Source organism: Aotus nancymaae, unplaced genomic scaffold (assembly GCF_030222135.1).
Source record: "Aotus nancymaae isolate 86718 unplaced genomic scaffold, 86718_ANA_hifiasm-v0.15.2.pri h1tg000011l, whole genome shotgun sequence".
In the NCBI taxonomy this organism is placed as follows: Eukaryota; Metazoa; Chordata; class Mammalia; order Primates; family Aotidae; genus Aotus; species Aotus nancymaae.
In genome coordinates, this window is record NW_026988422.1 from 7,376,311 (window position 1) to 7,448,399 (window position 72,089).

At 36.4% G+C, this 72,089-nt stretch overlaps 1 long non-coding RNA gene across 2 annotated transcripts; it reads right to left on the reverse strand.

Annotated features, from left to right (window-relative positions):
• Positions 1–29,231: 29,231 nt before the first annotated feature.
• On the reverse strand, positions 29,232–47,372 carry LOC105733950 (uncharacterized). Of its 2 annotated transcripts, XR_001111393.3 has the most exons (3): positions 47,112–47,372; positions 33,727–33,810; positions 29,232–33,086 (listed from the first exon to the last, which is right to left on the reverse strand). It is a non-coding gene; the product is annotated as an uncharacterized LOC105733950 (long non-coding RNA). The 2 variants fall into 2 exon arrangements; XR_010341936.1 differs by lacking the exon at positions 33,727–33,810.
• Positions 47,373–72,089: the final 24,717 nt, after the last annotated feature.

The following is a 72,089-nucleotide window of genomic DNA, read 5'->3' on the forward strand; positions in this document are numbered from 1 at the left end:
TTTTTTTCATATTTAGATTTTTGTAATGTGACTTAGAGAGCCTCAGTACTTAGGATTCAGGGTACCACCTTTTCTATCTCAGGGCAATCAGAAGGGCTAAGAAATAACCAGATGCTGTGAAAAAATGCTGAGACTGTAACAACCCCTGAAACTGAAGGAACCGAGAAACCAAAAAATAACTCCGACAAATCCATTTTGTTGAGTAGATGAGTTTATAGGACTTGCATACAGGCCACGCCTGGATGGCAGCAGGACAGTTCTAGAGTTCAGCACTACCTCCTGTGTCCAAACTGCTTGTAAGCTAATTTTCTGGCTCTTTGCCTACTGTGCTTGAGCGATAAGGTTATTCTCCTTGTTAGGTTCTCAGATACTCTCTGGGCTGTGTGGGTTCTCAGGGACACCTGCTCCTCAGCGGGGCACCATGGTCCTGCCTCACCACTCAGTCTTCAGGGTTTATGCAGTGAATATATACCGTTAGGCAGCCCCGTTGGGGATCTGTCACACTACACCAGAATACAGCTGAATTTACAAGAATCACTTATTCATTGTCTTAGCAGCTATTTGCTATAAACTAAGGTTAACCTTAATGAATTCTCTTTGTTGTTTATTAAACTATTCCTCTGTAATGTTTTATGTCCACCAGATAAGACACTTATCTGGACAGTGCTAGATATACATCTATAAAGTATTATTCCCCAATTGTTTGTTTTTGTGTTCTGCATGCAGACCACTTCCCTACTTTAACTCATCATTATATTAAGCAGATAGCACCGATTCTTTCTCCCATGGTTAAATTGTAGCTTTGAGAATATATTCTGGCCACCATAATTTGATTGAGGCACTGTGTTTTTATTACACTCAAGAGATGACTTGATCATTTTGCAAAAGGCTTGTTAGTCTCATTAATATCCTTTTCACATACTATCTTATAGATGGCTGAGCCTATCCATTTTATATTAATTTTATCAGGTTGTATTTCAAAGAGTGAGCTTTCTGACCTCTCCCTGTGAGTAAATTAAATACATGATTACACAGTCTTTCTGGGGATTCTAGCAAAAAGCAACACAAGTCCACCAAAAACCTTACTGGGAAATTTGTGAAAGACTGTAATTTAAACTTTGACTAATCAGGCTTATCGTTCATTCTTTCATTACATTTTTTCTTGAAATCTCATCAGAGATTAATCGTTTATCTAAGGAGTCACATAACAAAGGGAATAATAATAACCAACATTTCTAAAGTTGCATGTTTAGGATTATCAAGTACTTTAATATATATTATTTCCTTTGATCCTCACAGCACTGGTAGATTATGATGTTTAGTATCTTCTAAACTTTTGACTAGAAAAGTGGTCCCTGAAATGTTCCCACACCAGCAGCATCAGTATTACCCGAGAGTTTGATAAAAATGTAAAACCTTGGTGTTCTCCAGGAGTACTGAATTAGAAACTCTGTTGATACTTTTTCTCATTATAAGGTATTCAAACCTTTTGGATATAAGGATGGCGGGGACTTCCCTAACAAATTGCCTTCCTCTCCAAAGAAGGCATCAATTGTGTTTGCTACTCAGCCTTCTTCACCATCTACTTCCGTCTGCTTCCTTCCGTGGGATGCTTCCATGCTTATTTGCTTTAAGTGAGCTACAATCCACAACATCCCCACCCACTGCCTCTAGAGTGAGCATTTTTAGCTGAGATAATTAGCCCATCATGTTTCCTTAACAGTAATTGGACATGGACAAGGCATATGACCAAATTAAACTAGGAACATTAAGAATTTTGCTAGATCATGCTCCTAAGTATATATACTAAAGAAATTTTCTCACAGATCCATAAGGGGCCAAATGTCATGATGTTTACTGTAGTAATGTGTGTTTTATTCACTGATGTGTCTCATGTACATTAAACAGTTCCTGCACAATGTAGTGCCCGTAATATTTATAAAAAATAAGTTGTTTGTGGAAAGTGGAATTGGAGGCAGCCTGATTGTCAATGAAAGAAATAGGAAAAATGATGGATGCATACTCTGGGGTGTTATACAGCAAATAGAATTAGGATTAGATGTTCAATAGTAACATAATTGGAACATAAAAACATAGTGCTTAGCAAAACAGTAGGATATAATGAATTGTTTATGTAAATTAAAACACAATTACACAAATAGTACGTATTTTGTGAAAATACAATAAAAAGGTATACAAATGGTATTGGTACATATGATAGAAAACACATAGATAAGTACATATGTGAATACTTAAAGCAAGGGGCCTTGAAAGGGCCAATGCTGATGTGTCATGAACTGAAAGATGTGCTCGACTCAACCTCAAGGACCTGAGGTTTAAAAAGTTCCTGGGAATTCTGTGAAAGTGGTTCCTCTCCTTCTGCGTGAAATCCACTTGGGATATAGCACTAGGAACAATAGGAAAAGAGAGAAACTGGAACCTGATTACATCATGAAAAGACCCCACATCAAGCCTTGCCAGAAGTGCGTTAAAAGCTGGGTCTGTTCAGTTACTCTTCCACACCCTTCTAGCTCCATTTCTTCTTGCTGTTACTGTAAAAGATCATTTGAATGTAGTCTTTTAAAAAAACTTATAACCAAGAAAATTCTGACCATGTCTTTTTTTGTTTTCCTCAGTTGACTTGTGAAAATACTATTCTAATTTGCTGCCTCCATTCCACGAGACTCACTCACTCATGCACACGGTGAGGCAATCTGATGTGGGTGTCTTCACCCGTCTACTGAAGCTGCTTTGATTGTTACCAGTAATCCCCTAATCAGGACATATGTTTGCTGCCTTCTTAAAGTGCTCTCCTGCTATCATTTAACTGATTGTTCATCCTCAGGCTTTTCCGCTGGATCTTTCTCAAATATAATGATTGTCAGTCCATGGTTGCTGAAGATAAATATCGAACCAACTACGTATAACAGGCCCTGTAAATCAGGGTGGATGGACCAACCAGTGAAAACAGCCACTGGCCTGTAAACAAAGGAAATGGTCTGTTTGTGTAGTCCTGGCTGAACTTCAGCCTGGGTGGAAACTATTTTTATTAATACTATTATTGTTATTAACCTCCAAGGTACTCTGTTAATTCTCTGTGTTTTACGTTTTCTTCCAGAGCTAAATTATCCAATGAACTAAATAGCTTTACTAGCACTTCAAAACTAAAGGCTTCAAAATCTGTATTTCTTTTTTTTCTACTTCGAAAAATTATTTTTAACTGACATGTAATAATTAGACATACTTATGGGGTAAAATGTGATGTTCCAACACATGTATTCATCGTGTAATGATGAAATCAGAATAATTAGCATATCCATCATCTTAAACATTTACCATGTCTTTGTGGAGAGGACATTTAAAATCATCTCTTCCAGCTCCTTTGAGATACACAGTACTTCACTGTTGACTACAGTCACCCCACAATGCAACAGGACACTAGAATTTATTCTTCTTTTCTAATTGTAGTTTTGTGCCTATTGACCAACCTGTCCCCCTTACTCCTTTCCTCCTCTCTTTCTCAGTCTCTCTTGTCTTCTGTTCAATTCACTACTTCCATGAGATCAACTTTTTTAGATTCTACATATGAGCAAGAACATACAGTATTTGTCTGTCTGTGTCTGGCTGATTTCATTTAACATAATGTCCTTGAGTTTGTCAAATGGCAAGGTTTCATTGTTTTTTATGGCTGAAGAGTATTCCATTGTGTAAATATACCGTATTTTCTGGATCCATTCATCCATTTTGAAAATTTAGGATGCTTCCCTATCTTGGCTATTGTGAATTGTGCTACAGTAAATATGAAAGTACAGATATCTTTGTGGCATACTTATTTTATTTCTTTTAAATATATATCAGGTAGTGAGATTGCTGGATCATATGGTATTTCTAGCTTTAATTTTTTGAGGTACCCCCATAGTGTCTTCCATAATGGTTGTATTAATTTATAATTCCACCAACAGTGTGTAAGAATTCCCTTCTCTTCACATCCTTGGCAATATTTGTTATCTTTCATCTTTTTGATAATAACCATTGTAACTGGCATGAGATGAAATCTCATTGTGGTTTTGATTTTAATTTTCCTGATGATTAGTGATGTTGAGCATTTAAAAATATATCTGTTGGTAACTTGTATTTGTTTTGTGAAATGTCTATTGTTATCTCTTGCTCATCTATTAATACAATTATTATTTGCTATTGATGTGTTTGAGTTTCTTACATACACTGGATGTTAACCCTTTGTCAGATGTATAGTTTGTAAATATTTTCTCCCATTCTGTAGGTTACCTCTTTACTCTGTTGATTGCTTCCTTTGCTGTGCATAGGTTTTTAGTTCACTATAATCCTATTTGTATATTTTGGCTTTTTTGTCTTTGCTTTTGAGGTCTCACTCAAAAAAATCCTTGCCTAGACCAATGTTATGAAACATTTTCCCTATGTTTTCTTTTAGAAGTTTCCCAGTCTTGGGTCTTACACTTGAATCTTAAATCCATTTTGAGTCCATTTTTGTATATGGTAAGAGATAGGGGTCCAGTGTCATTCTTCTTCATGTTGACATGCAGTTTTTCAGCTCCGTTTATTAAAGAGATTGTCCTTTCCTCAATGTGGATTTTTAGCATCTTTGTTGAAAATCAATTGGCTATAGATGCATGAATTTATTTTGGAAATCTCTATTCTGTTCCATTGGTTTATGTGTCTGTTTTTATGCCAACACCATGCTGTTTTAGTTACTGTAGCTTTGTAGCATATTTTGAAGTCAAGTAGTGTGAGGACTCCAGCTATTTTTTCTTCAATATTACTGGCTATTTGAGATCTTTTGTTGTTCCATGCAAATTCAAATTGTTCCTGTTTGCAGACAACATGATCTTATATATGGAAAACTCTAAAGACTCCACCAAATCCTGTTAGAACTAATGAAGAAATTCAATATAGTTGCAGGATACAAAATCAACATACAAAATTCAATAGCGTTTCTATACACTAGTAGTAAACTATCTGAAAAAAAATCAAGAAAATGATTCCATTTATAACAGCTAACAAAAAACAAATAAGATATCAAGGAATAAATTTAAATGGAAGAGTGAAAGATCTCTGCACTGCAAACCAAAAATTATTGATGAAAAAAAGAGGATACAAATAAGTGGAAAGATATCTTGCATTTGTGGATTGGAAGAATGAATATTGGTAAAATATCATGCTATCCAAAGCTATCTTCAGGTTCAATGCAATTCCTATTCAAATACCAATAATATTCTTCACAGGAATGGGAAAAGACAATCCTAAAATTTGTGTAGAACCATAAATTCTGTATTTCTATTCCTGACTCCTGAACTCCAAACCTAATTTTCCTGCTAACATAGAGAAATATATTAAGATTAAACATTTTTAAATATTAAAATGTACTAAGACAGAACACTTTAACTCAGCATCAACTGAAATTCTCTTTCATACTGCATATCTTCTCTAGTAATGGCATTATCAGTGACCAAGTCTCAAAAAACTAGAAATGATAGTCATTTTTTTCTTCTTGTTTCTTCAATCTTTTACCCTCCCTCCACCCAAGCTAGTTTATCAGCATCCAGGTACTATAGATTTTATCCTCTGTTTTTTAAAAATGTGTGTGTCCTTTTGTCAACAGCTCACTACTATCATATTAATTTAAACCTCACAATTTTAAATCCATATTATTGCATGAGTCATATGACAATCTGCCTACCTCTAATCTCCTGATTTTCTAATTCATCTGTTTTTTTTGTTTGTTTGTTTGTTTGTTTTGAGATGGAGTTTTGTTCTTGACCAGGTTGGAGTGCCATTGTGCAATCTTGGTTCACTGCAACCTCCGCCTCCTGGGTTCAAGCAACTCTTGTGCCTTAGCCTCCCGAGTAGCTGGGATTACAGACGTGTGCCACAATGCCTGGCTATTTTTTGTATTATTAGTAGAGATGGTGTTTCACCATGTTGGCCAGGCTGATCTTGAACTCCTGACCTCAGGTGATCTGCCCGCCTCGGCCTCCCACAGTGCTGGGATTACAGGTGTGAGCCACTGTGCCCAGCCACTAATTCATCTTATGCACTGCTGTTGGAATTTTTTTCCTTAAATCACGGGTTGGATCATATCACATGTTACTTGTGGTCTCAAGTAATATTCAGTGGTTTCCTGCTGTCCACAGAAGTGTCTATGCCCGTATGTAGTATTCCAAACAATTCCTGAAATGGCAAAATGAGAAACTCATCTTCTACTGCATCCTTTCAAGGAACTCAAAAATTCAGTCATTTATGTTTATTGTCATTCTGGAGGACAGAAGGAAATCCTGGGCTTCTGTGACTTTTTAAATACCATTTATTGAGCTTGATTTGTACTTCTCTTCATTTATGGAAGACTTTTCTTTAAGTTCCAATTCAAGGTTACTGTTTCCATAAAGGCTTCTTGAAACATCTAGCTATAATGAACAACTTCTTCAATTATAATTCTATAATATGCAACTTTTGCTCCAACTAGCACTTACCCAAATTAACCTTGTAACATGACTTTTCCATTCACAGTTATCCTCGTGCCTACTCCATGAGAACAAGGATCTAAGAAGTCTTTTGATAAAGATTGTTTTATACAACTTTGGGACTCGATTTCAAAAACAGTGGCAAATATGCACCCAATAAATGTTTTATTAAATTTAACATTTATAAATGTTTATGAAAACTTCCCAAATCATGGAATAATGAAAAATATAAATAAAACTATAAACCTACATCCTCTAGAAAACCCTAAATATACATATACACAGAATTCTGCATATAATTTAATGGGATTTGTGGTGGACACTTGGACTCGCCTACTAACATTTGTTCCAAACCCATTCTGGTGTACAAAGGCTAGAAAGCTTAAAATTAGTTTTTGCAGACTCATATGAAGCATTTCAATTCCAGTTTTATAACTACATCATTCAAAATATATTACCCATCATCTCTTCTTCTTGCAGCCACTCTCAGACCCTGGAGTCACTCCTGACATGATGGTTTCAGTTCCTGGCTTTTTTGTCATTCCTTCTAACACAACATATTTTGTAACTCAAATGATTTCAATATCTATGTAGATATTCTTTTCAACATGTTTGAGTTCACAGTTCCAGAGAACTTCCAATTTCTTATCTTTTTAGCACACTGCTTCTATTATCCTGCTGCAGGAATCTTCTACGACTAAGACAAAATCCAATGATACTGTCGATTTCCTGCGATTATCGCACAGTTCATCTAAGAACACTTGCTTATGACTTCCACCGTCTCGCTTCTCTTTTCCTCTTTCATACTCACTTGGAAAAGTGCTAATGCCCGTTATATCCAATGCTCTGTAAACTTTGCCAGCACGTGAGTAGTAAAAATGATTGTAGAAAATCAAACAACCATGCTGACTACTCTTACTTAAATTCATGACCTCAGCTGCACTCTGTGCTGCCTTGAAATTCTGCATTTCACCATTTTATTTACTCTAAACTAGATGGGATATAACATGCTTTCTTTTTTCAAACCTCAAAAATGACATTCTTCAATGCCCCACATCCTCACTCTTAGTTCACTGAGAAAATATAAGCAATCAAGAAAGGTTTTGCAAACTATCACCATATACATGTCTCCTGCTAGACTAGATGAATTTGACTTGTTTTCTGTGAACTTTTAACTTCTCCAACATATTCTCTTACTTTTGTTTCTCTTTCTCTCTGGCATCACCAAATTTTCACTCTATACTAATCATTAAATCAGAATATAAATATTCTATATTGTTTATTTTAAAACTCATTTAACCCACACCTCCTTCAGCTATAGCCCTTTGAAAGAGTTGACTACGTTGTCTACTATTTCTTTTACTTCATTTTCTCTTTTATCTACTCTAATCAGCCTTCCATCCAATTGTCAAAATCACCAATAATGTCAACACAGCTATATGTAATGGTCAATTCACTGTTCTTGTTTTTATTTAACTTGTCAACAGTATATCACGCTCTCTTGAAACTTGTTCTTTACTTAGCATTTGGAATATTACTCTTGGTGTTTTTTTTAGTTTCACTTGCTAGGTTCTCCTCCATTCCCATGATGCTAAAGCGTGGAGTACCTAGGGACTCAGTTCCTGGGTCTCTTCCCCTCTCTGTTTTCACTCACTCCTAGGTGATATTATCTAGTTCATGGCTTTAAATATTTTATGAATGTTGATAAATCCCAAATTTATATCTCCAGACTTGTCATCTCCCATAAACTTCAAATATACATCCAACCACCAACTTAACGTGTCTACTGGATGTCTGTTATGTTTCTTAAATTTAACACGTTATAAATGGAACTCTCAATATTTCCCTTACTCTAAACATGTTCTACTTTCCATCCTCATCATCTCAGTTAGTGACAATTTTATCTTTTTAGTTTGTCAGGCTAAAAGTGTTGATGTCATTCTTGACTTATTTTCTCTTACATTTGACAACAAATCCTATAGACTCCACCTTCAAAATGCATTCAGAAACTGCAGCTTACTACTTGCACTGTCACTATCCTGGTCCAATGAATCATAACTTCTTGACTGGATTACTGTAGCCTGTTTACTGCTTTCTCTGTTTCTTTGCTGACCCAACTAGTTTATTCTCCAACGAGCAGTTAGAATGAAATTGTTAAAAATGTCAGTCAAGTCATGTCACTCTTTCACTTGGAGCCTCTCAATGTTTTTGTATTTCATGCAGAAAGGCAGCTGAAGTTCTTAGAATGATTTAAAAAGCACCACCCAATCCAGACTCCTCAGGGCCACTCTAGCCTCATGATCTTCCGCTCGCTCTTTTGCTGATGTCGTCCCTCCTCCACTGGACTTATTTGCTGTTTCTTGAACATACCAGGCACATACCTGCGTTAGAGGCTTTGAAGGCATTCTTTTTCCTTCCTAGAATATTATTCTTGCAGATATCTTTATGGCTTGCTTCCTTGCTGCTTTCAGGTTTCTTCTCAAAGGTTACCGTAATTACCATACGTCATTGAGGTTTCCTTTGAGAGAGGTATACAGAATAATAATGCTACCTTTTCTAATACTACTTTCCCCCTTATCCTGATTTTCTTAAAATCATTTGTTACCACATGGCCTACTACATAAAGACTTTTATATTGTAAAATTTGTTTATTGCCTGCCTCTACAAAGAAGGAATTTGTTTATTTTGTTCACTGCTGTATCTCCAACACCTAGAATAGTAATAAAGTACATGGTAGGTATTGTAAGATGGAACAAATGAATGAATGAATCAGATACAGTCTCCAAAAACATTATGACCTGAGTCATGTTGAGATAGAGTGCTAAAGCGTTCTTATATTTTCTGTCCTAGATCATGACACAAGTAAACTGGTTTTACACTCAGGAGCAGCAGCAGCCTTCAGCGTCTTCAGCCTCCCGTATTAGTGCTCTTACATGATTGAGGCAGAGGGTTTCTGGAAAGTGAGAATTGTTTCTCAGAACTTCGTGTAGAGCTTGCTCCTTTAGAGTTTTTATTTATTTTTTATTTTTTGTGGGTACATGAGATATTTTGATACAGGCATGAAATGTGTAGAAATCACGAGGAAAAATGGGGTATCCATCACCTCAAGTGTTTATCCTTTGTGTTGCAAACAATCCAATTACAATATTTTTGTTATTTTTAAATGTACAAGTAAATTATTCACTATCATGCTGTTGTGCTATCAAATACTAATTCTTATTCATTCTTTCTAAGAAGTTTTTGTATACATTAACCATCCCTACTCCCTCCCACCTCCCACCTCCCACCAAGCCTCACTACCCTTGCCAGCCTCTGGTAACCACCTTCTACTCTCTATCTCCATGAATCCAATTGTTTCAATTTTTAGGTCCCACAAATCAGTGAGAACATGTGATGTTTGTCTTTCTGTGCCTGGCTTTTTGCACTTAGCATAATGACCTCCAGTTCTATCCATGTCATTGTAAATGACTACATCACATTATTCTTTATGGCTGAATAGTACTCCACTGTCTATATATGCCACATTTTCTTTTTCTTTTTTTTAAATTACACTTTACATTTTAAGGTACATGTGCAGAATGTGCAGGTTGTTGCATACTTATACGTGTGCCATGACAGTTTGCTGCATCCATCATCCTGTCATCTACATTAGGTATTTCTCCTAATGTTATCCCTCCCCTAGCCTCCCACCCACCGACGGGCCCTGGTGTGTGATATTCCCCTCCCTGTGTCCATGTGTTCTCATTGTTTGACTCCCACTTATGAGTAAGAACATGTGGTGTTTGATTTTGTGTTCTTCTGTCAGTTTGCTGAGAATGATGGTTTCCAGCTTCATCCATGTCCCTGCAAAAGACATGAACTTATCCTTTCTTATGGCTGCATAGTATTTCATGACATATATGTGCCACATTTTTTAAATCCATTGATGGTATGCCACATTTTCTTTATCCATTCATCTATTGATTGACACTTAGGTTGTTCCAAGTCACTATTGTGACTTAGTGCTGCAGTATACTTGGGAGTGTAGATTCTCTTTGATATATGCATTTCTTTTCTTTTGGTGATATACCTAGCAATGAGACTGCTGGATTGTATAGTAGCTCTAGTTTTAGTGTTTTGAGAAATGTCCCAATTTTTCTCTGTAGTGATTGTACTTACATTCCCAGTAATAGAGTACAAGGGTTCCTTTTGCTCCACAACTTCTCTAGCATTTTTTCTTGCTAGGCTTTTGGATAAAAGTCATTTTAACTGGGGCGAGATATCTCATTGTAGTTTTGATTTGCATTTCTCTGATGATCAGTTACGTTGAGCACCTTCTCATGTATCTGTTTGCCATATATATGTCATCTTTTGAGAAATATTTATTCAGATCTTTTGCCCATTTTAAAATTGGATGATTAGATTTTTTCCCTAGAGAGTTGTTTGAACTCCTTATATATTCTGGTTATTAATTCCTTATCAGATGGGTAGTTTGCAGATATTTTCTTCTGAGGGTTGTCTCTTCATGTTGTTGATTGTCTCCTTTGCTGTGCAGAAGCTTTTTAACTTGATGTAACCCCATTTGTTCATTTTTGCTTTAATTTCCTGTGCTTGCATATTACTCAAGAAATCTTTGCCAGTCCAATGTCCTAGAGAGTTTCCTCTGTGTTTTCTTTCAGTAGTTTCATAATTTGAGGGCCTAGATTTAAAATTTTAATCCATTTTGATTTGCTTTTTGTATATGTCTAGAAATAAGGGTAAAGCTTCATTTTTTTGCGTATAGAAATCCAGTTTTCCCAGAACCGTTTATTTAAGAGACTGTACATATTACACAAAGCAATCTACAGATTCAATGCAATCCCTATCAAAATACCAATTTATTGGCCTATAGTTGCTCATAGTAGCCACTAATTATCCTTTAGATTTCTGTGGTATCAGTTGTAATGTCATCTTTTTTAGCTCTGATTTTATTTATTTGGGTCTTCTCTCTTTTTTTCTTAGTTCATTTGGCTAAAGGTTAGTCAATTTTGTTGATGTTTTCAAAAAACTAGCTTTTTTGTTGCTCTTTTGTGTTATTGTCTTTGCTTCACTGTCATTTATTTCTGTTCTGATCTTTATTATTTCTTCTCTTCAACTAATTTTTGGTTTGATTTGTTCTTACTATTGTAGTTCTTAAGAAGCATTGTTAGGCCAATTTTGAAGTATTTTTCTTTTATGACGTAAGCACTTATAGCTATAAACTTCCCTGTTGGTACTGCCTTCATTGTATCCCCTAGGTTCTGGTATGTTGTGTTTCTATTATTATTTGTTTCAAGAAATTTTTCAGTTTCATTCTTAATGTCTTCATTGACCCACTGGTCATTCAGGAGCATATTGCTTAATTTCCATATGTTTGTATAGTTTCCAAAATTATTCTTATTTTTGATTTCTAGTTTTTTTTCCATTGTGTTCAGATAAGATACTTAATATTATTTCATTAAAAAAATAGTGTTTAGGACTTATTTTATGACTTATGGTTTGGCCTTGAGAGTGATCCATTTGCTGAGAAGAAGAATATGTATTCTGTAGTCATTGGGTGAAATGTTCTGTAAATATCTATTAGATACATTTCATGTATAGTGCAGATTAAGTCCAATGTTTCTTTGTTTATTTTCTGTCTGGATGATTTGTCCAATGCTGAAAGTGGAACGTTGAAGTCTCCAGTTATTATTGTATTGGGTTTTATCTCTCTCTGTAGCTCTAATATTTGCTTGATATAACTGGTGCTTAATATTGGGTGCATATAAATCTAATATATTTGTTATATAATTGTTGTGTCATACTGATGAGTTGACCAATTTATCATTATATAATGACTGTTTTAGTCTCTTCTTATTTTTGTCTTGAAATCTACTTTGTCTGATATAAGTATAGCTACTGCTGCTCTTCTTCGGTTTCTGTTGACAAGAAATGTCTTTTGCCATGTCTTTATTTTCAATTTGTGTGTCTTTATAGGCGAAGTATGTTTCTTGTAGGCAACAGATTACTGGGTCTTTGTTTTTAATCCATTCAGTTACTCTATGTTTCATTGAAGAGTTTAGTCTATTTGCATTCAATGATATTAATAACTAAGGACTTTGACATTTTGTTTTTTGTTTTCTGGTTGTTTTGTAGTCTTCACCTTCATTAAACAGGAAGAAAAGAAGGAATAGATTTTTTTTCTGGTGGTAGAATTTAATTTCTCACTTTTATTTTTTGTGTTTGTGTTGTCTACTTTTTGGTTTGAGTTTATCATGAGTCTTGCATATACTATCTTATAACCCATCATTTTAAACCAAAGACAACTTAACACTGATAGCATAAAGAGACAAACAAGGAAAAATAAAACTACAGATAACTTTACCCTTTAACTCTGTCCCCAGCTGCTTCTTAACATTTTGTTGTTTCTATTTACATTTTATTGTAATGTCTATATATTGGAAAGTTGCTGTAGTTACTAGTTTTGATTAGTTTATCATTTAGTCTTTCTACTTAAGAGTGATTTAGATACCACAGTTACAGTATTATAACAGTTTGTGTTATTCTGGGTACTATGAATTACCAGTGAGTTCCTTATACTTTCAGGTGATTTATTATTGCTGATTACCATCCTTTTTCTTTTTTTCTAATTAAAGAACCCCCTTTAGCATTCTTGTAGAATAGTCCTGATGTTGGTGAAATTCCTTAGCTTTTGTTTATCTGAGAACATCTTTGTTTCTCCATCATGTTTGATGGATATTTTTTACTGGATATACAATTCTAGGGTAAAAGTTTCGTTCTTCAGCACTTTAAATATCTCATGCTACTCTGGCCTGTGAGGTTTCCACTGAAAAGTCTGCTGCCAGATGTGTTGGAACCTCATTGTTTGTTATATGATTCTTTTCTCTCACTACTTTTGAATATTTTCTTTTTTCTTGTTTCTTGGGTTTTGATTATTAAATGCCTTGAGGTATCTTTTTTGGGTTAAATCTGCTTGGTGTTCTATAATCTTCTTGTGCTTGCATACTGATATCTTTCCATTGATTTTGGAAGGTCTCTGTTATTATCGCTTTGAATAAACTTTCTACTCTTGTCTGTTTCTATACCTCTTCTTTAAGGCCAATAACTCATAGATTTGCCCATTTGAGACTAAATCTAGATACTGTTGGCATGCTTCATTCTTTTTCTTTTTACTTATTTATTTATTTTTTGAGATGGAGTCTCTCTCTGATACCAGGCTAGAGTGCAGTGGCGCAGTCTCGCCTCATTGCAAACTTTGTCTCCAGGTTCAAGTAATTCTTCTGCCTCAGCCTCCCGAGTAGCTGGGACTACAAGTGTGCACCACCATGCCTGGCTAATTTTTTATATTTTTAGTAGAGACGGGGTTTCACCATGTTGGCCAGAATGGTCTCGATCTCTTGATCTCATAATCCACCCACTTTGGCCTCCTAAAGTGCTGGGATTACCAGCTTGAGCCACTGTGCCTGGTTATTCTTTTTTCTTTTGTCTCCTTTGACTGTGTATGTATTTCAAATACCCTCTCTTCAAGCTCACTCTTCAATACCCTCTCTTCAATTCTTCTGCTTGATCAATTTTGCTATTTAGAAACTCTGAGAGATTCTTCAGTATGTCAATTGCATTTTTCAACTCTAGAATTTCTGCTTCATTCTTTTTAATTATTTTAATATCTTTGTTAAATTTATCTGACAAAATTCTAAATTCCTTCCCTGCGTTATCTTGGACTTTTTTGAGTTTCCTCAAAACAGCTATTTTTGAGTTCTCTGTCTGAAAGATTATATATCTCTGTTTCTCCAGAATTGGTCCCTGGTGTCTTATTTATTCTGTGTGGTGAGGTCATGATTTTTTGAATGGTCTTGATGCTTATAGATATTTGCTGGTGTCTGGGAATTAATGTAGTCTTTTTGTTCTGGGCTTGTCTGTATTTGCCCTTCTCGGGAAGGCTTTCCAGCTATTCAAAGGGACTTGGTTGTTGTGATCTAAGTTATATCTACATTGGTAAAAACCCCAAGCCCAGTAATACTGTGGTTCTTGCAGACTTGTAAACATGGAGTCTTGGTGGTCTTAGATGACATCCATAACATTTCCCTGGATTACCAAACAGAGACTCTTGTTTTTTACCCATAATTTCTCCTAAGCAAATGAAGTCTCTCTTTCTGTACTGAGCTGCCTATAGCTGCGGGTGGAGTGACACTAATACCCTGTGCCCACCACCACTGGGACTGGGTCAGACCTGAAGCCAGCACAGCACTGGATGCTGCCCATGGTCTGGTGTAGCAACTACCTGGCTGCCACCTATGTTTGCTCAAGGCCCTAGGGTTCTTCAATCAGCAGGTGGTAAAGACAGCCAGGCTGCTTTGCTTCCCTTTAGGGTGGTGAGCTCCCTCAGGCCCCAGGCAGGTCCAGAGGTGATATCCAGGAGCTAGGGACTAGAGCAAAATAAAAACCTTAGAATTCAACCTGGTGTTCTATTGTACTGCAGCTGAACTGGCTCTCAAACCACAAGATGCAGTCCTTTCCACAGGCAGAGGAGACTCTCTCCAGGGCCACCACCACCACAGACCCATTGGGGTTGCTGCCAGGCTACTGCTGATGTTCCTTTAAGGCCTAAGGGCTCTTCAGTCAGCTGGTAGTGGATGCTGCCAGGCCTGGGACTCACTGTTCATGGCAGTGGGCTCTCCTCTGCCCAGGGCATGTCCAGAAATGCTGTCCAAAAGCCAAGGCCTGAAATCAGAGGACCCCAAGAACCTAATTGGTGCTTTACCCCACTGAGGCCAAGCTAGTACCTGAAGCCAGCACATCTGCATCTCACTCAAGGCCTACAGCATCCCACTTGCGTATTACTTCTGGTTCTTCAGGGTTCAAGGGCTCTTTAGTGAGCAGGTGGTGATTCCTGCCAGGACTGGGTTTTTTCCTTCAAGACATCAGGTTCCCTTCTGGCCCAGAGTATGTCTAGATACATCATCTGGGAGCTATGGCCTGGAATGAGGGCCTTACAACTCTGCCCAGCTCTGTATCCTACTGTGGCTGAGATGGTATCAAAGACACAAGACAAAGTCCTTTTTATTCTTCCCTCTCTTCTCAAGCCAAAAGAATGAGTCACTTTTGTTGCTGCAAGTTGTGCTGCCTGGGGCTGGGGAAGGGGAGGTGCAAGCACTTTCTTAGCTGCCCTGGCTGGTGTTTCATGTCCACTGGCTCTGTGTTTAGCACAGCACTCGGACTTGGCTAGGAATTGCAGTCATTGCGGCCTAGATTGCTTTTCAGATTTATTGAGGACCACAGAGCACTTCAGCCTGTGATGGCAAGGCTTGCCAAAACTTGAGTTCTGACCACTGGGGTGGGGATTATACTCTAGCTAGGACTGGTCTAGATGCTTCCTCCATGGGTGGGTGTCAGCTGACTTTAGCCTGGTTTTGCTTTCTGCTGTGACAGGGCAGCACTTAGTTCAATGCAGAGTCCCATAGCTGCTGTGCTGTCCCTTCCCCAGTGACACAGATTTTCTCTCTATACCGTGCACTCACTGCCAGGGCATAGGGGAAGGGTGCCATCTGTAATTCAAGACTGTCTTTTCTACCCTCCTCAGTGCCTCTTTCAGTGATATGAAGTTAAAACAAAGTACTGTGATTGCTCACTTGATCTTTGGTTCTTACAAAGGTGTTTTTTTGTGGAGATAGTTGTTAAATTGGTGTTCCTATGGAGAGATAATAGATAGGTCAAGTCTTCTCTTTGGCCATCTTGCTGTGCCCTTTCCTACAATTTTTTATTCATCTAATGTCCTCTGTTAGCTCTCATCTGCTTGAACTAACTAGAATGAATTTTTGTTAGTCCATTTCTGGTGCTCTCACAAAAAAACCCTCTAGAGAGTGGGTAGCTTATATACAACAGAAATTTATTTCTTACATTCATGGAGGCTGGGAAATCCAAGATCGATGTGCTAGGTACCATACTATGCGGTGAGAGCCCACTTTTTGGTTCATAGAAAGTGCCTTCTCATTGCATCCTCACATGGTGGAAGTGACAAATGAGGTTTTTAAAATCTCTTTGTAAGGTCACTAACCCCGTTAATGAGGACACCGCCCGCCCTCATGACCAAATTACCTCTGAAAAGCCCTACCTCCTAATAACATCACCTTGGGGGGAGGATTTCAACATATAAATTTTAGGGGACACAAACATCTCAGACTAGCAGAATTCTGTTGTCTACATGCAGGTGAAATTTGAGTTACACAGTGATTGCTTCATCAAGTAGCTGTCAGTAATCAATATTCAAAGAAATCTTAATATTTGGTTGACTATGTGGCCAGGGTTTAATTATCATTGAAAGATGTGATTTGTTTCCATGACAACCAGTGGTAAAACATTTAAATTATGTCTTGTGATAATCCTAGAATGAAGTTATATAAAAGACAAAGCTATCTAGGTTGAGTGACTGCTGTGATAGTCCATTAATGGTAGTTCAAGCATAAAAAGACTGTGTGGGTGGAATGGCTACCTCAAACTATACTGCAGAACTTTGAATGCATCAAAATATCACCAGGGAACCAAGACATTTCTATGATTGCCTAAGATGATATCTTATCTTTTATATCAGCAGAGTTGAAGTACAAATTCAGAAGCTTTCTGATTTCTTGGTTTTATATAAAGGAGCCCAAGACGGCCTCTGCCTATTGGCCATATGTTGTTTACTTTTTTATAACAGGCTGAAGTCTGTTAACTCAAAAGTTTGACACCTAAACTCTAACTTATATATCCAGTTGTTTTAAACATACCCCTAAATATGGAGATTTTTAACCATTTAGATCCTCTTGGCTTTCCATATTCCATGAAAATGTACCAATGCTTACTAGTCAGAGATAAGATAAATCCTGTAGATATAAAAGATGCCAATGCTAATGTTTGGAAGATTGGACTCCCCAGAGATTCACTGTAGGACTGCTGAACAACATTGCCTAAAACATAAGCCTCCTCTCTGACCTCTCTTTTTCTCCTAGGAGTTCTCTTGCCCTTGTTTCACTACGAACAGTGGTCCCTGTGCTGTATCTCCTGGATGTTCTCATGCTCTGAGGTCTTTCCTCCACCCCAAAACCTGGCAAGGTGTTGCCCAGATAATGCTTATCTAAAGCTCATCGTGTGCTACTGCCACCTCATTGTCATTTTTTTTTTTGTAATCTGTCCCCACATTCATCAAACTTACTGTACCAGGGTAGTTGAATTGTACTGCAGATTAGATTCATAGCTACATTAATTCTCTTGAGTAAAAATTCGTTTATTGAAAATGAGAAGGATCTGGAAAGTTAATCAATAACTTTGGGAAATTGGACAACTGTGGATTCCCTGAATCTCCTGTCAGTCTGCTTCATATGCCAGTAGAAGCATCCTCTCCTTTTCTAGCTTATATATCTAGTTCTTTCTGCATCCAGTAAATGCCTCACTTGAAATAATTATCTTGCATGGAAACTCAAATTCTTCTCATTTCAATATGTCTACTTCAGTTTTTTGCCTCAAGGCCTATAAATTGTGTCAGGTTTCAATATAACCTAGGGAGTCATTTACAAAATAAAGCAGGTTCCACACCAAAAATAATTGCAACAGTTTTGCTAATATAGTGAGAAAAAATATGGATAATTTATGAAAATATCCTCTGAGATTATAGACAAGGATGGGAAGGATATCATATTTGGATAGACTTTTTGCTTGTCATTGTTAATATGGGTTTATACAACTAGAGCATACTTAACTCCAGATTCTCAATTTAGAGTTCTACTTTGAGCAAATGGGAGTGCTGCTAAATGTTTTCTAGTGGATTGATTAACACTTGGGCTCCATATTGGCCTATGATGAATGAAACTGTGATGCCAGTGCACTCGTCTCTTCATGCTAGCACTCTTCACAATAGCAAAGACATGGAATTCACCTAGGTCTCTATCAGCAGTGGATTGGATAAAAAAATGCGATACATATGTAACATGGAATACTACACAGCCACAAAAAGAACAAAATCATGTCTTTTGCAGCAACATGAATGCAGTGGGAGGTCATCATCCTAAACAAATTAACGCAGGAAGAGAAAACCAAATACTGTACATCCTTACTTATAAGTGGGAGCTAAACATTGGGCACTCATGGACATAAAGATGGCAACAATAGACACTGGAAACTACTAGACAAGGGAGGGAAGGAGTGGTCACAGATTGGAAAGTTAACTACTGGGTACCATGATCAGTCCTTGGGTGGGATCATTTGTACCCCAAATCTCAGCATCACACAACATATCCATGTAACAAACCTGTACATGTACTGCCTGAATCTAGAATAAAAGTTGATATTATTTAAAAAAGAAAAGAAATAGAGGTGTCAGAATTTCCTTAGTATAACGTAGAAACTTGGGAAACAAAATCTTGGGGAAATAGGATAGCTGAAGTAAATTTTCTTTGAGAGGTAATTAACTCAGTTACCCTGTAGTTCTGTTTTCGGAGAGATCCTAGTTTATAGTCCCTTCCCCACAGAACTGAGAAGTAAATTAGTATAGATAAATACATTACTCGAAACCCTATAGTGCCTATTCTCTATAGGCCAAGGAAAAAGATCAGAAATGTTGACACTGAAACAGACCGTCTGATTTCAATGGGGTTATAGAATCCCTTGGTAACAGAGGCAAAGTAGCAGCACTTAATGAAAAGGGACAAGATTATAATAGTTACTCTAACAAGCAGCAGAGCCAAAGTGGTCATACAAGTGCTTTGATCTGCAGTTATTTTTGGCACTAACTAATTGATCATTCCATTTCTGGAACTGAAGTAGATAAACAGTTCATTAATTCCCTACTAAATCTGTATTATCAGAAAGGATAAAAATTTATCTGTGTTAGAAAGGCCAAAGTGGAAGACTTTGCAACTGGAGAAATTATCAGAAATACAGGTCTATCGTAATTTATGAACAGGAAGAATTTCTTAGGCCACATGGATAGGGATTCAGAGAGGGAGTTATCATATTGGTGACAAAAAAGATTTGGGGAGAAGACTCATGAATGAATCTCTTGAAATAATCCCAGCATAGGAGATTATTTGCTTTTCTTATAAATGGTCATCTAATGGTTGCTTCTGAGCGGACTCTCGTTCAGGTAGATCACATGATCCACACTGTGGATGTCTGTTTCTTTCTTCAACTCTTCCAGTTCATGACCATTGAACTCATAAACAAAGTGGGGATAACGGTGGAGACTCAGGATTTCTCCTCACTGAAGTTTTTGCCTGACTTCTTACGTTGTAGTGTGCCAAATATGGAATTAACAGGGAAGAATGGTGCAGCCTTGTATAACATCATATCATATGAGACAAATCAGCCACCTGGGAACAAGTGAACCCATTTCGTTATGTAAGGAGTAGAAGTTGTTTATGCTAGAACTGACTTATGTTCTAAAAATAGATGAACCTACTGAATAAATCTATTGAATATCATAAAATATTCAATAAATAACCATATGAGAATAATTCATGTTATCCCCACAAATCTAATGAGTAAGCATTATTGTATGAGTTTAAGCCATCTGTTTATTTTACATCAAATAAAGGTCTAAGTACTAGAGCAAATGCAAGTTGAAAGTTTCTCAAAGCATTAAAAAGTACTTGCTGAGAACTTTCCTTTCATTATTCTTAACAAAGATGACTATCTATAAAGCCAGAATAGTGTGGGTTATGCTGCCATAAAACACAACTTCAAATCTCAGTGCCTTAAAAGAATAAAGGTTGATTTCTCACCCATGTTCCTTGACAATTGCACATTGCCAGGTACTTATCATGGCTTCTCAGGTACTCTGGCTAATTGAACAGCCACATAATGAATATTGCCTTTTCTAGCAGAGAGAAAAGACTGCTCTGTAGTGTCTTACTACAGCTGAGAAGTGACACACTTCAGTTTTGCTCATACCTCATTTGCCAGACTAGTTACATGGCCCAAAACCATAAATAATCAAGAATTGGAATCCTGTAATGAACCTGGAGCAGGGAGGACTGATATTATACTGCTGACTACAAAATATCCAGGAATTATGTCAAGCTTTTCTCAAGGCATTAATATTCTGGGTGATATTTGATAGATTGCATTTAATTTTAAGCACTGACAAATTGTTTTATATTCTTCTAAGGATTTTCTTGGAGCTATGCTGCTTTTGCTTAATGTTCCATTTCTTTTTCCCATTTTCTCCATTTTCCTTTTTTCCCTTTGTCTTGGGTGGGCATTCCAAGAGTAACAGTTCAGAGTGAAGCATAGGTTGACATAGGCTGACGATTCAGAGTGAAAGTACAGGCAAGGGAAATGTTTTCACTGGGAAAAGGTCAAAGGCTTAAAGATGATTCTGCAATGTACTTTGTTGGATGATGAAGAGCATGACATAAAATTTAATTCTATTGTAACTATCTTGAAGTGCTTAAAGAATAATCAATTAGAAGATGTGGTAATTGACTGTGGAGGAAAATGTGGCCTCCATTATCCACTTAGTAATAGTTCAAAGATATGGATATTAAAACCTGGTTTTGTAGGTTGCATTAAGAAATGCTACCCAGGCCACCTCAGTTATTTTCAAATGGTTACGGATCCCTTTGCTTCCATCTGACATCCAGATGAACAGGATGGGGTGGCAAATGATGATTATTTTAGTCTGCTTCCTGGATTGTAGGGGTGGAGGTGGAGTCTTAAGAAATAAAATCCTGGCTGGGCTCTATGACTTACACCTGTAATCCCAGCACTTTGTGAGGCCACGGTGGCTGGATCAAAAGGTCAAGAGCTTGAGACCAGCCTGTACAAGATGGTGAAACCCCGGCTCTACTAAAAATACGAAAAAACTAGCTGGGCGTGGTGGCGGGTGCCTGTAATCCCAGCTACTTGGGAGGCGGAGGCAGAAGAATCACTTGAACCCAGGAGGTGGACATTGCAGTGAGCCAAGATTGCGCCACTGCACTCTAGCCTGGGTGACAGAACAAGATTCTGTCTAAAAAAAAAAAAAAAAAAAATCCTGTCATAAATGTTAGAATGTTTAGATATCATAACGCAGGTGGACTAGTGCACTTTACCAAAATATAACTTCATTAATAATAACGTTCTAATAAAATTGTTGTTTTAAAAAATCCTCAACTTAATCTAGACTTACCTGGTATTTACCAAGGATTTGCTCTGTGCATAGCACAATGATCATACACATTTTAGTTTGAGCTAAAGTTCTCTGTAAACTTTATCAAATCTAAGAATTTCATAGAAATTCTATAATGGTGATGACTATACTGGGAATTGCATTTACTGAATATGTTTGTCAAAGATAAAGATGAGATACATGGTTTCACTACCAAGAAAAGAACAATGGGAATTTAAAAGAGAAATGAAAAGCTATATGTGGAGTAGGTTTGAAGTTAATGTTCTAACTTATCAAGATATCTTAAAAGCAGTGGATTCCCAACTGCTAAAATAAGTTACTCTCCTTTAAATATATACACCAAATGGAATCCTCAAGCCCTAAACCCTCTCGTGACTCAGTCACAAGCTTTTGGACGTATGTTGTAGTCTTATCTGAGAAACTCAGAGTACACCCACTTCATTAATGCTTGCTCACAATATTCTTAAGAACCATGAAGGAAGAAATTGAATTATCAATTCAAAGACAGAGAAACTGAGACCAGAGGAATCCTTGACATACCCAAAATAAAACCAAAACAAAAACACCACCTAAACTAGAAATAGAAGCAAATTCTGTCTTCCCAGCAATCTTGCCCCATACCACATTGTCTATACAGTTCCCGAGTGACTCACTCTGTTGATAAACTGAAATATGCTGAACTCCATATAATTATGCTACCTAAGCACAATTTAATGAATGTGTAATAAAGTCCTTCCAGAGATATGAGGGAGGAATCATTATTATTTTTAGCAAATTACCAAGCAGCAACTCAAAAAGAATCTAACTCTAAATGCCATACTTTGAAGTTAATACTGTGAATTCTGTAGTACAATTTTCACTTTTTCTTCCCCAATGATAACGGCTATGAGAAGGAAAGAGTTGCCAAAACATAATCTGCAAGCTGATTAAAACAACAGTTCTAATGAAAACTATCTGAAACTAAAATTGAATGGTAAAAGGCAAAGTAATGCCCATGACAATAAATAAAAATGACTTTTAATTAGTATTTCTTATGGTATACACTGAATGTTGTACTCTTTATGAGGGCAGGAAACTAGTTTTCCTTGCTAAATGCTGAATTGATTTTATATAAGCTACCTGTTTGATAATGAGAACTAGAATTATTTGAACTTTCCCCCACATTAAGCCACAGGAATAAGGACAGTGAGTGGCCTCACATTCCTTGTAAAGTGGCCTGATCATCAGCTAATATGTGTGGACACATTTGAATAGATTTTAAATTATCAGAAATTTGTGATTATGCAGTCAGGTGAATGACAGTTAAAGGTATATAAAATTCCATCACTCAATAGTGGTTTCTGTTCAATGAGAAAAGTCACTGAACTTGTAATGATATAAGGAATCTATCCGGAAATGAGCCATTTGTCATCCCAAATGCAAAATCCAATCAGTACATTTTATATGTTTATAAAAAGATGAAGAATTGTCCATACCCTTCTAGTACCAGTAAAATGCATGAAAGGCAACGTGGTGAAACAAAGAATACAGAAATAGAACACGGAAAACCTAAATTCCAGTTGTGCTGAATTACAATGTGATTTTGGATTTTAATTATCTTATATATTTTCTGTGTCTATTAAATGGTGATAACCACTAACGAAACTGTGAGAATAATAAATGTGTAAAAGATTATGCAAACATAAAACAAGATTATATTAATACAATTGAGATATACTAATTGAAACATTAGTGTATTCTGTGAACATAATTATTTAGGTTAACATTTACTTTGAATTACAATTACATTAATTTACCTAGTTTCAAAAACATTCTCGTAAATAAATAATCTCAAAGAAATAATTTACCTAGTTTCAAAAATATTCTCTCAAATAATTTCAGTAGTCGATACATTTATATCCATATATCTCAAAAGACACTGTCTTAAAGGTATGATTGTGAATCAGTTAGTTTGCCTATTTTCCATCTGGGATTGTGATATTGTTACATAATTTTTGTATTCTAATAAGATAACAGAAGGCTGTGGGCTCCTGAGTTGGTTGCCAGGGGAACCAATCCTGTGGTTAGAGGTTTGGGAATTTTAGTCCCAATCCTGGACTTTCAGGTTCAGAAGCCAGGTTGAAAGGTGAGTCAAACACTGTTGGCCAATGATTTAATCAATCATGCTTATGTAATGATGCCTCCATAATAACCCGAAAGAACAGAGGTTGAAGAGATTTCTGATTGCTGAACACCTCGGGGGTAGCTTGTTCCAAGGGAGTGTGAAAGTTCTCAGCCCCTCCCCACATATATTGCTCAGTACATTCTTTGACCTGAGTTGTCCCTTCCATCTGAAAGAGCAGTTAGCAAATGACAAAACAGAGAAGGGGTCTGTGGGAACCCCCAATATGTTAACTAGGTTGGACAGACGTTATGAAAAACCAGGAATCTGCTACTTATGACTGACACCTGAAGTTGGGGTACTCTTATGGAACTGACCACTCAACTTGTGGGGTCTGTGATAACTGAGGTTAAGCGTCAAGATTGAATTGAATTGTCGGACACCCCGTTAGCGTCAGAGAATTGCTTGATGTGGAAAAATTCATACATTATTGTGACAAGAAGTGTTGAGAAAGCAGAGAAGAGAAAAAACAGGTTATTCTTTTTTTTAACATATGGGGACAATGAAATGTTACTACAAGCACAAATACTAGCAAATCCTAATAAACATATACATTGGCTGTTTAGCAAAAAAAAAAACAAACAAACAAAAAAAACCACTATTTGGCACAGGAAAATGTTTGCATTTCTTAAGCATTTCATCTTAAAGTACTATGGGAATTTGGGATGAGTGTTTAGTAAATCGTTCACAATAAGTATTTTCAAATTTTCAATTATAAATGAAAGTTTCTGATTGATGAAGCATGAGTATGCAGTCATGTGATTTATGGGTCACATCACTTATTCATATATCTGGAAGTGACTGATTTATTCATCCAGGGAGTTGTTTCCAAGTCATGCAACTGCTTTGTGAACATGACTGATTTAGAATCTCAGAAGATGATGGATGGTTCACGCACTTGATTTATAAGATGCATTACTGACTTACAATTCCTCCAGCTGAGGCAGAAGTCAGTGCTTTATACCTGGTGTATAAACATCCATTTTATTAATAAAATAATACTGATTTATTTTACTTATTTGTGTATGCAGACTTTAAATTTCAGCTATAGTTATGCTCTAAATCTATGTGATTCTCAAACAAACCTAAGGTACAGATTGTATAATTACAGTTTAGTTTATGGAAACTGCTATTGCATGTTGTACTACATTTTTTCAGAGCATGCCTTGACCAAGATGAATTATTTGCTTATTTCTTTTTCCTTCTAGGGCTAAATACACAAGTCTTGACTTGTTTTGCCTGTAACTTCCTATTCTCTATTCTCATCTTTTAAAAAATGCGTATGACCACAGCTGGCACTTTGAGGCCTTAGCTGCCAATTCAGAATCCAAAGACTGGCTTCATGGTGGCTTTGTGGACATTATTGCTACTGTCGGGTTGTCTCATGAGGGAGGTGGTACCAGTCCCTTAGAGACATAGGGCTAAAATCTAGCACAGAGCAAGCTGAAAATTTACGGGTCAGGGACAGGGTAAAGAGAGTCAACTTTATAGACACTCACTTTGAAAAGGGCCATAAGGGTCTGGCCCAAACATTTAAAAAGGGCCCTGGTATAAATTTTATTTCCAAGTTGGTTGAAACTTAGAGCATCTAAACTTCTGACTAAGGCATAGCAGATAGTAATGTAGAATCATATGGTAATCAGAATTCCGTATAAAATTCCATATAATAGTGATGGAATTTAGCTTTGTGTCTTCACCCAAGTCTCATCTTGAACGTAATCCCCAGGTGTTAAGGGAGAAACCTGGTGGGAGGTAATTGGATCATGGGGGTGGCTTCTCCTATGCTGTTCTGGTGGTAGTGAGTGAGTTGGAATTGGTGTACCTGGGAGTTGTACTAGCATCAACATTAGATCCCCGGTCCCTGGGGTAAATTCTGTCATAGTGTGGAAGGTAGAGCTGTGAGCATGGCTACTTCATGGTTAAATAGGAGGTAGTCTACAGTCATTTCCCAGGGTCCATTTACTTTCTGCAAAGGCGAGACTGGCAAATTAAATGGAGATGTGATGAGGACCACTATTTCTGCTTCCTTTCATTTTTAATGGCTTTACCGATCTCTGTTACAAACCCCATCCTCATCCTGGGATACAAGATTGTTTTTGAGAATTATTGCATTGCATTGGTGCCTGAAAAGGGCAAGTGAGAGGTGGCTTGTGTGCTGACGAACTTACTAAGACACTTCAGGCAGTGGGAGATAAGTCCTACATAGATTCAGTAAAGGTTTAAAGGGTCTAGTGATCAGAGCTATGCTAGAACATTTTTTCCAAAGGAAAAGACAAATTGCTGCATCTTGTCTTCCCTACTACAAAATCGTCTTGCAGGCTTCCTTGTGTTCTGGAGGCAGCCCATTCTACACCCAGCAATGCAACCTCAGCCTAAATATCCAGTATTTGAATAGCTATTAGCTTTGAGTAGGGCCCAGAGTAGGTCTAGACTGCAATGAGTGCAATCAACATACCGCTTGGGTTATATAATTTGACAGACCTTATGGTGTTAAAAAGTGTTAATGGTAGGAAAGATACAGCATAGAAATTATGGCAAACTCTAGTGGGTGGGGCTCTATCCCTGATGTAAAAGATCAGTGTGTTTATTGTCTGACGTAATAAAGATACCATTTCCTTTAGAGGCAAATGTCAGGGAGGCTTACTATCATTAAGAAATACTTGGATTCCTTAAGCTCTGAATCACTCGTATAATGCAACTTGTAATGCAGGCAGGTACTACTTGATGTCACCTGGTTTTCTTCATATTTCTTTCTCTATGGGAACTGATGCTCACGAAGCTAGCACAATATTGATACTCTGGCTACTGATATTGCTGTGAATAATAACACCTTTGGTGTTACCAGGAGTCTCATGTCTTCTGCTAGAACCCAGAAACTATGGCAGGATTGTTAGCTTGCAAGTAAGGTAAAATTTCATTTTCCTTATAATTTTTGACATTCTTAACATGTGAGAACTCATTTGTTGTTGATTCCTGAGTACGTTATTGTATTGTTGACTTATAATGTGTTCCAAGTTTTAGGGATAATTTTGGTTTTCTAGAAGGACTTATGCTCAACTAGGGCATTCTCTAGATCTTTAAGCTCATGTCATCTTGATAGTAGACATTTAAATATTATCTTCCCTCAAATCTCTTGGTTATATTTTCTTTTTCCTGCCAAGAATGATAAATAAGGTTTCGTATCATATAGGTCAAAAAAGTGTGTCATAAAGATTCCAGAACACTCAGCGGGTTTCACCTCTTTCACACTTGGGGCAGACCTTTTCTTTTCAGAATTTGCGCAACCCCCTGAGTTTCATTTTTGTTCTGCAATCCTTCCCAAACAAAAGAGAGTTCATATAAAAGAAGAATTCATGTAAATTAGAGTCTCCTAGGTTTGTATCTTGTTCTGAGGTTTTTAGTGAAGCTATTTGGTAGATGTGTACTGGCAAATAACAGATATTTTAGAAATACTTTTTCACATTTTATAAATTTTAACCATAAGTTGTATATGCATCACATTTCATCCTATTTTATCCTAATAAGTGTTAATACAAATTAGAACATGGATATGAAGAATAAGGAACAGAGTTCCCTGGCAGAAAAAAAAGTAGAATAAACATCAAAAACTTCAGATGAATACTTAAAATGAAAATTCTACTCTTTTTAATTTACCAAAAAGAAATGAAAACATAGGTTCTCAAAAAGACTTCACATGAATGTTTATAGGTGCATTATTCATAATAGCCCCAAATAAGAAGCAACCAAATGTCCATCAATAGGTGAGTGGGTAAAGAGGGTAAACAAATTGTGGTATGTCCATTAATGGAATAACATCAGTAATAAAAGAAAGTGATATACTAATATATATAGCAACATGGATGGATCTCAAAAAAGTATGCTGAGTGAAAGAAGGCAGATACAAAAAGTACATACAGATTTATTTCATTTATGTTAATTTCTAGAACAAGCAGAGCTAATCTATGGTGACTGAAAGCAAAACAATTATTTTCTGGGCATGTGAAGGAGTAATTGCAAAAGAGAGGGAGCTTTCTGAAGGGATAGAAATGTTTTATAACTTGACTGTGATGGTGATCACAAGGTATACGTGTTTGTCAAAAATCATTGAACAGTATATTGAAAATAGGTAGGTTTTATTGTATGCAAATTATACCTCAATAAAATTCTAAAAAGAAAAATTCAAGATTATAAAAGATTAATGACACTAACTATCTTTGTTTAAAGTATAAACATAACTTGGAGTTAGAAATACATTTTATGCAAAAGAAGATTTTGAGACTGGTGCTGGGCAGAATTATGGTAACCATGATTAAAGTAGTGAGGTCATTCTATAGCAACTCAATTTCAATGAACTGAAACACCTGTTTAAGGGCCCGTGATGATTGTCCAGTAATGCCAACTATACTTTTATGTATGTTAATTACTTCTATTTTGTAAAACTCTTTTATTCCCTATTGTAAAATATTTGGTTATAGTTTAAGTGCAAGTGCCAGTATTTCAGAAATAGTACCGTCATATATGTTCACATGAATTTTACGCTGCACAACTCAAAGGGCACCATTCATGGACACTACAATAAGATTTTACCACAAGTTAAGCTGGCATTCAAATTCCTTTTCAGGTGTCTTTTAGTTAAAGACAGTGCCTGTACATCTTGGCTTCAGGGTACCTTGAAGTCAAGTGCTTTTGTAGGGTTTCTTAAAGGATGGCTCCAGTCTCCCTGTGAGAAAGCTGGCAGCTTACAATTTATCTGAGGTTTATTCCACTTGCTCTTCCAAATGTCCAGTTTGCTTTTTGTCATTACTAGACTGAAAAAAGCAGAGGCATTACAAGGAGAGTTGTGCGGTTGACTTATTTTGTTCTGCTTTAATGGAATTTTTCCAATAAGGAGGGAGACATAATTTTTCATTACATGTGACTAGCTTGTTTTAAAGTCCTTTTCTGATCAATAGCCTCTTCGGATCAATGATTTACAAATAATGTTTAAACTCATTTACTGCTATACAGCTGTAGTTTTCTTGAGCCTTTTATGTCCAGCCTCTGACACAGACCATAGAGACAATTCTCTTTTCTTAGAGGATACCCTAGTTTAGCCCCACGTTCATGTAAAGGGGTACAAAGTAATTTTTTCCACACATATATTAATGTAAAGCAAACCAGCATATACTTAGGCATAATAAAATTTTGTAATATGGTAATCTATTGTCCTGGTATTATCTTAAATAGTAATGGAAAATGTTAAATATTTTGTGTTTTTTCCTTTTTGTGAAATGTAGGAGATACACTAATTGATTGACTGGCAAACTTTTTATTAAACGGCCAAACAGTAAGTGTTTTAAGCCTGTTAGTCTGTGAGTTTTCCTTTGCAACGTCTCTAGTCAGTCACCATAGCATGAGCACAACCATAAACACTGTTTAAATAAATGAGAGAGGATCCGGGTTCCAATAAACTTTATTTACAAAAACAGGTGACTGGCCCACAGGCCAAAGTTTGTAGAACACTGAATTAAATAATATTTAAATTTTCTCAAGAGTCTAACATATTATTACTCTACAGCAACAAAACAAAAAATATTCAGAAATAATACCATGTGGTTTAAACAAAAGGTATAAGTTCCTTGTCAAAAAAGCTGGAATTATAAGTTTGTAAGTCCAACTGTTTACATGACAGATTGAGGATTTAAGATCATTTCACAAGCAAAGAGATTAATTTCTTATCTCTCTCACTCTGTGCACTTTCAGGAAATATATTACATGTATTTATTTGATAAGACTTAAGAATGGGTATATTCAGAATAAATGAGCTTGAAGTGCAAGATGTATTTTAAAAGTCTTTGATCAAAAACCATGTTACATTATAAAGGTAAGATGCTATCCTGAGCATTTTATGGAACAAGAATTTAATAGCATGCCAAATTTCGGATAGAACCCACTTGACATTGTCACAGCACATATGTGACCTTTCTGCGGTGGTATGTCCTTGATGAAGATAAAAATACATTCTGTTCCTTAAGAATGCAAATTCATTGCAAAGTACATTAAACTTGAATAAATAAATTTTTAATGAAACATAGGGTTGTTTTTGAAATTCACTCTGTTCTTTCTCTGTGCTTGTCCCTTTTTCATAAGGTCTACAAGTACTATTCTACAGTTATTAAATTCAGGACAGCTTTTTGTATCTTTGACATAGTTTAAGGAAGGAATTAATGAGCAAGAGCCTGTAAGTTACTTGCTCAACTTCTCCTGTTAAAACAACTCATCAGAGATCACTCACAAACAGCTGTGTCTACAAGTCATAAATGAGAGGTCATGGGTGGTGACTAAAGTATGACTCCCAGCCTGTGCGTCTGAAGAGTTACTCGTCAAAAGGGGTATTTTCACTATGTGAAAAGTTATTTTAAAGGGTTCTATCATCACCAAGTTATGTGGACCCCATTTAACCTATGCCAATTTCAAAAATGACACATGGATAGGAGATACTTTACTCTTTCGAGTCGCAGAAGATTGGTAAACCAGTTTAGGGCTTCAAAATCTCTAGGGAAAAGGTTCATCTGTCCCTTAAATTCTTTTCCCTTCTTCCAGAAGGCATTTGCCTTACAAATTCCATACAAAGTTTTGACAGTATCAGCAATCAGAAGCAGAGACACATTCTCCGTTCCCCACCCCAATCTTCATTAATCTTTGATTTCATGTAAGTCCATCCTGCTTGAAGTTGTATCTCAGGAGACTGGGGATTAGAGCTTTGGGTAGCAATAATGTTTGGCAAAATAATACTATAAAACTGAGTTGGAAAGCTCAAAGGCGAACTCATTTACATTTTAAGACTTTTGCTACTTCCTGGTTCCAGCAGTGCAGAAACACCCACAAACATGAGCACTTTCCAAAACTGCATTTTGGCACGTGCTTTTTCAGTTCCAGCTAGATTTAGGAAATGTACCAGGTAAAAACAATAATAATATAATATGAGCAAGATTTCTTTTTTTTTTCTTTTCTTTTCTTCCTGAACCTCTAGGAACACTGTTAATACTGTCAGAGAGGCATAATTTTTTTTTTTGGCACAAATTACATTTTTAGAATTACAGCCACAGTTCCTTTGATGGAACCCAGAGCCAGGATGGTATATGGTGGTAGGATGTGTGTATGTGTGTGTGACAGGGAGGTGCTGAGCCTGAGTATAGAGCCAGAAGTGGGGAAATGGGAAATGGGTGTTTGCAGATGGTAGCTGACAGGCACCATTATCCCACCTGGATTTCATCCTGACTTGTGTCTTCAAAGTATAGAGTGTAAGGCCGATCAGAAGATACGCAGTACCTTCTGATCAGAAAACATGTCATCTGTGTTTTCCTTCCCATCGAATCTGTGCATCCTATTTTTTCCTTACAACTGTCATATACCATCTGCAGACCTTAGCCTTGCCAACAGTTACCCTTGAAGATTGAATGCTAGAAATTTAAGAAAATAAAACTAAGGCAGAATTTTGGAAAATCGAATGGCAGTTTCTTATAAAGTGAAACATATACTTATCCTGTGACCCAGCAATTGCACTGTTAAGGTATTTACCCAAGACAGATGGAAACATGTGTCTGCTAAAAATCCTGGGCTCAAATGTTTATAGCAGCTTTGATCATAATAGTCTCCAAAAATGAAAATAATCCGCATGTCTATCAACTGGTGAACAGACAAACTTTTATGTATCGGCACAATGAAATACTACTCTACAAAATAAAATGAAGACATGAACTACGGATACATGCGAAAACATGGATGAACCTCAAATGCATTATGCTAAGTGAAGTAAACCAGGCTTCAAAGTTTAGATGTGGTTTGATTCTGTTTATATCACCTTCTGGAGAAATAAAAGCAGTAGTGACAGAAAGCAGATCAGTGAGGGCAGAGGAAGGAGACTGACAAAGGGGAATGAGGAAAATTGTGGGGGCGATGGAAATGTTTTTCTTCTTGATTCCAAACTCCTGGAGCGATTCTCATGCCTTGGCTTCCCAAAGTGTTGATTACAGACATGAGCGACTGGGCCTGGCTGTTCTCTATCTTGACTGTGTGATGGTTACATATCTTTGTGCTTGTCGAAAAGCGTAGAGCTGTATGCAATGAAGGGGGAGTTTTTGATATATGTAAATTATATGTCAGTACACCTGTCTTTAAAATAATTAGGCAGAACTCCACTGAGTACCGAGAAACTTAATGTATGTTTGTGTCCCTTATGGCTTCCTTTGTTAAAAAAAATTCCCTTCTTCCTCTCACACACATCAGCAGTTCTATTCCCCGACCTATTATGACAAGCTAAGCAAGACACTCATCGTTCTTAACCAGTGGGTTCATTTTAAAGTTTTCTGATACCTGTTTAGTCTCCACTTAGTTCTAATTAACTTGTTCTCTTTCTTCAGCAACCCTTTCAATCGTGGAGTTCTCCTTGAGCAAACCTGGAGGGGCAAGGGAGGTGAATTTATAGGAAAAAGCAAGAGCTCGTTTTGTTTAAATTATTAAGATAATTTGATTGTCCATTATTCCAAGTGGAATTGTCCCAAACTCTGTTCCCATTTGAGTCAGTATGCGTCTTCTTGCCATTAGTTCTTGCTCTACTGGGGAAAAAAATGCATTAGTCTCCCATTATGTGTGCTCTTGATCATCTCATCATAAAAAGTGCTAGATGCTTTGATTAAATTATCAGGATGAACATCCGTAGCAATGAAAGGTACAGAAACACCAGTTCAAATCGCTTTTGTACTATTAACATCTTTTGGAGGAGGCTAGGATCTCCTGTGAGGAACACACATCTGAGCAGCGTCTTGTCTCATTTTGTTCAGGACTTTCCCACTCCGCAGAATAAGATTGGAAGCTGCTATGGTCTCAATGTTTGTTTCCCCCGCAGATTCATACGTTGATACCTAATCCCCAATGCAATTGTATTAAGAGGTGGGGCTTTGGGAGGTGATTATGTCACAAATGGGATTAGTTCCCTGTTAAAAGAGGCCTGTGTTCTACCATGTGAGAACACAGAGGCCACCATTTATGAGGAACAGGCCCTCAGGAGACACTGACTCTGCTGGTGCATTGATCTTGGACTTTCCAGCCTCCAGAACTGCAAGCAATAAATTTGTGTTGTTTTGAAATTGCCCAATCCAAGATATTTTGTTATAGGAAGAGAAGTAGGCCAAGGCAGAAATCTCTCCAGGTATCTTCTATGAACTTTGGGGATGGTTCCACATATGACCTAAGTTTAGTGTTGATGGTCTTTAGAACCTCTGCCCTTCTGGCATCAGACTCAGGAAGTCTAGGAAAGGGTAAATGAATCAAGAGTTTTTATTAAAGGTCAGAAGACATTTTCAGAGTTAAAAAAAAAAATCAGCATCAGAACCAAAGGCAACAAGGCAAAAGAACAGCTCCCAGACTGAAGACTCCCCTAATGAATTCATACAATTTCCTGAATGATACATTTTTTCTTACTGCTAATACATTGAGGATTTCTCTTTGAATGACTGTGAGTTTGGGATCTTAGTTGCACCATCCTCTCGGCAAAATAACCTTATATAGCTGGCTACTACGTAAAACTGTCACACTGTATGTGTGAACATTAAAAATTCAAAAAATATACAAATAATGACCAGGCCAGTCTGGATTTTAGTCTGGCTTTGTAAATGTTAATAATAGATTAAACTCTTGACATCTTATGCCATAACGCTTTTAAGTTCAGAAGTATTTCAACCTCAACCCTAATAGAGGTCCCTAGGTCCAGTATAAAGTTTCTCTCTCTCTCTCTCTCTCTTTTAAATCATTAGCATCAGTTCTCTCTTAATCACAGCGCAGTTTTTCTTCTCATAGACTTCTGAATACTCAGTTACCAATTTAGCATATATTTCTACTCAGTTAATGTCAGTTGATTTCACCTCAAGAAAACTTTATTAGGTACTTACCATGATCTTGGCACTGAGGGACCACAGAGATGACTGAGCCTTGTTGCTGTCAATCTTGTGGGATAGAGGAACATGCACATCTCACTGTGGCATAAGTGAGACACAAGTGCCATGTGGAAACAGAGGAGGGAAAGATGAGTTTTGACTCAGGTAGGTTTAGAATACCTTTTGAGAGTTAGGGGATTTCTGAACAGCCTCTGGAATAGTGGGTAACACACAGGAAACTGGGGACATAAGTCAAAGGAGGAACAAGAGAGAAGAGTCTGATGGCTTCCCTGGATTAATAATTCATTTGAGATGTGCATAAGTGGCTCACATGTGTAATCCTAGAACTTTGGGAGGCTGAGGCAGACAGATCCCTTTGGCTCAGGAGTTCAAGACTAGCTTGAACAACATGGCAAAACCCTGTCTCTACAAAAATTACAAAAAAATTGGACAGGCATGATGACATATGCCTGTAGCCCCAGCTACTTGGGGCACTGAGGTAGGAGGATTGCTTGAGCCCAGGAGGTCAAGGCTGCAGTAAGCCGAGACCGCACCACTGCATTCCAGCCTGGGTGAGAAAGTGATGTCACAAAAAAAAAAAAAAAAAGAGAAAAAGAAAAAAAATTTGTTTGAAATGCACTATCTTTTTGATACTAATTTACCTAATACTTCCAGTTTTGTTTACTTATTGTTGGTTGTTTTTATTGTTTCTGATAGTTCATACTTTCTTGAAATTGGTTTTCTTCTCACCCATTTTTTTTATTTTTGCAGTGACAACTGGATGTAGATCTGCCACTATTTTGCTATGTGAACTTAGGCAATTCTCTGAAAATTGTAGATAAACTAATAACATATGCCTCACTCATAGAATACATGAGAGCTAATAATTTACTGATACTCATGCATTCATATTTAAATTATGAATAATTGGAATAATTACATTTACCTTTGAATTCTGCATGTCTAATAGTATCATATTTCATTTACATTATGGTTTTTCTTAGATTGTAATTGATTTTAAAAGTATTTATGTATTATAAAATATAAGTTTTTGTAGCCAAGGATAAGAAACTAGAATGATCAAGATGATTGAGTCCAAATTATTATCTGTGAAGGAGAATGGAGGATGGTTAGTAGCTCCAGTATGGATGAGCCTGGTCTGAAGATATAAACCACACATTCTTCTAACTCAGCCCTCGAAGTGCAATTCCATAATTCAGCACACAGGGATTTGGAAAACTTCTGCAGTATCATCATGCTCTAATTTTTTTAGTCCATTCTATATGTGAGTTTTATTCCAACTTCTACTTGGAAAGGCTTATGTCTTAAAATAAGCTTGATCCAGAAAGAAATTCTACATATGGCTAAGAGAAAAAGTAATTTTTTAGAACCTACATAGACTTAGTTATTTCTTATGTAGAATCCTTTATTTGCCTTTTTGTAGTTCTTTTTTTTTTTAAAACATAGGACTTCCCTTCCCTAGCTTAGAGGAATTTGTTCCGGAATTGTCTTTCACTCCAGAAGCAGGTTACTCCTGCCTCCATGAGCATAAAAGGTAAGAGGGAATGAATCCAATTTGCATTGTGCTGCTTTTTGGACATCTTAACACCACCTATACAAATAACGTTAATATATTAGTGTTTGCTCAGGAAGAACTTGATGTAAAACACAGCCTCACAAATCAGTCTGAGTATTTTAAAGCACCACCCACCTCTTAGTACATATTCAAGAAATGAAATGAACATAATCTGAATTGACCACTGTTCCGCTTAAATGTGTCTAAAAATTTATATGTTGAACCTTTGCAAACTGATGACTGGTCCACCCATTCATTATTTGCCCCTCTCAAAGCTATGACTATTGCCAAAAACTCATTATGGCATGTTAGCATCCCCTAAGTAAAACAGTGCATGTAAATTAGAGCAACAAAAGAATTCTGGATTAGAACAGAAGTAACCATTGCATTGACTGAGCATTAGTTATCAAGGCTATCCACCATGCTTCTTTTTGAGTCAGCTAGATAAGCTCATCGCAACATCTAGTCCAAATAGTCAGTGCAAATTCAGGCCATTAGTTGGTGACAGTTTTTCATCCAGCAGCTTACCTATCTGCCCACTTGCATTATCCTTTCTTTTCAATTTGTTAAGTAATATGCAATCCTTTTCATACACATTATTTTTAGCTAAGACAGCTTGCCTAGAGCTAATGAGTTGTAGATATTAGCAGAATTGGGACCTGATATGACCCCTTTGTCAAAATAATAAATGAAGTTTAAATTATTCCTTTTTCCTGATGTCTTTCTCATATTTACATTATTTATGCCTACTATAGGGTTTAGAAGTTGAACTAAAGACATTTGCTGAAATAAAATTAAAAGAAAGAAAAATGGAATATCCTATGAAGACTCTTAGAACCCATGTTTGGGGAAGAATAGGTGAGATTGTGTGTGTGTGTGTAAGGCATACTTATGTGTTGATGTGTGGAGGTCTGAGGGTGAATTCAAGGTAGGCTGTGTATAATTAGAGCTCTTTGTTCCTCCTTGTGATATAAAACAGTGAAAGAAGATTATTTTTTCCTCAGTTTTACCAATATGTTTAAAAAAAGAACTTGAACATTACATTGTAAAAGTAACTCTAATATATCACAATCATCAAAGTAATACATTAAACACCAACTGAGATAAGCATTGTGGTTAAGGCTCAGACAACTATCGATTTAGATTCTGCCTCTACCATCTACTTCAGGTGGGACACTGAACACATCACTTCATTCTTCTGAAGCTCAGTTTTGGTGTTTGTATAATGCAAGTAATAATAATACCACCTACTTCTTGGTGGTAGTTAGGATTGAATGAAATGATGCATATAAGGCTCTTACTCTAGTCACAGCACATTGTAAGGCAATGTTAGACTAAGTTTCTGTGTGAAATTATATCAATTAATGATCTTTGTATTGATTATATTTGTATGGAGACGACTATTTCTCAAATGCTGAAGAAGCCTCAAATACTTTTCAGAGACTTGAACATCAAGAGGAGCATCAATATAAATAGAATTTTTAAGGAAACTGTTGTTAAATTCATTTTTTAAAAAAAATCTGTTGCTCCTGAGGATTAGAATCAGGGCTGACTTTTCTGTTAGGTAAAGCAGGCGTATGTCTAGAGCCCAGAGTACCTTTAGGGTACCACAGAAATATTTTAATTTCTTTTAAAATCAGAAAAAAATGAACTTTTAGATAAAAAGTTTTAATATGCAATATCAATATATTCATCTTGGTGCCAATACAATCATAAAATATCATTTAAATATATATATATTTTAAATAAGAAAGGGGCCCCCAAAGGCAAAATTGCCAAAGGCCTCTGAAAGTCATAGGGCAGCTTTGTTTAAAATGTGATGCCAGACTGCAGGAAATAGAATCTTCTTCAGGTCACACAGCGTGCCAGGAGTTTTACTTGTTATTTTTGTTTGTGGTGGGATAGGAAGTTGTAGCTAAGTGGAGTAGCAGCACTCACTTTGTTAGAGTGCATCAGGCTTGTTTTTCTCAGAATGATATTGAGTTATATCCTCACAATAAAATTAACACCAGTATATGAAGGACTCATGGATGAAAACATAGATGAATAAGGCCAAAATATGTAATTTAGAAAATAGAGAAAGGGTAATATAGATAGAAATTATTTTTACTGTTTATAAGATACGAGGAAATGCACCTCATTTAAAATTACAAAAATAATTTCAAGACCTGCTGGAGTTAAAACCAGCTGAAATATAAACCCATTGTAGTAATATATGCCACTACAAATTTACAGCATTATAATATTGTAAATATTACAATAGTCCCTTTGCCCAAGAGGCACTGGTGTATCTAAAACATGTCGTCATGCATGTGCAGTGTCTTAGCAAAACAGATCTGAACTTCTTGTTGAGGCAAGCTCTGGGTTTAATCCTCTGGTATAGTTATTTGAGCTCAGTATCTGATGTCTCATAAGATCTTTTTGGACATAAGTATAACATATCAGGGCATGTTATACTTAATTAAGAATAAGGAGGAGTCTTCTTTCTTGACTGTCGGTTTTAGAGAGTTGTACAAAGTTAAATTTTGGACAATACTTAATTGCTTTCATTGAGAATTTGGAGTTAAAAAAAATAAGCTGTGAAGCACTTGATATGCTTGAATACAACATACAGAAGATAATTTCTCAAGAGATAGAGATTTAGAAATGACTGATTTCTATTAAATGCCAAAAACGTGCATTTTAATGGTAGTCTATAATGTGAATTCTCTAAGCAGTTGTGGGAATTTTGAATATGTGGTATAATACTCAGCTCAGTAAATCTTACTCTTCTAGCATAAGTAAAAATTTAAATGCCTACAGTGTAGATGGCACTGTGTTAAGCACTAGAAATTTTGATCAGCCCTGCCAACTACAGTGTAAGTGATGGAGCTCTGAATTACTGAACAACAACATTTCACTTCTCTTTGCTTCATTTTCCTTATCCGTGTACTGCAGATAATAATTCCTGCTTTATAGTCTTATTGTGAGGCTCAAATCAGATAATGTCTATAAAAGTGCTTTGAAAACTGCAAGGAACAATAAAAATATAAGATAGAATTATTACTATCCTTTAGGCTTCATGTTGATACCATAGCAATTAATTGTGATTATTTTATAAGAGTAGTATGGGATTTCGAGCTATGTTGTGAGCTTAAATATATCTGAATGTGTAATATAAGATTTGTATCAATGGCAATCTCCTAGGCCATGCTATTCTCTTAGGACTAATAGAAAAGCAAACATCTTTAACAAGGAACAAACTCCGTTGCTCTTTCGTGCCTCCCTAGTCATTCTGCCAGGTGATTTGTTTTGGTCTTTGGAAAAGTGTTAGTTGAGAGTCTTCACCTAAAACTAATTGTCATAAAAAATAATGAATGTGCACTTACAATGAATTTATTCAGAATCTCTGACTTCACTGACAAATCAGTGGTTTATCCAAGGCTGTTCAATTTGAATGTTTTCCTCTGAAGCTGTGATTACAAAATCTTCAGAGTTAAAGTACTTCCCTAAGATTAATGACTAGATGCTTGATTTGCAGTAAATGTCACTTATTTATTGAGACGCATTCTATGAGATTTGTGACTGCGAAGAGCAAAACTAAGTAGATGGCTTTGGAACCCTCTTTGGTATTCCAGGTTTAACCTTTCTGTCTCTTACTGTCTTTTGACTAACATTTGTTGAGTACCTACTATATACTCAGTGCTATTACATACATTAACTCATGTAATCATCACAAAGATTCCATTTTAGAAACTAAGAAAATACGATTTCACGGAAATTAAAAATCTGTCTAAGATGATCTGTGCAGTTGTAAGTCAGGACACCTCTTCTTTACTGACTCCAATACCAGTATTCTTTCAAAAATAATGTAATTTCTCATCTAAATCTACATGCTAGGCAGAAGGTATCCTCATATTCTTTCTGTCTTTCTAATCATCCTTGATCTCAGGAAAGAATTTGACAAATGGCTTTACAACAAGGCAGTAGGACACATGATTCATAAGCCTCAAAGTCACATCAAACACAAGGAGATGTATATTTTATCAGGAAAAATAAAACTATTTGGAATCTTATGTCAAATGTATGAAACTCTTCCTAAAATTTCAGAAATCAGCATGCAACATGTCAAAGGGACTAATCAATACTCTGAAACCATATTACATAGGTGATTTTCCCTCGCTAAATAAGTGGCACTCAGAACTGTAACATTGATGGGTTCGGATTTTCATGTAAACTTGTAATTAGATCTGTAACTATTACTTATGGCCTTCGCTCTTATAGAGCCACTTGCAATGAGACTGCTGTTCAAGTTGGCACTGGCAGTTTCTGTAGAATATTTTTCTACTCCTCCTCAAAAACTCACAGCAAAGATAGAAGATATGTCACATATGTTTTTAAAAGACCTGGTTACCAGCAAACAGAAGATAAACATCTCTAAAGACCAGAAGCAGAATAAGAACACATGGCGGTAAATGTGGTTTAAGTCACAGGCCTACCACATTCCAGGACAAGGAAGTAGCAGAAATGTTCATGTTTTCAACCTCTGAGGATCAAAATGGATGGGAGGATGGAGCCAGATTCAGTGTGCGCTGTAGAGAGTTAGGCCAGGGCAGCCACATTCAGAGGCAAAGCTGAGGCTAAGTTGTTGCCTCATGGGTGGGAGGAAGCACAAATAGGTGCTTCAGCAAAGCTTGGCCAGGCCCCACCTGGCTTGGTCGTACACCCATAATATCCCTGCATGCTCAGAGCTCTGGGTGCCAATACAAGAGCAAGGCAGGTAGAGACAACTATACAACTGTCGACGTGCAGAGGTGGGAAAGGAGAGATCGAGCCAAAACAAACAAACAAACCAAGAAAGGAACATTGTAGCAGCACGACTAACATTTCAAAGCATGAAAGCATAAAAAAATCATGAACAAGAGCCATTAAGCAGATGTTAACTGGATGGTATGATTATGATTGCACAATTTGAGAAAAATTTGAATATGTATTTTTAAGATCTTAAAATATATAAAGAAAAGAACAAATGATTATAGTACTAAAAATGATTACATTTCAAAAATATGTGGCTATAGACAAGTTCTAAAGAGAAATTTTAGAAATAAAAAATCAAATCATTAAAATTAAAGAGCAATAAAAACCAAAACATTGAGCGAATTAGGTTAACTTCAGTTTAAAAGAGCTAAAGAAGAGATTAATGAATTGGAGTACTGAGGAACTAACTAACCTACAAAATGAAAAAGGAAGTGAAGGAAGGAAAATACAACAGCAAAATTATGACAGTCTTGAAGAATGGTTTGACTTAATTTTTTCCCCATCAAATTATCAAAAGAGAAAAATGTCAATATTTAAAGAGATAGTGACTTAGAACTGTTTCCAGACTGAAGGACTCAATCTTTATTTAAAAACTACACAGCAAGAGCTAAGCAAAATAAAAGTAAACGATACTCTGACAAACAGCAACATGAAGAACATAATGGCTAAAGAGAAAATCATAAAGCCTCTCTGGGAGAAAAACAAATTTTCTGATAGAATGAGAACAGATATCTCTTTAGAAGCAGTAGAGATCACAAGACAATGAAGTAACACCTTCAACGTGCTGAAGAAAAGATTATCAAACTACAATCATATACACCTGTAAGAGGGTATTAGGAAAACATTTTTAATACATAAACAAAGGAATTTTTACTTATAGAAATTTAGAAGCATTTACTTAGCAAAAGGAAGGGTATACTTGTATGGAAGGCATAAAATGCAGTTAGCAATTGTGAGAAAAAAGGATAAAATATGTTTGTACATTTTATTTAAATAAGTAATTTTGGTTGAATTTCTTTCTTTCTTTTTGCAAAAACCTAAAACTAAAATTCTAGATAGATATAATGTAAATAGGCCAGGCACAGTGGCTCACGCTTGTAATCCCAGCACTTTGGGAGGCCAAGGCACGCGGATCACGAGGTCGAGATCGACACTATCCTGGCCAACGTGGTTAAACCCACTCTCTACTACAAAAACTACAAAAATTAGCTGGACATGGTGGCACGTGCCTGTAGTCCCAGCTACTAGGGAGGCTGAGGCAGGAGAATCACTTGAACCTAGGAGGCAGAGGTTGCAGTGAGCCGCTGGTGACAAAGTGACTGTCTCAAAAAAAAAAAAAAAAAAAGAATTATGTAAGTAGAGTATGGTTTGAGAGGAGAAAAGAGATATTAAATGCTTTAATTTGTTAGAAAAGTTTAAAGTTTAGGCTATATGTTAAATTTCGGCAAGTTCATTTGCTCAAAGTAGGTTTTACTTGTTACTAAGTGACACAGGTCAGTCCAAATTCTCTGACCTTCCCTGTTACCTATAAAAACCAAAAAATTAATGTTGATAATAATAAAGAAAACTCAGAGAAACCATTATTAGAGATAATTATTACATTGTAATTCTGTATCTAAAATGTTAATGTTACCACTAAAATAATAGAAATACAACTGATAAATCCATATAAGCAAAACATACAAAATGAATAACAGACAAAACAGGAAAACTTATCATCACAGCAAGAGATGTGAGAAAAAAGAGCCCAGGAAAAATAGGGAAAAAAGGGAAACATAACATGCTAGACATAAGTCAAAATCAGTAATCCACTTATTTATTATAACAGAATATATAAAACTGTATTTTAAAATATTAATTTTAAATGCTGCTCTTAAGAGACACAAATAAAGCCAGATAATACAGAACATTTGAAATAAAAGACATAAAAAATAAGGAATCATAAAGAATTTTTTTTTTATTGTACTTTAAGTTCTGGGGTACATTTGTGGAATGTGCAGGTTTGTTACATAGGTATACACGTACCATGGTGGTTTGCTGCATCCATCACCCCATCATCTACATTAGGTATTTTGCTCCCCACCCTCCGACAGTCCCTAGTGTGTGATGTTCCCCTCCCTTTATCCATGTGTTCTCGTTGTTCAACTACCACTTATGTGTGAGAAATACTTATTTTTAAAAAGCGGGTACAATAATACCACATGGTGGTATTATTAAAAAGAATTTAGTGTAAAAAACTTAAGAATAAGACACTCCATAATAATAAAGCTATTTACTAATATATGTATAAATATTATAAATTGTGATATTCTAACAATATACAATTAAATGCATAAAGCTATATTTAACAGGATTATAAAAATAAATTAACAAATTTATAATTATAGTGAGGTCTTTAAAACATTTTGTAAAAAGCTGATTAAAAAAATATCAGGGCTATAGAAAATATAAGCAATGTAGTCAACAGCATTATTATTTGTCTTTTTGTCTCTATTTAACTACCTATAAAATTCTACAATAAAGAAATACATATTGTACCTTCTTTCCAATGTATGCGAAACCTATTTAAAAAATCGATCGGTAAAAGCCACCAGGGAAATCTCAATTCCAAAAAATTCATACTTGTATTATTTGACCACAGAGCAATAACAATAACAAAACTACATAAGTGTATTAAAATATACATGTATGTGCTTATAAATAACCTTTAGTTTGAAAAGGAAATCACAATGGAAATACCAAAGTGTTTAAAAGTGAATAGTAGCAAAAAAAATACCTATCAACATATGTAGAATATGGTTAGAGTGGTAATGAGAACATTTATTGGCGTACATTTATAAGTTAGAAAAAAGAGGAAAAAATTAACATAAATAAGCTATGTGTAACCTTAAAAAGCTAGGTGAAGGTGAAAAACAAAATATAACCAATAAATGTCAAATATATCTGCTAAATAGAATATGTATTCAAAATACTGACAAAGCATGCAATGCAGCCAAGAAAGAAGAAACAATTACAAAGATAAGTAAAAATAAATAAATACAAAATAAGGTGGTACACATTAGAATAAAATAAAAGATATGAAAATCAATATCCATCTTTTTAGAAAAGAAAAAACACTTTCAATCAAGACATTGAAGAAAAGACGAAGCTCAAACAATCAATACTAGCAAACAAAAAATAGAGTATTTTTAGACTTATGGTGGCAATTAAAAACTTATAAGGAATCATATAATAAAATTAATGCCCAAGATAAGTTTTTGAAAATATTTACATTATAAAAATGAATAAAACATAGAAAACTTGAAGAGAATAATAACCATTAGAAAATGTATTTATTTCTATTTCCCCTTCTTGTCCTATCCACAGAAAAATAAGATACCAAGGCTAGAAGATCAAATAGTCTATACACACATAATCACTACCTACTAAAGACTGTCTTAAAAATTGAAAATGGAAACTATTCAAATTATTTTTCAAGACCAATATTAGTATTACAGAAAAACCAGGTAAAGACACTGAGAGAAAAGAAAATTATTCACCAACTGATACAGTTTGGATATTTATCTCCTCCAAATCTCACGTTGAGATTTGATCCCCTATGATGGAGGTGAGGTTTGGTGGGAGGTGTTGGGGCAAGGGTGCGTGGATCCCTCATAAAAGGCTTGGTGCCTTCCTAGAGGTAATGAATCAGCTCTTGCTCTATTAGTTACCCTCGGGTCTGATTGTTCAAAGAGCCTGGCACTTCCTTCCCTCTCTCCCTTCCTCTGCCATGTGACATGCCAGCTCCCATTCCCCTTCCACCATGATTGGAATCTCTCTGAGGCCTTCACCTGAAACTAATGTTGGTGCCATGTTCTTTGTGCAGCCTGCAGAACCATGAACCAAAGAAACCTCTTTTATAATATTTATAAATTAGGCAGCCTCAGGTATTTCTTTATATTCTAAGTCGAATTTGAGAAGCAGAAAAACAGAGTAGAAAGGGTTGGCTCATTACCTACCATATTTAAAGCCACAGTATTAAACAATATTTAATTGGGACAGGAGTCAATCAAAGAATCTAAAAAGAGACCTACGGCCACGAGGAATCACAACGTGTGATAGAGGCCACAGTGCAAATTAATCATGAAAAGGTGACCACTGCAGTAGTTGGTACTGGCTCAACTGGCTTTACGTATGGTAAGAACACAGTGGGATTCTTTATCATGGACTGTACCCTCTAAGATAATCCTGCTGGATCTAAGACCTCGAGATAAAAAGTAAAAGGTTAAAACTTTTAGAAGAATATATGACTATTTTCCTTACAATGTGGAAGCAAATCTTAAACAAGACAAAAAGTCATGAAGGAAACAGATCAATTAGATTCATAAAACCTAAAGACATAAGATAATTTTTTAACTTATGTAACTAAAAATAGGTAGCTATAATGGGAAAAAGAATAACATTAACAAGAAAACATAAATAACCAACCTGGTAAACAAGTATACCATCTCTAGGGAAAGCAATTCAGAGAAGAGCAAACTTGAATGTTTAAAAGAAAATTTAAATTACGCTTAATCTCATAACCAAGAAAATAAAACTTTAGTTTAAAATGTTGCATTATTTTACACCAATAAGAATAGAAAATTTAAAGTTTTACCTCTCCAAATATAATTTAGAATGTGGATAAATAAAAACTCTCATACTGGGGAAAGAGTACAGACTAAGGAAAAATTTGTAATCTGGTAATCCAGCATGAAACTGAAGATGCTCCTACGTGTGACTCAGAAATTCTACTCATAAACGTACATCCTAGAAAATGTCCTGCACATTTCATGAGGATATAAGTGAAGCTGTATATTGTAGAATAATTTGTAGTAGTGAAATGTCAGAAACAATATCAAAAGAGAAATGGATAAATAAAATGTGGCATATTGTTACAATTGACATTTATCAACACCAATGGATCTCAAAAATATGTTGAATTTAAAAAAAACGCATTGTGAATGATATCACATGGTATCATTTATGGAAATGTAATGTTTTGATAGTGACTACATATGTACATGAGATGAAGGGTAAGAGCATAAACGGAGTAACTACAGAAAGTTGTGATGGTAGTTGCCTCTGGATAGTCAAGGAGTACGTAGAATGATGGTGGGAGCAAAAAGGATGAAGTCAATTCATGATAATTTCATTTATTTTATGAAAACATGTCAGAAGCCAGTATGAGATAAAGTTAATATTTATCATCTTGGGTACTGGATGCATGTAGGTGTGTGGTATTTATTTACCGTTTATCTGACTTTCAACATTTTTTCAATAAATGAAACAATAAGCCAAACCCACTAGCATATTTGTGTGATGGTATGTTTACAACTAGTCAGCACAGTGTTTAATTGTATCACATTACTTGCTTGAGTAATGTATTTTATTTATTAGAGGAAAATGGTTTTTTAATATTTCTGGTTTCAAGGGAGAGGAATTTTCTGTAAACAAAAAGGTTTATAGAAAATAAACTGCTTATGATTTGGCCTCTCTTTGCGGGGGCCAATAGCTTGCAGTTAACATGCACCCTATGATACCTCGACATTTGTTCTTTGTTTTCTAGATTGTTAAAGCAGACTTTAAATCTGTTTGCCACATATAATATATCCTTTCAGGTCTTTGTCCAGAAATTTTATATCAGCAGAAGGGTTTGATAGCATGATGGCAATTTGATTTCATATTTTCTTTAATTCTTGGACAATAGGTATTTCTATTGCCTAAACAGAACCTGAATGTTGCAGCTAAAATGAAGAAAACAGTCACATACCCAGGAAGGGGTATAAAGGTACTTGGGCTAAACATAATTTTTATTTAGTTTTAAAAGGAGGCTTAATGTACCTAGAAAGGGATATAAAGTCACTTGGGCTAAAGATAATTTTATTCCATTTCTACAAAGAGCACTAATATCTATCCATGTTGCAGGCTTTTAGCAGTTTTCTGAGGACCGTAGTAGCTCATGTTCCCATGCATTTTGATTAGCACAAATGGAGACATTGAAGACTTATGTAATAATAATACCCTGCACATTATGTAATGGCTTTCTCTAAAGAATGTGCTTTTCTCTGTAAACATTTTTATAAAAACTCCAAGAAGTGGAAAATATGAGAAAAATATTTTCTGGTAACTACTATATTTGACTGAAATATTTTGGTATGCCAAATTCTGATATGATATTTAGAGATAATAAATGCGTAAGAATTCATTCCAGAAAAACAAATATACATTTCTTCCAATTTAAAATCTCTCTTCCTTGTATAATACCATTTGGGGATTTCTATGTTAGTCCCTCCACTATCCTCCCACCCCCTGCAAAAAGAAGCCGATAACTTCTGTATTTTCATTCATCCAGGAGTGATTAAACTACCAGAATCCTTGCCTCACAATTTAGATGATCAGTCTGAAAGTGGTTACAGCAGGACTTTTAGAACGTTCTTTGTTTTTGCTGAAAGAATTGCTATTTTCTATATAACTCAGTGGTAAATATTTCTCAACTGTGATACGCACAGATGTTAATATTGTTGAAAATAAACATTAGCATATAGTGCACCCGCATCCCTCCCACTACAGCCCCTCTCAGGCTTCTTGGATGTCTCAATTATGCTATTGGAAGAAGTATATGTTGGGGAGACAATGCTTTCTGAGCCCCATGTGCTCTGGTGCCAGTGCCCACAAATGCCAGGCTTTGGGCCTGGCTGACGAATGGACACACAGGCTGTGCGTGGCACTGCAAGATCCTCCCATTCTACTTCCCCCAGCACTTAGCACCCCACCACACAATATGCCACAGAGATTATCAGTCCTTTCAAGACTCACATCCCTGATTTTTGTCAGTCACCACAAGGCACCCCCAACTACCAACTACCAAATTCTCCCTAAGTGTTATCTAAACGCTCACTCTCATGAAACTGAGCCCATCTCCCTCTCTAACCCAGACGTACACACTTCCCAATCTATTAAACCTTATTCTCTTCTGTGAAATTTGAGTCACTCTTCATTGACTTACCCTTAAATTTTATAACCTCTTGCTAAGTTTTCATTCCCTTGATCATCTTAAAAATGACTCCTCCCTGAGGATGCTGCTTCCTCTGTGATTCTTTCAAGTGGCAGTTGTTTTTTCTCTCCATTTTAAATTTTTTCTTCATCATGACATTTCCAGAACATTCTCCCTCTATTCTTCCTAAAAATTCCCAGCTATTTTGAAGATTATGTTATCAAAAAAATCATTCCCCTTTATTGTAGTTATGCTCAATCCTTGAAGATATAACCAGCCAAATCACCGTCTTAAGTGTTCTCATTTCAGCATTAATCCTGGATTACACTCCTGCAGCTTTGCTAGTGCCCTTGCCAAGCTCCTAATTCTGACTGGAGTCCAAGGTGAATCTTGAGGTCTGCATGTTCTGTAGATTCTGTACATTGTCTGTATCCTCCTGCCTTCACTTGCAGACTTAGATGGATTGCTACACTGTTGGATAACGCTTGAAAGTGAGGCGTCAGCTCCCCAGGATGTGAACTTTAACTAGTGGGAAAGGCAGATAGATGGAAGAGAACAGGGAAGATAAACGTCACTTTATTTCTCCCTACTCCAACGTATGTTTTCTCCTTGCAAACTTTACAGAGAAACCTCACATTTTAAGTGAAAACACTTGCTGAATGTTTACCTTACCTCTCTACAAAGCGCACTTCTTACTACTGCTTTTATATTACTTTGCATCTTATTTTACCTTCTCTTTTTTCAACTTCACTGCCCTGGACTTTCACGTACTAAATAAGGTGTAAGTACTTTAATCCCTGCCTCGAGCTCTATTTTCTGGAAGCTGGAGGCAAAGACAAATCGTTCTTACCTGTGAATATCTTCTGTGGAGACCAGAGGGAAATCAATAAACTTCCAAGGTAAAATAAAGAAGATATCATATTTTGTCCCAGTGGATTCTTCTTTCTTAATCATGTGTTTGAGAAAAATGATAATCAATGTGTAATGAGCCACAAGACAATATCTTTTTTTCTGCTTCCTTTACTAGCAGATGATCTGGGATTTTTCACCAGGGATTACATTTTATTTGTTGTTTTTCTTAATAAAAATGGAATAAGGGTCTCATATGAAATGGATCAATGTAAGGCTGGTCACTGGCATTCCTCCGCTCCTAGCTGTCAAACCAGCACAGATTTTGATATAGCCATTTCATGACTGAAAATTTCATTTTCTTGTGAATCGCACGTGCTACTTAACTTTATAAACTCTAGACCAGTGCCGTCTAGTAGAAGTTTTGTTGGTGATAGATTTCTTCTGTGTCATTCAACATAGAAGCCACAGGCCGAGTGTGGCTATTGAGCAGTTGAAATGTGGTTAGTGAAACTAAGGAATACAATTATTAACTTTTAAAAAAAAGTAACTCAAATGTAAATGGCTACAGGTAATTAGTGGCTAACGTTGAACAGCATCGTACTAAGCCATAGTAGTGATGCTTTTTGTAACCTGAGAAACACAACCTAAAATCAGTCAGCTATTTCAAAACCAGCTCCGAAGATAGCTTTTCTGCTATTTCTAGCACACAAAAAGAACTAAACTACAAATGAATGATGAGAAAAAACTGGAATATAGGTGGAAAAAGTGATTGTAACAAAACTTTATATTATTAATCATCAGAATAAAATAAAGCCACTTTGTAGATGTTTCTATAGCAAATGTTGCTGGAAAATTAATGTATCTGCAATGATTTACATGATTTGATAATCCAGCTTTTAAAGGCATTCTCCTTAATAAACTTTCTACTCTATAAATTTAAAAAGATAAAACTGACTAATCAAAGCCTCCAAGCGACAGTTAATTCTTTGTACTTCTCACAATAGCGTTAAAATCATGTCCTTAGGAAAGTCTTATTTGGACCTCCCCGTCTTCCTTTTCAGCCAGGATCCTATTTACATGCTGTCACAGCATCGTGTTCATTTCATTCAATTCAACTTTCTGTTCATAATTACACATTCACTACCATCATTTGATTAAAATCTCTCTCTTTTATTAGACTCTTAGATCTTTATAAGCAAGAGGATGACTCATTCACCTGGCACAGGGTCTGACATCTAATAGGTGATTAGTAAGTGCTGAATGTACGAGAAAAGTGTATTCATGTTTGCAGAAAAAATTCAATTTAAATTGTTTTTCTGAATGTTTTCCAATGGTTAATTCATATAATATGCATTGCCAGTTAACTATATTTCTTTATACCCCCTTTCCTTTTTATCTGAAAGGGTAAACCAACTCTTTTCAATCCAGTGATAATTAATGGAAAACTTAGAAAACGTAATCTAGCTTAATTGAAAGGTTTCAAAATGAATAATTGCCTTCGTAAAACTGAATAACTATCAAGCATTAGTTATATAAAAATCAGCCACATAATTAGCTTCAGAACTCTGAAGTTTAGTAATAGTTTCTTGGTGTTACACAATAGTCCCCTTTCATCCATTCAGTTACCTGCACTGGATTCAGTAAACTGTAGTCCAAAAATAGATGAGTATGATACAATAAGGTATATTAAGAGACAGAGACCACATTCTCATTACACCAGAGAATATTATTATAATTGTTCCATTTTATTATTAATGATGTTAATTTCTTACCATGCCTAATTCATGTTATAAATTGAATGAGTAAAATAGAAATTAATTTATAATTTATAAATTAAGTCTTACAATCTGTATATATGTATAGGAAAAAACACAGAATACAGAGGGATCAGTACTATGTATGATTTCAGAGATCCAGGGGGTGTCTGGAAACATGTCCCATGTGGTTAAGAGGAGACTAATGTAATTCTTATGATCTTAATACTCTCCCTGTCACCCTCATGCCAGAAAGAAACTATAGACAAGAGTAATTGTTTTGTGAACTATCCTTTTCTCCATTGATATCTTATTACTTTATCAGATTACGTAGTATTTTATCACTGAAATATTTTAAATTGTGATTACAAGCTCTTTCCAAATGAGCACGTTTCTAAATTCTGTTGAAGTGAGTTACTGTCTATATAGACTTCCGTAGTGTAAGTGCCTCATTTTTTTTCATTTCTTGTCATTTTTTTCCCCTTATCTTTCCAGGTAATACTATCAATCAACAAAATTAATATTTGCGAAGAGTACGTAACATTTTAGGGCTATAATTTTGCAAATCTTAAAAAATAAAGCAAAACTGGGCTACTTATGTTACGATCTTGACTTAAGTCCATTTGGACTGCTATAAAAAACTACCAGAGACTGGTGGCTAAGAAACAGTAGAAACTTATTTCACTCAGTTCTGGAGGCTGAGAAGTGAGTGCTTAGCCTCTAGGACTAAAGTGCTGGAGATAAAGAAGGTGCTGGCAGATTTGGTGTCTGGTGAAGCAGGAATCATTTCTTGGCTCTCGAACAGCTCCTTCTCACTGCGTCCTCACGTGGTAGAAGGGGCAATCATGTTTTCTGGGTATCTTTCATAAGGGTACTCATCCCTTTCATAAGGGCAGAGTACTCATGACCTAATTGCCTCTCAAAGGTTCCACCTCTAAATACTATTATATTAGAAAGTAGGTTTCAACATATGAATGGTGGGAGTGGTGGGTGGGACACAAGCATTCAGTCTTTAGCAAGCTTAAAATATTACTTTTCAAATATGTATGGTTAGTTCCTTGAAATAGGCATGACTGCACCCTATATCTACCATCATTTAGCTGTCTGAAATGTATCCTTTGATAAACTATTACTGAATGCCTGCTATGCCAGATACTGTTCATGAGGGATAAAGGGTTAAGTAGAAAACCATCCCTTGTGTGCTTGTAACAGTAAGGGATATAGCATAAACTGCTAAGTGCCAACCCAATGCTCATCTTGGGTTTATTCAACACCAAGTGAACAACTGTTTGAGCAATAGATGACCTAAACAAAAGACTGTATTCTTCATCCTTACTTGCAGCTAAGTGTGGTCATGTAATTATTTTTTTGGCCAATGATACACATGCAAAAATATATTACAGGACTATCTGGAATACTTCATAAAGAAAGCTGGGAGATATGTCCATTTGCTATACTTACCATCTCTCTTCCTGCAACCTGGAAAACAGACTGAACAACTGGAGCTCCAGCTGGCTTCTTGAGCCAACAGGTGGCCTTGAGGATAGAAGCCACACGGAGGAAATCACAATGGAAAAATAAAAGAAGCCTTGTTAATTTATTGCAGACATTTGAAGCTACAACATAACCATAAGCTTTTAATCAGAGGATTTTTTTTATTCAATCCCATGATTTTTAAGATGTGCTATATATGTAAATCAAGGTAATATTAGCTGACGTATGTTAACAAATAGGTATATACTCTGTTCTAGCTATACAAAGGACATGTTGGGGAGACAGTGACCACATCTGTTTGGGGTCAGGGGTGGCTATTCAGAAGCGCAGCCATATGAATTAAGTCTCAAAGGCTGAGTGCTATTTGTTCCTTGAAATAGATATTGCTGCAACCTATATCTACATACCTCTTAACTATCTCAAATGCATTTTTCAATAAGCTATCAGTGAATGCCTACTATGCCAAACACGAGGGATAAAGGGATAAATAGAAAACAATCAGATAAAAGACAGAAAAAAGGACATTGCAATAGAGGAAAGAGCATATGGTAAAGCACATAGATTTAAAAAGTATTGTTCATTTTAATAACTGGAAGTAGTTTACTAATGGTTGGCTGATGACAGGTTTACACAGATAAGTGGAAGATAGGTTAGGAGGTCAAATCAACAACGACCTTGCACATTAAAGAGTTATCCATAGATTATGGAAGTTTCTAAATCAGGAGAGTGACATGATAAGTTTGGGCTTTTATTTTTTTTTTAACTTTTTTTAAATTGTATTTTAGGTTTTGGGGTACATGTGAAAAAAATGCAAGATTGTTGCATAGGTACATACATGGCAGTGTAGTTTGCTGCCTTCCTCCCCTTCACCTATAGCTGGCATTTCTCCCCATGCTATCTCTCCCCAACTCCCCACCCCCCACTGTCCCACCCCTATTTCCCCCCAACAGACCCCAGTGTGTAGTGCTCCCCTCCCTGTGTCCATGTGTTCTCATTGTTCAACACCCACCTGTGAGTGAGAACATACAGTGTTTGATTTTGTGTTCTTGTGTCAGTTTGCTGAGAACGATGGTTTCCAGGTTCATCCATGTCCCTACAAAGGACACGAACTCATCGTTTTTGATGGCTGCATAATATTTCATGGTGTATATGTGCCACATTTTCCCTGTCCAGTCTATCATCGATGGGCATTTGGGTTGGTTCCAGGTCTTTGCTATTGTAAACTGTGCTGCAATGAACATTCGTGTGCATGTGTCCTTATAGTAGAACAATTTATAATCCTTTGGATATATACCCAGTAATGGGATTGCTGGGTCAAATGGAATTTCTATTTCTAGGTCCTTGAGGAATCGCCACACTGTCTTCCACAATGGTTGAACTAATTTACACTCCCACCAACAGTGTAGAAGTGTTCCTATTTCTCCACATCCTCTCCAGCATCTGTTGTCTCCAGATTTTTTAATGATCGCCATTCTAACTGGCATGAGATGGTATCTCAATGTAGTTTTGATTTGCATTTCTCTAATGACCAGTGATGATGAGCATTTTTTTCATATGTTTCTTGGCCTCGTTTATGTCTTCTTTTGTAAAGTATCTGTTCATATCCTTCGCCCACTTTTGAATGGGCTTGTTTGTTTTTTTCTTGTAAATCTGTTTTAATTCTTTGTAAATTCTGGATATCAGCCCTTTGTCAGATGGGTAAACTGCAAAAATTTTTTCCCATTGTGTTGGTTGCTGATTGACTCTAATGACTGTTTCTTTTGCCGTGCAGAAGCTGTGGAGTTTGATTAGGTCCCATTTGTCTATTTTGGCTTTTGTTGCCAATGCTTTTGGTGTTTTGGTCATGAAGTCCTTGTCTACGCCTATGTCCTGAATGGTTTTGCCTAGATTTTCTTCTAGGGTTTTTATGGAGTTAGGTCTTATGTTTAAGTCTTTAATCTATCTGGAGTTTATTTTAGTGTAAGGTGTCACGAAGGGGTTCAATTTCTGCTTTCTGCACATGGCTAGCTAGTTTTCCCAACACCATTTATTAAACAGGGAATCCTTTCCCCATTGCTTGTTTTTGTCAGGTTTGTCAAAGATCAGATGGTTGCAGATAGGTTGTGTTGCCTCCAATGCCTCTGTTCTGTTCGATTGGTTTATATCTCTGTTTTGGTACCAGTACCATGCTGTTTTGATTACTGTAGCCTTGTAGTATAGTTTGAAGTCTGGTAGTGTGATGCCTCCCACTTTATTCTTTTTGCTTAGAATTAACTTGGCTATGAGGGCTCTCTTTTGGTTCCATATGAAATTTAAGGTGGTTTTTTCTAGTTCTGTGAAGAAGGTCATTGGTAGCTTGATGGGGATAGCGTTGAATCTGTAAATTACTTTGGGCAGTATGGCCATTTTCATGATACTGATTCTTCCTAACCATGAACATGGAATGTTTCTCCATCTGTTTGTGTCTTCTCTTATTTCGTTGAGCAGTGGTTTGTAGTTCTCCTTGAAGAGATCCTTTATGTTCCTTGTTAGTTGTATTCCTAGGTATTTTACTCTCTTTGTAGCAATTGTGAATGGCAATTCATTCTTGATTTGGCTCTGTTTGTCTGTTATTGGTGTATAGGAATGCTTGTGATTTTTGCACATTGATTTTGTATCCTGAGATTTTGCTAAAGTTGCTTATCAGTTTCAGGAGATTTTGGGCTGAGACGATGGGGTCTTCTAGATATACAGTCATGTCATCTGCAAATAGAGACAATTTGACTTCCTCCTTTCCTATTTGAATACCCTTTATTTCTTTTTCTTGCCTGATTGCTCTGGCTAGAACTTCCAGTACTATATTGAATAGGAGTGGTGAGATAGGGCATCCTTGTCCAGTGCCAGATTTCAAAGGGAATGCTTCCAGTTTTTGCCCATTCAGCATGATATTGGCTGTTGGTTTGTCATAAATAGTTTTTATTATTTTGAGATATGTTCCATCAATGCCTAGTTTATTGAGGGTTTTTAGCATGAAGGGCTGTTGAATTTTGTCAAAGGCCTTCTCTGCATCAATTGAGATAATCATGTGGTTTTTGTCTTTGGTTCTGTTTATGTGGTGAATTAGGTTTATAGACTTGCATATGTTGAACCAGCCTTGCATCCCCAGGATGAATAATACTTGATCATGGTGGATAAGCTTTTTGATATGCTGTTGCAATCGACTTGCCAGTATTTTATTGAAGATTTTTGCATCTATGTTCATCATGGATGTTGGCCTATAGTTTAATTTTCTTGTTGAGAGTCTCTGCCGGGTTTTGTTATCAGGATGATGTTGGTCTCATAAAATGATTTTGGAAGGACTCCCGCTCTTTGGATTATTTGGAATAGTTTCAGAAGGAATGGTACCGGTTCCTCTTTGTATGTCTGGTAGAATTCAGCTGTGAACCCATCTGGACCTGGGCTGTTTTTGGGTGGTAGGCTCTTAATTGCTGCCTCGATTTCAGACCTTGTTATTGGTCTATTCAGGGTTTTGACTTCTTCCTGGTTTAGGCTTGGGAGGAGGCAAGTGTCCAGGAATTTATCCATTTCTTCCAGGTTTCCTAGTTTATGTGCATAGAGTTGTTTGTAATAATCTCTGATGATGGTTTGAATTTCTGTGGAATCTGTGGTGATATCCCCTTTATCATTTTTTATTGCATCTATTTGGTTATTCTCTCTTTTCTTTTTTATTAATCTGGCTAGTGGTCTATTTTGTTGATCTTTTCAAAAAATCAGCTCCTGGGTTTATTGATTTTTTTGAAGGGATTTTTGTGTCTCTATCTCCTTCAGTTCTTCTCTGATCTTAGTTATTTCTTGTCTTCTGCTAGGTTTTGAGTTTTTTTGATCTTGTTCCTCTAGCTCTTTCAATTTTGATGACAGGGTGTCAATTTTAGATCTCTCCTTTCTTCTCATGTGGGCACTTATTGCTATATATTTTCCTCTAGAAACTGCTTTAAATGTATCCCAGAGATTCTGGTACATTGTGTCTTCATTCTTGTTGGTTTCAAAGAACATCTTTATTTCTGCCTTCATTTAATTGTTTATCCAGTCAACATTCAAGATCCAATTGTTCAGTTTCCATGAAGCTGTGTGGTTCTGAGTTAGTTTCTGAATTCTGAGTTCTAACTTCATTGCACTGTGGTCTGAGACATTGTTTGTTATGATTTCCGTTCTTTTGCATTTGCTGAGTAGTGATTTGCTTCCAATTACGTGGTCAGTTTCAGAGTAGGTGTCATGTGGTGCTGAGAAGAATGTATATTCTGTGGATTTAGGGTGGAGAGTTCTGGAAATGTCTGTTAGCTTTGCTTGTTCCAGGTCTGAGTTCAAGTCCTGGATATCCTTGTTAATTTTCTGTCTGGTTGATCTGTCTAATATTGACAATGGGGTGTTAAAGTCTCCCACTATTATTATGTGGGAGTCTAAGTCTCTTTTTAAGTAATTAAGAACTTGCCTTATGTATTTGGGTGCTCCTATATTGGGTTCATATATATTTAGGATCATTAGATCTTCTTGTTGCATTGATCCTTTTACCATTATGTAATGTCCTTCTTTGTCTCTTTTGATCTTTGTTGCTTTAAAGTCTATTTTGTCAGAGATGAGAATTGCAACTCCTGCTTTTTTTTTGCTCTCCATTTGCTTGGAAAATCTTCCTCCATCCCTTTATTTTGAGGCTTTGTGTATCCTTGCATGTGAGATGGGTTTCCTGGATACAGCACACTGATGGGTTTTGGCTTTTTATTCAATTTGCCAGTCTATGTCTTTTGATTGGGGCATTTAGTTCATTTACATTTAGGGTTAATATTGTTATGTGTGAATGTGATACTGCCATTTTGATGCTAGCTGGCTGTTTTGCCCATTAGTTGATGCAAATTCTTCATTGTGTTGATGCTTTTTACCATTTGGTATGTTTTTGGAGTGGCTGGTACTGGTTGTTCCTTTCTATGTGTAGTGCCTCTTTCAGGAGCTCTTGTAAAACTGGCCTGGTGGTGATGAAATATCTGAGTACTTGTTTGTTCGCAAAGGATTTTATTTTTCCTTCACTTATGAAGCTTAGTTTGGCTGGATATGAAATTCTGGGTTGAAAGTTATTTTCTTTAAGGATGTTGAATATTGGCCCCCACTGTCTTGTAGGGTTTCTGCTGAGAGATCTGCTGTGAATCTGATGGGCTTCCCTTTGTGGGTAACCCAACCTTTCTCTCTGGCTGCCCTTAGCATTTTCTCCTTCATTTCAACTCTTGTGAATCTGATGATTATGTGTCTTGGGGTTGCTCTTCTTGAGGAATATCTTTGTGGTGTTCTCTGTATTTCCTGGACTTGAATATTGGCCTGCCTTGCTAGGTTGGGGAAGTTTTCCTGAATAATATCCTGAAGAGTATTTTCCAGCTTGGATTCGTTCTCTTCGTCACATTCAGGTACACCTATCAAACACAGATTAGGTCTTTTCACATAGTCCCATATTTCTTGGATACTTTGTTCATTCCTTGTTACCCTTTTTTCTCTAATCTTGCCTTCTTGTTTTATTTCATTGAGTTGATCTTCGACCTCTGATATCCTTTCTTCTGCTTGGTCAATTCGGCTGTTGAAACTTGTGCATGCTTCACGAAGTTCTTGTATTGTGTTTTTCAGCTCCATCAATTCATTTATACTCCTCTGTAAGTTGTCCATTCTCGTTAGCATTTTGTCAAATCTTTTTTCAAGGTTCTTAGTTTCTTTGCATTGGGTTAGAACATGTTCTTTTAGCTCACGGAAGTTTTTTATTACCCACCTTCCGAAGCCTGATTCTGTCATTTCATCACACTCATTCTCCATCCAGCCTTGTTCCCTTGCTGGTGAGGAGTTGTGATCCCTTGTAGGAGGAGAGGCATTGTGGTTTTGGGTGTTTTCATCCTTTTTGCCCTGGTTTCTTCCCATCTTTGTGGATTTATCTACCTGTCGTCTCTGTAGTTACTGACTTTCAGATTGGGTCTCTGAGTGGACGTCCAGTTTGTTGATGATGAAGTTATTTCTGTTTCTTAGTTTTCCTTCTAACAGTCTGGCCCCTCTGCTGTAGGACTGCTGAGGTCCACTCCAGGCCCTGCTTGCCTGGGGATCACCTGCAGCAGTTGCAGAACAATAAGGGTTGCTACCAGTTTCTTCTTCTGCTATCTTTGTCCCAGAAGGATACCCGCCAGATGTCAGTCTGATCTCTCCTTTATGAGGTGACTCTTTGGACATACGGGGATCAAGGAGCTGCTTGAGGAGACAGTCTGTCCTTTATAGGAGCTTGAGTGCTGAGCTGTGAGCTCTGCTGTTCATTCAGAGCTGCTGGGCAGGTACGTTTAAGTCTGCTACAGCAGAACTCATAAACCCTTTTTTTTCTCCATGTGTTCTGTCCCTGGGAGTTAGGGCTTTATTTATGAGTTTCCACTGTGCTGCTGCCTTTTTTTCAGGGCTGCCCTGCCCAGCAAGGAGGCCACCTAGTCACTGTCTGCCTGCAGAGGCTTTGCTGAGCTGCTTTGGGCTCTGCCCAGCTGCTGTGTGAACTTCCCTGCAGTCCTGTTTATATGGGTGTAGTTAGAACTGCCTCGGCAATGGTGGCCTACCTCTGTAATGGTGGACTCTCTTTGTAATGGCGGGTTACCTCAGCAATGGTGGGTTGCCTTGGCAATGATGGGTTGCCTTGGCAACGGCAGACTACCTCCATAGTGGTGGAGTGCCTCAGTAATGGTGGATGCCCCTCCCCCACAGAGCTGGACCGTCCCGGGTTTGGCTGTGCTTTCTGTGAAACTCTCAACCCAGAGTGCTTCCAATTGCTGTTTTTTTTTTTTTTTTTTTTTTTTTTTTTGTGGGGGTGGGACCAGCTGAGCCTGATCACCTGGCTCCCTGCCCCAGAGCCTTTTATTTTTTAGTTGAATGGTTGACTCTCTTCCAGGTGTTCCAGTCGCCTGTTGAAAAGGTGCTGGGATCTGTGTGATTTCCCATGCAGCGACCCTCTGCACTGGCTGAAACAGGGACGCTGAGATTCGTGGCACTTTTTTGCCTGGGAATCTCCTGGCCTGGCTCCCTGTTTCAGTCCCCTTTTTTAATCAGCTGAATGGGCGACTGTGCCTTTCCAGAGCTCCTCTGGCCAGTTAAAACGGCACCCAGACCAGAGTATTTTTGTATGGAGAATTGCCGTGCCGGGGCGCCGGCAAAACAGCCGTGCTGGCGACCCGTGGGGCTCTTCTGCCTGGGAATCTCCTGGTCTGTGGGCAATAAAAATCCATCTGGAAATGGGGCATCCACTCACCCTCTGCACTTTCAGTAGGAGCTGCAGTCCTGAGCTTCTCCTAATCAGCCATCTTGGATCAAGCCTCAAGTTTGGGCTTTTACAAAGATGGATTAGAGGTATATTAAGCCAGAGGCTAACATAATAGTTAGAAGGCTAGTTAGGGTAAAATACTAGGGCAATATATTAGGAGAGATTATGACATATGAATTAATGTATTACCGTAAAGATGGGGAAAGGCTTTAAAATGAGCATGTAAATCAATAAATCAGTGACTTTAGAGTTTGTTGGTGAAAGAGGTGGAGAAATGGGTTTCAGTATGGAGCCATTTTATTTCTATATATTCTCAATAAACTATTAGAAAACAAAATTTTAAAATGATACTATTTATTCAGTTACCTTTTTTGAGACAAAGTCTCACTCTGTCACCCAGGAGGGAGTGAAGAGGTGTGATCTCAGCTGACTGCAACCCCTACCTTCCAGGTTCAAGCAATTCTCCTGAATCAGGTGTGCACCACCATGCCTGGCTAATTTTTGTATTTTTAGTAAAGACTGGGTTTCACCAGGTTGGTCAGGCTGGTGTCAGACTCCTGACTTCAAGTGATCTGCCTGCCTCAGCCCCCCAAAGTGCTGGGATTACAGGCATATGTCACTGCTCCCGGCCTATGATACTATTTATAATAGTGTAAAATAACATAAAATCCCAGAGAAAAATATAGTAAGTGATTTATAAGACTCTTATACTGAAAATAAACTATTGACAGAAATTAAATAAAGGAGTGAAGGGATATAGTTTGTTTACAGTCTGAAGAAGCTATTGGAAATATGTCAGTTTTCTCCAGGTTGATTTATGGATTCAATACAATCACAATAAAAATCCCAACAATTTTTAGAAATAGTTAAGTTGATTCCAAAATTATCAATTACAATTTTGAATAAAAACCTGAATATCAGGATTTATTATAAAGCAACCATCATTAAAACATTATGTTACTGGCATGAGGTGAGACAAACCAGAGTAGAGATAAAAGAGCTCAGAGATGGTAAAAAGAAGCTTATATGTGTTGCTACATAATTATCACAAAATGATAGTGGGGGAAAATAGGATCTTTTCAAAAAGTGGTGTTAAGTCAATTACATAGCTATTAAAAATCTTGATTCCTACTCTTTCAGTATATAAAAAGATTAAGTATGAAAGGCAAAATAAAAAAGCTTATAGAAGATAATAGAGAGAAATATCTTCATGAACCTGGAGTAGTAAAAGATTTCTTTAAAAGAGTACAAAATCATTAACTATAAAGACTGATAAATTAGGTTACAATAATATTAATAACATATTTATCAAAAAATAAAAGACAGAGTGGGAAAAGCATTTAGCAATTTAAAATACGTGTAGTTCACAATGGACTCATAGACAAAATATATAAATAACTTTTACAAATAATAAAAAGGCAGAAAACTCAATAAAATTATGTCTTGTAAGTAGGCCCTTTCCAAAAGTCTCAAATATATCTATAAAAATATGCCCAACTTCATCAATTATCAGGACAATAAAAACTAAAATCAGAATTCACAGGTTTCAAGAGACTTAGAAATCCAGCTGGGCACATTCCATTGGGTTTCAATGTCTAGGAATAACCTCCGTGGCACTAGGCTTCACCCTCTGGATTTGAGGCTATGTCCTCAGAGTCATTCCTCCTCTTCGCAAAAAGTAGAATATGTTTGTAGCTGCATAGTATTATCAGTCTGTTTCATGACTATAGAAAGAAGGCCAGGTAGTCTTCTTTCATTTTGCCCTTTCTCTCTTTCTTTCAGTTCAATCTGGCAGTGTTTCTGATGTTTTAAAATTTTCAGGAAATTTTATAGATCTCCTGTGTATGTCACAAGGATTCAACTCACTAGAAAAAAAAAGGCTTAGATTTTCCTGCATAATCTCATCTGTGTGTTTGATTTTTGCTGAGATGGTGGGGGAAGAGGCAAAACCCTTTAATTTCTAAAATGTTCTCTTGTTTAAGAAAATTTGTGAGCAACACTTTTAATCTCTTTAAAGAACCTTTTGTATGACTGAATACTTTTAATCTTTCTGAAAAATTAGCACAAGATTTTACAGCCATACCTCTGCTTACTCACTAGAGCATTCTTTCCTAACAATCAATGAATCTCTTAATTTTGTCATTGTTGTTGTTTTGCAAAGTAAATAACAGAACTTACAGAGTTTTCAAGTCATAGTCTCATTTTGTTTAACACCTTTTCCCTCAATTTCTATCTCTTTTCATACTTTAAGCAGCAAGTAGCAACCAGGCCATACATTCATTATTTCACTCAAAAATCTCTTCAATGAAATTTCAGTTACACTTTTTTTTTTTTTTTTTTTTTTTTACAAATTCTGTCTTCCACATAACTGTATAACATAATTACGCTAAGTTTTCTGTCGCAATAAAAATCCCCTTTCCCCCAGTTTCAAATAATTTGTTGCTCACTTTCTCCTAAGTCTTCACTGGCAGCACCTTTCGCATTTGGATTCCTAGTTACCGTCTTTTCAAGACAATCTAGGCTTTTTCTCTCTGCCTTCTCAAAATTCTTCCAGTTTCCACTGAGTGCCCCATTTGAAAGTCAATTCTACTTTCACATTTTTCTATTCATTACAACAACATTCTACTTTCAGCTACCAAAATGTATTTTAATTTTTTATTGCAGGCCTAGCAAATTACTGTAAACTTTGTGGCTTAAGCATCACAAATTATTATATTTCCGTAGGTCTGAAGTGTGGTATGGATCTCAATAAACCAAAAGCAAGGTGCCAACAGTCCTCATTGCTTTTTGAAGGATTCAGGAAAGAATCTCTTTCCCATTTATTTAGGTTGGTAGTAGAAATCAGTTCCTTCAGTTTGTAAGATTGAAATCCTTGTTTTCTTGCTGGTCTTAAACAGAGAATGATTCCCAGATTCTAGATGTCACCAGCTTTTGGCTGCCTTCCTCATTCTTCAAAGTCAGTAGTGGCCAGTTAACTTTATCTTATCCCTCATCTTCCTGAAATGTCTTCCATTTAACGGTTATAGATCTTTCTGACCATAGCTAAGAAAAGTTCTCTGCTTTAAAGGATTTATAAAATTAGAATGGACTGACTCAGATCATCCAGAATGATCTTTTAATTTCAAAGTCCTTAATCATAATCACCTCTTCAAAATCTCTTTTACCATGTAAAGTGACATATTCATAGGTTCTGAGGATTAGGGAGTGGACATCTTTGGGGCCCTTTTTCTGCCTACCACACTAACCATTTCAATAATTACAATAATTATGAATGACCAAAACATTCCAGTTAAATTGCAAAGATTTCTGAATAAATACAAAACAAGACTGAACTATACTCTGCCTCTGAGAGACAAACTTAACTATGAAAAGGCAGTTAAGTTGAAGGTAAATGGATGGAAAATATATACCATGCAAACCTCAAGAATAAGAAGGCAGTAGTAGCTATATTAATGCCAGATAAAATAGATTTCAAAACAAAAAAATATCAGGTGTAAAAAGATATACTTCATAAAGATAATTTTATGGTTAATTCATCAAGAAGCTATACAATGATAAACAGCTTCAGATTATACAAAGCAAAAATTTACATAATTAAAAGGAAGAATAGACAATTCCACAGTCACTTGTTTAAAACCTCTCTCACAGCAATTGATATATCTATACAAAAGACATATATATACATGACTTAAAATTATCAACCAGCATAATTTAATTAATATTTAATAGATTACTACATCAGACAACTGTAGAATACATACTCTTTCCAAATGCTGTGGTAACTTTAGCAGAATATACCATGTTCTAGGTTATAAAACAGTCTCAATAAATATTTAAAACATCTGCACAGATTACTTCTGACAAAAGGTAATAAAGGGAAAAATGAGGAAAGCAGTGGCACATAGGTCGGCAAAGACAATAGCTACCCTGTCTTCGTTTCAATTACAGTAGAATTTATTGTGTTTCCACAAGAAGCAGTGCACTTTTTAGCACCAAGAGATCTGCAGTAAAGAAATAAAAGAAGAAAGAAAATGCAATGTTTTATTTTACAGCAACTGGGGAATTTTGAACATATGGATTTACTTCTCTATATCAAATATTGCAATCAGTAAACACTTTAATGATTTCTAGACAATTTTTTAAAGAAAAATGCCTCAGAGTTTTTCTCTTTTTAGCTGTAATCACTCAAATAAAACAATTCCTAAGGAGTATCCCAATTACAATTTCTCTATCTCTAAACTATTAGAAAGAACATCCAAATACCATCCACAAATACAAAGTGATCAAGAGTTTTGTATTCCCATTAGTTCTGAGACCAGTTGAAAGACTTATTTCTAACAAATGATTTTTTAATGTAAAGGTTTCCCAGTAATAAAATATCTCACTGAAAACCTGCAGCTTAAATTAAGGTAATGTGAATGAAAATATTTTATAAACTGTGTAGTCCTGTGGAACTATAGTTATTATATATTTTATTGACATAGTATCAATATGCCATGTGAGACTTTTATAAGCTCAATTATAATATTAAATTATCTAGGATGTAACCTAATACAGCAATATGGTTTTGCTATGTGTCCCCACACAATTTTATCCTGAATTTTAATCCCCATGTGTTGAGGGAGAGACATGATTGGATTATGGGGGCTGTTCCCGCCCCCATGCTGTTCCTGTGATAGCACGTGAACTCTCACAAGATCTGATGGTTTTATACATGGCAGTTTTTCCTGCACGTGCTCTCTCTTTCCTGCCACCATGCTCTTGCACATGCTCCCTCTTTTCCTTGCACATGCTTTCTTTCCTGCCACCATGTAAGACATGCCTCTTCCCCTCCGACCATAATTGTAAGTTTCCTGAGGCCTCCTCAGCCATGCAGAACCGTGAGTTAATTAAGCCTCTTTCTTTTACAAATTACTCAGTCTTGGGTATATCTTTACAGCAGTATGAAAATGGACTAATACATATAGTGAAAATTCCAATCATTTTTGTTAAAATGGAAGAAAAAAATGCATTTCTGAAGACATATAAATATCGTATATCTCAGTGATAAAAGTTCCTTATGAGGAAGTAAATTAATGTTTTATTTATAAGATATTGTCCTTCAGTGTTCAGCGTAGGTGTCTCCTCTTCCAGTAATCCTTCATAACCTAACTGATTGTGATAGTTAATTTTCTGTGTCAACATAACTGGGCTATGAAGCATTTAGACATTTCATCAATCATTATTTTTGTGTGTCTGTAAAAGTCTTTCTTAATGGGATTGACATTTGAATCATAAACTGAGTAAAGGAGATTGCCCTCCCAAATGTGTGTGAGTCTCATCCAATCAGTTGAAGACCTGAGTAGAACATTAATTTTGATTAGGAGGAAACTTCTTTAGCTTCACTGTTGGAGCTGGAACACTAGTTTTCCCTCCCCCTCCAAGTGGAACTTCTACCCATCAGCTCTCTTGTTTCTCTGACTTTTGGACTTGAACTGAAACTACACCGTTGGCTCTCCTGGGTCTCCAATTTGCCGGTTGCAGATTTTGAGATGGATTTCTTAGCCTCCATAATCATTTTAGCCAATTCCTTTTAATAAGTTTTCTCTCTCTCCATCTTAATGGTTATTTTTCACTGGAGAAACCTGACTAATATACTAAACTATTTCCAAGGCAGCTACAATTAGAAATTTGTGCTTTCAGCTCCTTCTCGATCTCTCTATATAGAACATCATTATATTTGTCTGTTAGTTTTAAGTTCTGAGAAGTCAGAAATCATGGCCTTTTTCCTTATCCCTTATCTTCCATCTTTAGTATGGTGCCTGACATGTACTATGCACTGAATATTTGTTGAATAAATGAAAGACTAAGTTTAGCATTTCCAATCAGAACAGAATCAAGTTTCTTTTATAGGAGCCACTTCTTTATGTATTTTAGCTATTCTTGGCAATAGGTAAGTTAAACCTAGGTAGACATTTCTGACTCTTCAGTCATTAAATCCTTCAGTCTATGTATGTAGCAATTTATTGTTTTCTATTTGCTTTTTCAGTTTAGAAGTCTTTTCAGGAAAATGGCTTTTTGATACATACTTCTCATGATGACGCTAACATTCTGATGGACTTGGGGATTTCTATTCCCAGTTTGGTACAAAAGCAATTAGGGATCAAGTGTGGTGAAAGAAAAAAAAGTCAGCATGGAGGGACTATGCCCCTTCTTTCATTATACTCAGTCACTTGTTCAAAGTGAGATGATCATCTTCCCATAATAATTAAAAGCAGACATGGCTACAGATTAATAATTATCAGTATAAAAAATTTCTGATCTTAAAATAATTCCAATTAGATCATTTTTATGATTGCATTTACTACCCTAGAGAAAATAATTAGGCATGTACTTTGGCATGCAGACATATATAAATATATTTTCCTTTTGTTTGTATATATGTATTAAGAATAGAATTTTTGAAAGGTCAAGGATGGTTAAAATTACTCTGTTTTCTTCTCTATTTTTTCCGTAATTTTTTAAAAACAACACTTAAAACCAAATGTCTAGATTTGGTACATATCAATAGAAAATACAAACAAGAAATTGAATGAACACAGAGACCATTATTAATCCTTTACACAAAAGGAATTATTTTCTTTGGTATTGGTTTGAAAAAGTGGTGTTTTCTCCCCCTTTCCTTCCCCTTCAGTAAAGAAACCAACAAATTAATAGTGGATGAGCTGAAGCTGCAAGGAATCACTGAAAAAGACCAGAAAAAAGCATTATACCAAAGAGAGAAACACATTTTAAGTCAGGCTTATCTACTCCCTAGGATTTAGGCACGTGCATCTTTAACTGTGTGCTGAATGAACGAGGTTGAACAAGAGCCTGCATTGATGATGCCTTACACCCCCAACCACATTACAAAAATCCTTCTTTTTTTTTTTAATAAGAAATTGCCCAGTGTTCCATTCCTTTTAATCTCTACATTGTTGTACCATAAACACCTAGTTTAAATGAACATGCAATGCCATTTTATAAGGGGAGTGATTTATTTAAGTATGTGTCATAGCAAGAGGAGCAACCTGGCACCCGTTATGCCAGCATACTCCTCCATGTAAACAATGACATTTATATTCCTCTAAATACTGACATTTATAATTCTAAATTTTAAACTAAATTTATAAGAAATAAGCTTTCCTATTTCACAAAGACTATTCCAGTGTCTCCAACCTGTAAAGTATCATGAATGCGTTTCTTTTAGTTACTTATGGTACACGGTATTAGTTCATTTTCTGTTGCTTATAACAGGATAATTGAAACTGGGTAATTTATAAAGAACAGGAATTTATTTCTTACAGTTATGGAGGCTGAGAATTCCAAGGTCAAGGGGTCCCATCTGTTGAGATCCTTTGCTGGTGGGGACTCTCTGAAGAGGCCCAGTGGGTATCATGTGGACAGGGGACTGCAGATGCTAATGTGCTAACTCAGGTCTCTCTTTCTCTTTTTATAAAGCCACCAGTTCCAATCCCATGATAACCCATTAATCCACAAATGGATTAATTTATTCATAAGGCAGAGCCCCCATGATCCAACTACCTCTTAAAGGCCCTGGTTCTCAATACTCCCACACTGAGGGTTAAGATTCAACATCAGTTTTGGGAAGAGCACTCAAACCATAGTGTACACATTTATCAAAAAAACATACTTTTTTAAAAAAGCTCAACCTTCACGGCTATTTTTCTATTTACCATCATTGTTATTTTAAGTAGAAAAAGTTTTGATGTCAGCTTTCTTCACTTGATATGATATCATATACATTAACTCTGATTTTACATTCTATTCTTAATATCCTACTGTAAGTGTGTGTGTGTGTATATATATATATATAATTTTATAAAGCCACCAGTTCCACTCACATGATACCCATTAATAAGGTTATTAATGGATTATTTTAATAAGGTTATGATAATCCATAATATATATAAGCATGTGTGTGTGTGTACATATAAAATTTTCAAAGCCATTAAAGCTGTTTACATTTTTTGTTTACATTTTTGTTGCACTGTAATAATCTGTGCAGATAAGTTTTCATAATTTGAGTAAGATAAACTTTTAGGAATAAAATGTTATTTTAATGACCTTCTTTCCTGAATGTAAGAAGTTGACAATATCTCCGTTTAGTCACTTTCTGAAATGGATAAGTAAAATCCAAGTCTTTTATACAACTTCACAAGAGGTTAATAACTCAGACTCAGTGTCACCAGGCTCAGGTCTTAATTCTATCTCCAACACATGTGTGACTTTTGAGAAGTCATGCTGTACTTCCTGTGATTCTTAGTTATCTCATTTTAGAATGGAAATGGTGACTTCTAGTTTCCGGTCCTGCATGCAAGGAGCTTAGAGATCATCACTTTATTTTAAAACAAGTAAAAAGCTGAGGAATCAGGAAAACGGCTACCCCTAAAATTGGAGAGAAACACAGGTGGATGCAAAGAACTACTGCTCAGAGCAGGAACCCACAAGCAGAACTCTGTGCAACCACTGCCAGGGTAGGGAAACCTGAAGGTTAATTGGCTAATTGCTGGGGACATAGATAGATAACTCTGAAAGAGGACACAGTCATCAGGGCCCCACATACCTTTGTGAGTTTTACCTCCTGGAGCTCTACCAGGTCCTCACAGTGAATACTAGAGAAAAATTCTCCTGAGCGTCTACAGAGGGAGGTAAAAAGAAAGTACTTCTTAAAATGTCAGAGCTTTATGTTCTTAACAAGGTCTGCCTCCTGGAGAAACTATTTTATCGGAACCTAACCCGTTGGGGTTTTAGTAGAGCCTACTCAACCTGGGGAAAGGGAAATACCTAATCCTAGTTCCCCCTAGCTTTCCTTATGAGGAAATGAAAACACGTAAGTCTAGCTGCCTCGGGACATCTTGAACCACCTAGGAGTGGTTTTTCTATTCCATAGGTGTTGGCTGTCATATCAAAGTGCTGGGTCAACTTTTTCTTTTGTCAGGAATTGTATTTTTGCAGTGATATGTCATATAATAGGCATAAAGTTTAAAAAGAAAAATATGAAGCAAAAGTAACAGCTATATGACAATTCCAGTCTACATAATCGTTCTAAGTCATGAACTGAGACTTAAAGGCAACCAGCTGAAAATATCAAATGATCATGGGGAACTGCATGAGACTGGTAGCCAGGTTGCTGTTCTCTTATTTTATAATCACCTTCCCTCAAGGAGCTTATCTACGTACAGCCTATAGTATTACTATTAGCAAGAACAGAGACATCACCTTGCTCAGTTAATAGATCATCAAGAACAATACTGTTATCTAAGACTACCTGGCAAGAGAAGCTACCAAGTGCTGTTGTGCAGTGATAGCTTTTGCTATCAATCCTGTAAGAATGTCTAGGGTAGCAGACACATTTTAAAAAATCATTTCTTCATTAGTGGGAACACCTTACCATGGCACAAAAGTTCTGCCAAAGGATTCAAATCTAGGACCTGAACCCATCGGGTAACACACATTTGACTTTTTGATGTAGTGAGAGGGTGCTAGGCCAGTGATATTTCCAGTGATAACTTTCGGATCTATTATCTATTGACAAGAGAGCAGTGTAACACCCCAACCCATTTTGGCCCTCTGTTATCCAAGTGTCTAAATATTCGGAGGCTCATGCTGAGTTGCCCCACTGACTAAAGTAAATATGCCCAATAGGAGCACAGTTTTTTTTTTTTTTTTTTTAGAAAACATAGAAGTAAGTAAGGGGTCAGTTATGTCACTACAAGCTGTTAATAGTACCTCCTCCTTAATCTGGTTCCAATAATTGTTTTTACATATCTGAGGGAGTTCTTATGAATGGTTTAGAAAGGATGATTGGGAGGCCATCAGTTTAAGAAGGTGAAGCAGGAAACAGGGGTTAAGATAAATGAAGAAGCTGAATGGGGCACTTTGTAAGGTGGTTGAACCTGGGATGTTAGTAAAATCTGTTACAGGTTTTACTAACTGTTTTATCTGTTACAGTAAAATCTGAACGGGTGCGGATGGGAGTCACTAGAATCAATCTGTTGTATTTTTGATGATAAATCTGTATTAGTCAGGGTTCTCTAGAACTCTCACTCACTCCCTCTCCTCAGGCTTCCCAATTTCCTGAAGCACAAAAATGTGGAAATAGGCCAGTCTATAACTCTTCAATGGTCTCTAAATGTTCAAGTGAAAGGAAGAGCTGTATGTCTTTCACTTAAAATCAAAAGCTAGAAATGATTAAGCTTAGCGAGGATGGTATGTCTAAAGCTGAGACAGGGCAAAAGTAGGCCTCTTGCACCAAACAGCCAAGTTGTGAATGCAAAGAAGAAGTTATTGAAGGAAATTAAAAGTGTTACTCGGTGAACACATGAATGATAAGAAAGCAAAACAGCTTTATTACTGATACGGAGAAAATTTTAGTGGTCTGGTTAGATCAGAGTTGTCACACTATTCCCTTAAGCCAAAGCCAAACTCAAGAGTTTCAGGTCTATGAAGAGTAAGAGAGGTGAGGAAGCTGCTGAAGAAACATTTTCAGCTAGCAGAAATTAGTTCATGAGGTTTAAGAAAAGAAGCCGTCTTCATAACAAAATGCAAGGTGGAACAGCAGGTGCTGACGTAGAAGCTGCAGCAAGTTTCCAGCAAGCCAAGAAAATTGATGAACGTGGCTACGCTAAACAACAGATTTTTCAGTGTAGGGAAAGTAGCATTTTATTTGGAGAAGATGTCATATAGCACTTTCATAGCTAAGGAGAAGGCAGTGCCTGGCTTCAATGCATTAAAGATAGGCTGACTCTCTTGTTAGGGGCTAATGCAAGTGATGACTAAGTTGAAACCAAGGCTTATTTACCATTCCAAAAATCCTTGATAATTTTGCTAAATCTCCTCTGCCTGTACTCTATAAATGGAACAATAAGCCTGAATTACTAAGTATTTTAAGCCCACTGTGGAGATATATTGCCTTGAAAGATTCCTTTCAAAATAGTGCTGCTCACTGTCAGTACAGCTGGTCACCCAGAGTTCTGATGGAGATACACAAGAATATTAATGTTGTTTTCATGTCTGCTAACATAATACCCATTCTTCAGCACATGAATCCAAGAGTCTTTCAAACTTGCAAGTCTTATTATTTCAGAAATGTATTTCCTGAGGCTATAGCTGCCATAGATAGTGATTCCTCTGATGGATCTGGCTGACATAAATGGAAACCTTCTGGAAAATATTCGCCATTCTAGATGTCACTAAGAACATTTTGATCCATGAGAGGAGATCAAAATATCAACACTAAGTTTGAAGTTTGAAGAACGTGGATGCAAAAGCTTATGGATGACTTTAAGGGATTCAAGACTTCAGTAGAAGTATCTGCAGAAGTGGTAGACACAGCAAGATAACTAGAATTAGAAGTGGAGCCTATAGATGTGACAGAATTACTGCAACCTTATGGTTAAACCTGAACAAATGAGAAGTTGTGTTTTATGGAAAAGCAAAGAAGGCAGTTTCTTGAGATGGGATCTACTCTTGGTGAAGACACCTATGAACATCATTGAAATGACAACAAAGAATTTAGAAAATAGAACTTCCATTCAGCCCAGCAATCTGACTGCTGGATATCTATCCAGAGGAAATGAAATCATTCTATCAAAAAGACGCATGCATCGTATTTTATTGCAGCACTGGTCACAATAGCAAAGGTTGATTTGCTATTGTGATTTGATGGAATCAACCTAAGTGCTCATCAACAGAAGATTGAACAAAGAAAATATGGTATGTACTGATCATGGAATACTACATAGCCACAAAAAAAGAATGAAATCATGTTATTTGCAGGAATATGCATATACCTGGAGGCCATTATCCAAGTGAATTAATGCAGGAAGAGAAAACCAATTACTACATGTTCTTATTTATAAGTAGGCGCTTAACAATGGGTACACAGAATCGTACATATGGAAAAAATAGACACTGGGACCCCAAAAGTGGGGGCAAAGGTTGAAAACTACCTATTGGATACTGTGTTCACTATTTGGGTGATAGGTTAACAAAAAGCCCAAATCCCAGCATTACACAATATATCCACGTAACAAACTGCTTATGTACCCCATGAATCAAATATTTAAAAAAAGAAAAGAAAATTTAGGATATTACATACACTTAGTTCATAAAGCAAAAGCAGAGTTTGAAAATATTGAGTTGACTGAGTGCGGTGGCTCATGCCTGTAATCCCAGCACTTTGGGAGGCCGAGGTGGGTGGATCATGAGGTCAGGAGTTCAAGACCATCCTGGCTAACACAGTGAAACCTGTTTCCACTAAAAATACAAAAAATTAGCCATGTGTGGTGGTACACACCTGTAGTTCCAGCTACTCGGGAGGCTGAGGCCAGAGAATCGCTTGAACCCCGGAGACAGAGGTTGCAGTGAGCCGAGACTGCAGCACTGCACTGCAGTCTGGGTGACAGAGTGAGATTATGTCTCAAAAAAAAAAAAAAAAAAAAAAAAAAAAATTGACGTATAGTTTGCAAGAAATTCTATTGTAGATAAAATACTGTGAAACATTGCATGCTCCAGATAAATCTTTCATGAAAGGAAGAGTCAACAGATGCAGCAAACTTCATTGTTTAAGTTACTTTAAGAAATTAATTGCCACAGTCATGCAAGCCTTTAGGAGCCACCACTCTGACCAGTAACTAGCCATTGGCATCAAGGCAAGACCTTCCATTAGCAAGAGGATTATGGCTCTCTGAAGGCTCAAATGATCTTTAGCATTTTTTAATGCATAAAATATTTAAAAATTATGTGCATTTGTTATTGACATGAAATATTTTATATATTTATGGAGTACATGTGAGTGTTGGTTACATGCAAAGAATGTCAAATGAGCATCTCAGGTATTTGGGGTATTCATCACTTTGACCATTTGTATGTGTTGGTATCATGTCAAGTTCATCTGGTTACTTTGAAATATATGTAATATTGTTGCTAACTACAGTCATCCTAGTCTGCTATCAAATATTAGAACTTATTTCTTCTATCTAATTGTATGTTTGTACCCATAGCCAACCTCTCTTTACTTCCCAATCCCTGACCCTTCCCAGTCTCTAGTATCTATTGTTCTATTTTGTATGTTTTTAGCTTCCACATGAGTGAGAACATGTGGTATCTGTCTTTCTGTGCCTGGCTTATTTCACTTAACATAATGACCTCCAGTTCCATCTGTGTTGCTGCACATGATGTGATCTCATTCCTTTCTTTGGTGACCAAATCGTATTCTGTTGTGTTTATATGCCACATTTTCTTCATCCATTTATCCACTAATGGACACTTACGTTGACTCCACATCTTTGCTATTGTGAATAGAACTTGGATAAATGTGCAATTGATATTCTGATTTCCTTTCCTTTGGATAGATAACCTATAGTGGGATTGCTGGATCATATGGTAGTTCTATTTTTAGGTTTTTGTTTTTTGTGTTTTTTTTTGAGAAATCTCCATACTGTTTTCCATAGTACTTGTGCTAATTTACATTCCCAATAATAATGTATGAGAATTCCCTTTTCTCTATGTCCCTGCCAGCATCTGGTATTAAATGATAAAATACAGTATAATGCAAACATTACTTTTATA